At 38.0% G+C, this 64,760-nt stretch overlaps 1 protein-coding gene across 2 annotated transcripts; it reads left to right on the forward strand.

Annotated features, from left to right (window-relative positions):
- Positions 1-24,165: 24,165 nt before the first annotated feature.
- On the forward strand, positions 24,166-47,914 carry LOC311286673 (sodium/potassium-transporting ATPase subunit alpha-1). Of its 2 annotated transcripts, none has more exons than XM_084402933.1 (22): positions 24,166-24,270; positions 24,425-24,538; positions 24,650-24,709; positions 25,408-25,611; positions 25,709-25,822; positions 25,906-26,040; positions 26,873-26,990; positions 28,276-28,544; positions 28,662-28,970; positions 29,120-29,254; positions 29,336-29,528; positions 29,607-29,782; positions 30,045-30,181; positions 30,263-30,413; positions 30,499-30,667; positions 30,755-30,909; positions 31,667-31,790; positions 33,074-33,219; positions 33,655-33,785; positions 33,876-33,977; positions 34,071-34,162; positions 34,345-34,484. In XM_084402933.1, exons 1-22 carry the CDS (start codon positions 24,259-24,261, stop codon positions 34,371-34,373), a joined length of 3,075 nt encoding a protein of 1,024 aa, XP_084259059.1. In that variant the 5' UTR covers positions 24,166-24,258; the 3' UTR covers positions 34,374-34,484. The 2 variants fall into 2 exon arrangements, with proteins under 2 accessions (XP_084259059.1, XP_084259058.1); XM_084402932.1 differs by lacking the exons at positions 24,166-24,270; positions 24,425-24,538; positions 24,650-24,709; ... (17 more) ...; positions 34,071-34,162; positions 34,345-34,484 and adding exons at positions 36,801-37,034; positions 40,923-41,042; positions 41,138-41,197; ... (17 more) ...; positions 46,439-46,530; positions 46,904-47,914.
- Positions 47,915-64,760: the final 16,846 nt, after the last annotated feature.

Consider the following 64,760-nt stretch of genomic DNA (forward strand, 5'->3'; position numbering starts at 1 on the left):
TTAAATGAAATTAACTTATATTTTAGTTCGATAATGTTTTTTATTTAATATTTTCTATTTTTAAGGGGATTTTATGGTACTAAATTATATTTACGCTGTATTTATAATCCATTTATTCACTTTTTGAGCGTAGACCTGAAAATTTAATTTCCTACTTAAACTGTCATAAATCTTGAATGCTTTAAAGCAACAGACTGAAGTTTGATCTCTTTTTAAAGACGACACTTGGCAGATTATTACTAGGGCTGGGCGATATATCGCATGACATTGCGCATCTCGTCAGTAAAGCCAGTTCCTTGATTAGTAGTAAATCGCCATCACCTGCTTTCAGATGGAGCGGCATTTACAACACAGAGCCGTAGTTCACTGACAAGCTGAGCCATATCGCATTATCGCGGACGTTTCGATATGGCCTAACAATGTCATGCGATATATCGCCCAGCCCTAATTATTACTGAAGTGAAGAGTTTTAAAAAGTGAACTTAAAAAAAGTTACAGAATTTTACATTTATCGTGCAAAAATACTATTTACATTTTTTTTACATAAAACCAGTTTTACTCTAACTGTGAGAAAAACAAAGCCATACATCTAAACAAGTTGTTCAACATTTGAGCTGGATATCTAAGAAATTCTTTAGTTTGGCCGCAGTACCAAACGCTTCCACTAGAAGAAAATCGTTTCCCATTCATTTCCAACGCGAGGAGCACAAGAGTGACTTTTTTTTTTTTTTCAGGACCATTTAACCTGTTCCAAACCCTTGTTTTTATGTGCACCACATGCATTGACGGCTTGTCGTCACATTGATAAATGTTGATTGTCAATATATTGTTCAATACTAGAAGTTAAATATTTTATTGACTATTATTTGGATAAGTCAGAACTGTTGAAGTGATGTAATGTGTGTGTGATGGATGAAGTTCACTGTTTATGCACCTCACTAGTTTTTAAAGCTACAGGGAGTTTGATGGACCATAATGCCCCCCCAAAAAAGTAAATGTGTGTATTTGTGTGATTTTTGCAATCGATCGGCCCCCATGATCAAAGCCAGCCTCAGAATACATATATGTGTGCTGTTTTATGCTTGATAATGAGAAAAGGCCTCTTTATACTTTGCATAATGTGATTTTACAGAGCTTTCAGCTGTGTACTGAAACCGGAAGGTGCTCCAACATTTCACCTGAAGCCTTTGAAGCTTGATAATGTAGTCAAAAACTGATGTACCCTAAATAAAACACTCACAGGTCCATGGCAGATCCTCCTGTCCCTGGATGATGCTTTTGATATACATTAATTTTGCCCATGGGATGTATTTGTTTCTCAGATGTATTGGTGCAAAAAGAGGCCCTGTTTGTGTGGACAATATGGAGATGTTCTGAAATTTCAGAACGGATGAAACCACATTACAAGAAAACTGGAAATACGGAATTATATCACACTTTTGAAATCCAGTACCTCGATTATGCACTGCAAAAATATTATTTTCTTACTTGGTATTTCGGTTTTGTTTTCCCAATACAAATATCTCGTTCTTACATCAAGATATATTTTCTTGAGAGGCAAAATTACTTAAAATATTAAGTCTTGATTTTTTTTATTTTTATTATTATTAAGTGAGTTCATGCTTGAAAAAAAAAAAAAAAAAAAAAAACTGCCAATGAGGTAAGATTAATTAAAACTTAATTCAAAAGGAAAGCAGGGGAGTTTCAGCAAAAACTCACTTAATTTTGATTCATTTTTCAGAAAACAAGACTTATCTCCAGAATATTTTACCATCTCAAGTAAATGTAACACTGTAAAAAAAATTATATGATCAATAAGTCATGACAACATGTTTTTACTTTAACTCATCAAAACAAGTTAAGCAATAAAAAAAAAAAAATCTTGTTTTACAAGATTCAACTCATTATAAGTCAGTTTAATATCATTTATAATTCTATTAACTTTTTTAAATTTAGATATTGTCTACAGTGTATCTTGATTTAAGAATGTTTAAGATATTTGTACTAGAAAAAATACTGAGTAAGAATTTTTTTCTTTCTTATATATATATAAAGTTTAGAATAATCAACTTTTACTCATGTTAGTCTTCTTGCATGACAATGTTCTGATTATAGAACATCTTTCAAGACTTCCGTACGTTGTTTTCTGTGTCTTAATAAGGAAGCTCGTCCACTTCTTCTGCATTATTTAATGGTGTGTTGAGTTTTTTTCCGAGAGGCTGATGTTGCACGTGTGTCATGAACACATCGAGCGCACCGAGGGACTGTGATTCCCCCCTGATGATCAGTGTTTGTGGAGCGTGTTCTGATCCGCACCTGTGCTCTGTTGGGATTGGGAAGGGCAATGAGTCTCGGAATTCCACTGAACTAAAATGGGTCATAGAGACGCAGACGTTAGCCTGTGTGTGTACGACAAACAGAGCCCAAAATAAGTGCTTTGAACAGAGCAGGTGCACATTCAGATAGTCAAGTTAAAATTAAAAATGTTAAATTTAATTTAATATACAGGCAGTGTTTAGATATTAAAATTATATATGTTAAATTCAATTTTAGTATGTTAAATTTAATGTAAAAAAAATACAAATTCGGACGAATAATTTTACATTTAATTACAATAAATATATCAAAATGTTTATATCAATATATCAAAACGTTAACTAATGCATTGGATATCAAGAACTAAGCAACATAAGGCAATGCATTTTTACAACTTTTATTAATTTATGTTCATGTTAATTTATACATATTGTTCTGTGTATTATAAATATTATATTATTTGTATAATATTGTATAATGTTATATAGATATAAACTATTATAATATTCAACCACTGGTCAATTAGAGAGTCTTTGCATGATCCTGTCAGTTCCTCTTGAATAAAAGTCCCAACCTACTTTGTGTGTGTGTGTGTGTATGTGTGTGTGTGTGTGTGTGTGTGTGTGTGTGTGTGTGTGTGTGTGTGTGTGTGTGTGTGTGTGTGTGTGTTAAATATCCAGTTGCACTCAAAATACATCATGTTATGGAGCAGAACAGTGTTGTGAATATCATTTGTCATATATTTCTCGTCACGTTTCTACCCTCTCATGCTCATAGATCCACTCTATAAAACCCTCCTGCTGTTCAACACACACCAGCTCCTGTCACACAGGACATTATAGTCGGATCTATCAATATCCTTCCACATTCACACTCCACACACCTCTAGATTGAAGAGGTGTGTGCTTTTAATGATCACCCTTGAGCTCGCAGACACATCCAGCACCAATCTATACTCTCATTCAGAGAGAGAGAGAGAGAGAGAGAGAGAGAGAGAGAGAGAGAGAGAGAGAGAGAGAGAGAGAGAGAGAGACCAGTACATGCAGGTGCAAACACAAATACAGGTGATCCATTACAGTGGCTTTCAAGCAGGTCACAAACTTGAAAGCGGGTCACAGGTCTGTTGTGGTAAAGCTGAAACCATGCTAGTGTGTTCTGGATGCTTTCTAGGGCATCGCTGGATTCTGGATGCTTGCTTGCTGAAATAAGTCAAAGGTTTTGAAATAATCCAACTAACCCAGCTAAAAAACAAACAAAAAAAACTTCCAAGAATGTTCAAGTTAAGCTATGAAGTTATGTCTGAATGTTCTCTGAACGTTCAAAGCATCCAGTTTTTATTTGTAGTTTTTTGGTATAACACTTTAGAATAATGGTCCATCATTAATAAGTAACTATGCAGGAAGTAATGAAGGACTAAAGAGTAGTTCTACATTAACACCTCAACTACTACTATTAACTAATATGGAAACAATATTAACTATCAGTAAGTAATATCGACTTTAGGACTAAGATAGTTCCTTATTAGGTAATCAAAAGTTACATAATGAGATTGGCATCATTAAGAACTAATAAGTAATTATGACAACTTATAAAGAATTACTAATTAATTACTAATCACAACAGTATTGTGTCTGAGACGTTAGCAATTATCTTTTTTTACCTTCAACGTGGTCATAAAATTCATCACTACTTACTCAAGTGTTAGTAATCACTCTTCAAGGACTACTTGTGATCTGGCCATGGGCGTAGATTACGCGGGGGACGCGGGGGACTCGGGGGACGTGTCCTCCCCCACTTTTTATAAAATGTAAATTCGTCCCCCGCAGTTTTTCGTATAGGACAAGTGTTTTCACGACAAGTTGAGGTTTTCGCGGTCCAATGTGTATACATCCTGATTTAAAATTCAAAGAGTCAAGATGAGTTTGGTAATCAGTCGATCTTGCGTCACGACACGCCCATGCTCGCACCCGCGCTGGATCCATCATTTTCATAGAGGTCGCAATGAGTTCAAACTTCAAAACGGCAAAAAACTCTTCACTCCCTTTTCCCGAAAAATCACTGTAAGTTGTCATGTGGTATCCGAATTGTGTTGCACATTGATGAATAACTCTGCCTATTTCTCGAGCTGAATAATTAACAAGTTTTGTTGGAAATTGAAAATATTCTCTAGTACCCGCACAAACGTGCGCATATTTTCAGGATTTTTTATTCGTAATGTCTTTTATTTTCACAGATATGGAATCAACGCCCTTCAAATTAGAATAAAGATGGTGATTGTTAATGCTGAATTTGGATTTTCATGCATTAACAGCCACTATATCTGCTTGAATCAGGCAGCGTTGTAACGTGTAGCCTACATGATGTTTACCATATATAATTCGGTAACACTTTACAATTGTTAGATACAATTTTTTGTAGACAAACTAGGCTATAAGTTGTCTTGAAAAAGCCTAACCTGGAAGTTTGAAGTAGTTTTAAAAGCTTGAAGTTTGACGTAGCCTACACAAAAAACTATTTGAAATATGTAAACATAAACAATATTGTACTATATACAATACTAGGCTATGTGCAGTATAAAGTACAGAACATCTGTATTTCTTTCTTTCTTTCATGGGCAAGGCTAGCCCCTTTTTAGGGGTGCTTCAGCACCATGCTTAAGCTATTGTTATCCAATTTTTTGGGCCTTCAAAACATCTTAAAATGCACATATGTAGATAAGAGAAATAAAAAAATTCTCGGGGGACCATGCCCCCGAACGCCCCTAAATACTTCACATTTGGGACCTCAGTGATTATAAAACCCGGCCATATGCATGTTACTGGATGAATGAATGAAACTAGTTAAAAATGAGCATTAGATCAATAACGAAACATTTTTTTAACATCCCCCTAAAATGAAAATCCTAGAATCGCCCCTGCTTTTTTTTTTTTTTTTTATTTAAACATAAATAGCATATTAAGCCAATTAAGCAAAAACCTGTCAACAAAGGTGTGCAAAAAAAAAAAAATCTGGTATAACGCTTGGCATTCTGTCCCCCTCACTTTTGAAATGATGGCTACGCCCCTGGATCTGGCCCATTATTTTAAAGTGAAAAAGATGTTTTTCACTTTAAAATAATGGTCCAGATCACTAGTAGTTCCTCCATAGTGATTAGGTAACACTTGAGTAAGTAGTGATGTATTTTATGACTATTTTCATAGTAAAAATGATGACTGATTACGTCTCAGACACACGATAATGTTCTTTATAATTTGTCAGTTAGTTAATAGTTATTAATGAAGCTAATCTCATTAAGTAATTATTGATTACCTAATAAGGAATAATCTCCTAAATTGTATATTACTTACCGATTAGTTAAGCTTGTTTCTTTATTAGTTAATAGTCGTAGCTGAAGTGTTAATGTAGAACTACTCATTAGTCCTTCATTACTTCCTGCATAGTTACTTATTAATGACGGACCATTATTATAAAGTGTTAGCATTTTTTTCAGCTCAAAATACCACCCAGATATTTTATTATAGCTTGTCAAATTTGCCACTTTTTTGGCGTGAGTAAAAACGCGACGTTTTTGTGTGTGTCCCTTTAAATGCAAATGAGCTGCTTTTCCCCGCCTCCAGAAGAGGCTGATCCAAAATCTCAGAAATAACTGTAGTAGCGAGTACAGCCTTATGGAGAGAGTTTCACTTAGACGCTCCTGGACGTTTCTGAATGGTTAGTGGATACATTTATGTAGTTGTTTCTGGGAAATTTCCAAATAAAATGAATCCTCTCTTGTCTCACCTGAGGCTGGGACTCTAAACAGTGTTCAGTGCTCGTCTGTGCTCAAGACAGAACAGTTTCATGCTTTGCTGGATCTTTTTAGCCTAGAAATCTAAAACTCTAGTTCTAGAAAATGAAGAACAAAGAAATGTGCATCAGGTGTGCTTTGGTTTTTTATGTTTTTAATAAATTTATGAAGCAACTGCAAACTTTATCATTAAATATTACATTGTTATATTATAATGCCATCATATTCTGTGCAGGCAGTTAGCTTACTTCGCTGTAAATAGAAAAGTCTAGCAATATCACTGCTAAATACCTTTTGTAGTATTCCGCCATGTTTCTCAGTGACACGCCCACAACTCGTGAAGATCGGGGCTTAAAGAAAATCCCACTCGTATTTACGACATTGTGGTGGCGCTCATGTGCACTCAACTCGTAAATACGATCTTTACGAGATGACTTGAACGCACCATAAGGGCCGGTAATATTATAATAAGATCCCCTTCATATGTCAGAAGGAGAGCGAAGTCTAACCGGCTTATTTTTTCACATGCTTACAGAGAAAGGCTCACCAAAACAAAGCTACTGGGTTTCACTTTTCACGTTTTCTGGGTTGATTTACCGGGGACGCGATTATAGCACTTAAACATGGAAAAAGTCAGATTTTCATGAGATGTCTCCTTTAAGGAAACATTCCATTTTGTAATCATTATGTGAACGTTACTTTTGAATGTTCTCTGAACATTCTAAAACAAGTAGTAACATTCTTTTAATGTTACATTGAGGAACCTTGTCAGAACGTTCTGAGAACATTCTCTGTGAGCTGGTAAAGGAATCATCTGTTGTTATCGGTCAGATTCTGATCAGCTAATTTCATCTGAGATGTGAAGCCGTAAGGCTGTTATATGAATATACGGTATTGTACAAGGAGCGTTCGAATGATTAGAAACTTCATTAACAGAATCACGCTTTTTCTTCAGGCCACAAGTGCCCAATTAACATTGCGGAGTGGATGTTAATTAGAGTTATGGCAGGCAAATTCTGTTTAAAAATGAATCCTGTGTAGGATGGCGTTTTAGTAAAACAGATGTTCGTTGTGGCCTTCAACATCATAATAAATGAGGTGTATATTCAGGTCTAGAAATGTTCTGTGTAAGTGGGAATGTTATATAAATCATATAGCATCGTCTCTGTCAGAAATCACTGTGACAGATGATTTAATGTAATGCAAAATGATGAATACAAGGATTTAAGGTTACAAAAACACATGATAATATGAAGTGATAGTAGATCATGCAACACAGCAGAGAACTTTACTTCCAACCCACTTTACTTCCACAATGTGACCTATTTCTGCGTGAGACATGACATAGGCAAAATATATTTGAAAATATATGCCTTGAATGCAATGTAAGTCGCTTTTTATAATGATGCATGCCAAATGCATAAATGTAAATATGACAGGTTATTGTAAAATACGAGGGTTTGATGATGCCAACCAAAAAAGAATATTGTGCAATGATGCATTCATGTTGACTTTAAAGAAGTGAAAACTATGATATGTAGAGAGCAAGAAAATGCCGGTTTGTTGTGTTAAACATCAGGGTCTGAGAGCCACTAGATATGAGAAGCTCCGTCCATGAGAAATGACTCATTCTAACAGGTCACCGTTTCCCACAGCAGGAGATTCGCTCTCTAGCGTCTTTACATCATCTTGACCCCATTTTGAGTTACATTAATGACTGTCGTCATATATTTAAAGAAACGCATCTTTGCTTTGTATATGGAACAGATTACGATGCTGAAAGGGGATTTGAATCCAGCTTTGCAGATTACTTTATAATGGTAAAGGTTGGGATTTGAATACATTATTCTAGACTAGAAAGCTTTTTAAAAAGACCTGGGATGCGTGCGAGATTATTCTTCCGTCACATGTTCTGAAGCCACTTTCGTTTTCTCTTCAAGAGACAGTCACGACACGCAGAACCACAGATCAATGATAAGCCAAACATAAACCACCATTTTTTTTTTGAGATTCCCTAAAGGATGAGCCGATAGAAGCCGCGGGTCAAAGGTCTCTCGCTGACAAAGCTCCCACAGATGGGAAATGACTTCAGAGACATGACACGATATTTACTTCCTTTATCTCCTTCACCGAGTCCCGAGAGGCACATTAAGCCAGAATCACAGAGTTCACATGTGTGTTTTTGACTGCGAATACAGTATAAATGTCACTGAAAGGAAATTCTGCTGCTGATAATTCTGTGCATTCATGTGTGTCCCTTGCTAGTCGTATTTAGAAGAATTAGTATTTTATCTAGTGTAAATTGAATTATGGATATCAAGAATTCATTTCCTGAGAATGAATAAAAGTCAAAACGGCTTTGCCATATCTCGTGTCTCATAGACTCCGCCCATCATTTTGACTGACAGTTGACGAAGCGCGTCTGTGTTGAGCTCTCAGATTCACAGACTGACACCACTGACCTTAAGCTTCTCTTTTAGATCTTCTAATCATCCAAATATGCATGCAGCACTATTCTCATTCACACAGCTGTGATATTGCACAGCTAGCTGGTCATATGAAATATTGATTTGAGTGCAATTGATCTTATTATGTGAGAAGAGACTTTTCCATACTTCCACAGCCGTTGTGTTTATTAGACAAACATTTAGAGTGCATCAATATTTTGTTCATTCTTTTAGAAGAAAAAGTCATTTTTAAAAATGCATAAAAGTACATCTGACAGTACAATAGACAAGCTAAATTTCTCTAAATCTACAAGAGTCCATTTTTTTATTTCAGTCTTTAAGATGAGCTTACACTCTAAAAAATGCTGGGTTGTTTTAACCCAATTTTGGGTCAAATATGGACCAACCCAAACGTTGGGTTAAAAGTGCAATTTAAACATGTAACCCAATGGCTGGGTTTGTCCATATTTGACCCAAAGATGTGTTGAAACAACCCAGCGTTTTTTTGAGTGTAGGAGTGAGACAAACAGGCTGATTGTAGAATGCCAGCAGAGTTATTTCATGCTATCGCTCCAGATGAAGATATGCAGCGTGAACAGCTGCAGGACGGACGTGCTGAACAGTGAATGTGATCGCAGGGAAAGAGTCAAGAACACTTTGAGAAAGTAGCAACACAAAATAACTAACAAGTGCCCATTAAGAAAAAAGCGGCACAACTGATTATTACGATGCATTCTTCACTTTTAACATGCATTTATATATAGAACCGCTGAAAACTACCATAATAAGTGCTGTTTGCTGAGGCATCACATATACCTCTCATAGTTAGGCTTATGATTTGAACAAACCACCTTAGAAACATGATCAAATAAACATGGCTTTTTCAACGTAAAGTTAAAGGGATAGTTCACCCAAAAATAAAACTATCCATCATTTACTCGCCCTCATGCCATCCTAGGTGTATATGACTTTCCTCTTTCAGGCAAACACAATCAGAGTTATATTAAAAAATGTCCTGGCTCTTCCCAGCTTTATAATGGGAGTGAAAGGGCCATACGACCCCAGGCCTTCTGAAGCCAAGAAAAAAAAAACATATTTATAACTTTATAAACTATAATCTATAATCTTGGTTTTTGGAAGCATAATTTTGGTGAAATTTTGGTTTCTTGTCAAATATTAAAGCCCCACTGGAACACGCAGCTTTGTATGACGTAATTTCCACTGAAACGGGAAGCTAAGGCGGGACACTTTGGTAATAGCCAATAGCGTTTAGTTTCCCTCACAGACTGACAGCTCCATGGAAGCGAATCCGAGCGCTGATGATACGTTGGATTCAATAGTAGAGTTGTGAATAAATTCTAGCCATTTCATTCTTAACCAACGTACAGTTGGAAAATGGAATAAATCTCGAGCGTTTGAGCAACCGAACACACACTCCAACCCATATTGCTCTGTGACGTGTCAGCACCTGGTTATTTATAGCGTAAGGGGCGGAGCTTTAGATTCTAGAGCATTTGATTGGACAGAAGATGTGATGAGAAGCTAAAGTCCGCGGTGATGTCATAAAAACCCCTGATCAATTTTAGCGGAAGTGAGAGACTGTAGGTTTTGAATGCTTATATCTCCTAAATGCGAATTTTGTCATTGATTTGGAGCACACCAGCTTATTCATAACCTTAAGGCTAACATATTCATACTAAAAGCTAAAAAAAACTTACATTTTGATTTCAGGGGGCCTTTAAAGGCTAATTAAACCCTAAAACAACTTTTTTTTAGTTAATGATCTGTAAGACTGGGGCTTTATTAATGCTGTTCATTGATTCAAGTAACTTTTTTGACATTTGGGTTTAAAGCCCCACTATGTAGGATTTCCGTTTTGGTCAAACAACGACCCCTAGAGTCGCTGTGGACTACTTGTATTTAACGTTACTGTCGTAAATACCACTCACGCAGAGCAGTCCCTCCCTCCTGTATACCGGTCCCCGTTCAGTCGGATAGAAGCTGTAACGAGTGGAAATAAGGTGTGGCCCCTTTAAGAGCTGCGCGCGCCCTGTTTAACTTTCGGCAGTCTGTGCGCCTCGAACACCCCGTAAGCGGGTTGTTTCTGTTTGACGCTCATTCTTATCCTATTTTTGTCTATCAAGTAATGCTGTGGACGGTAGAACGTGTGACAGACAGTTACACGAGTTCGATTGGGGAATAAACACAACGCGTTACAAATCGTCGGACATCGAACAAGCACAGCTAGCCTCCGAAGATGTCTACTACTAATCCATCAACAAGAACGCCAGGTGCTTGTCCGAGTGATATACAATATAAGCAATATACTTACAAGTCCAACAGCATGTGAGGACGTGTTGGGGGAAGTGAGGTAGCCTATGCCGTAAAGCAGTCGAATTTTGTAGTTCTTTTTGTGCACGGGGGTTACTACCCGAACCCCGAAGTTTAAAAGTACGATTAAAAACTATACAAACCCCGTCAGGCTATGGCAGACGTGTCATTCAACCTATTTTAAGTCGATGTACCATCACAAGGATTTTGGAAATATATTATGAAGGTTGAAAAGTTACTTAGTGTTACTTTAAAGTGTTTTAATTCTACAGTATAAGGTGTAAAGACGAGTGCTGCCCTCTTCAGGTTGAACGGTGGATACTGCAGTTGAATTTTCCTATTGGAATTTGTGATACCCTGTGACGTCAGAGGGTACCAGGTAACCACCATGTTTAGTTACCCTTTAAACATGCTGACAAATGTCTATCGAACTGAACGCGCATCTCACATTTCACATTGAATCTGTCGCTAAATGCACAAGAAGCGATGTAAGGTTGTTTTCCACAAACATCGATCGCCACAGGCACGTTTGCCCAGTGAGCCTGCAAATCCTTCGTGAATAACTGAGATAATGCATTAGCCACTGAACTGTGTTCTCTGTATTAGAGGCTGATTTCCCCCCCCCCGGTCCCCGAACGCATGACAGGAGACCGAGGCCCTCCATGCGGATCTAATCTATGAACATTAGCATGTTTGGGCATTGCAGCGTGGGAAAGTTCAATATGAACTTGTTTTAGCAGCAAAGCTGTTCAGTTGTTCCTTCACAGTGGCCGTACTCTCGAGGAAATCAGTGTTCAGATTGCTCGTCTTGTGTCGCGGTGTAATTTGAAAAGACATTTGAGCCTCATGGATTGTGCGCAATAATCTCAGGCATGCACAGGTTGCCTAGCAACAGCTCTCTCTCTCTCTCTCTCTCTCTCCCTCCCTCCCTCTTTCTCTCTCTCTCTCTCTCTCTCTCTCTCTCTCTCTCTCTCTCTCTTTGGCACAATGTGATCTTGATGGCTCTCCACTGCACCTCTTAAATAAAAAAAAAAAAAAATCAAATGTTCTTTTTGTGATCATAACCGGAGAAGAAAAAATAGTTAACTGGAAAAACATCTAACTGGATATGGAACCGTGGGGTTTAAGATTTGATGCTATAAAGTCTGCATTCAAAAGTCTAATAGCTATTTCAATATGAACTCATTTCATGCCAAATGATCTGAGCTGCTTTTTAGCTCCTATACTCGTACTGTATGACAACTATTGACTTTTGAAATTACATTAGAGCAAATCATCATATTAGAATGATTTCTGAAGGATCATGTGACACTGAAGACTGGAGTAATAAATTCAGCTTTGATCACTGGATATAAATTATATTTTACTATATATTCACATAGAAAACAGGTTTTACATTGTTTTTTAACATTTTTACTGTATTTTTGATCAAATAAATGCAGCTTTGGTGAGCTTTCAGAAACCTTACCAAACCTGTTCATGAAGTGTATAAATGCATAATCATTGTATTTGTCTATATTTAGACCCATCCTCCTCTTGTTCACTCATCGCTGTGTATTTCAGAGCAGATCATATATTCTTCATCTGCAGGACTCAATCAGCGAGGGGATTTCAGGCACATATTAATCTGTTACTGTGACTATGCATCCATGGTGTTGTTCTCTGTGATCCGTGACCGCAGGAGTCTCTGTTAATCGTGGTGTTAGGAGTATTAACACACCAGCGCATCAGTGTTTGATCAGTCACATTAAAATGATCATACCATAATCTGATTACACATGATTATCAGCGAACCGACGACACGGCCGATCCTGTCGAGACGCTGTCACTTTATTACTTGTGGAGTCTTTAAAGTCAACACGAAATCTAGATTGACTTCCTTTATACATGTTCTTGGTCTCATTAATATTTATTTGAGTATCAATATCATTTGTGTTCTGCCTTTTGGTATGGAAATCCTACTTTTTTACCATTCAAACATTTTCATTTAGCATTATGACACTTATTCATGTTATCAGTGTGTGCATCAGGGTTATTATCGTTACTAAAACCATTAAAGTCTCCCTGTAGTCAATCATTTTATCCCTTAAAACTCATCTTTGATCACCAAAATGACATAATTAAAAGTTTTTTTCCTTAAAAATATAATATCTTGAATGTAACCCGAGACCCTTGCCCCATTTAATATACGTGGTTCTATGAATATGCAAATGAGCCGAGTTATGGGTTAGAAATAGAAAATACTCAGAAATGGTGTCGACTTATGAATTTACACATGGTTTGTCTTAAAGCACATTAAAAACACCACATAGACACATAAACAACATTAAAAGCTGGATTTTCACCAGGACTTTAACATTTTGAAAATGTATATATATAAAAAAAAATAATATATATATATATATATATATATATATATATATGTTAAACATTAACTGAAATAAAATAACATTAAAAACGTGCTTATCTCATTTCAAGCTATAGTTGCCAATGCAACATTTCTCATTTTCATTTAGTTTAACTTGATGTAAATAAAATAACTGAAATAAAAAAATTATATAAACTAAATAGACATATTTAAAAAACACAAAAATAATTAAAATGACAAAAGCGTACGATAAAATTAATAAAAATGAAGCTAAAATTTAAATAAATATGCTAAATCTATAAATATAGATTATAAAAACAATCTATATAATCTATTATATTTGGAGTGTTTGTGCTATCTCAGTGGAGGTAAAATAACACTGTGTATTAAAACCTTCATCAGGAACAATCAATTCCTAATGGATAAAATCTGTTTGGAGGTGAATGCGTGTCCTGGAATGTGTCAGGGATTATCTTCTGAAACTGTTAATACATCGCTGGCCTTCCCGTAACTTTAGCTGTTTAGAAATGACAACTGGCAGGTCTGAAACCCTCCAGCACAACTATGAGGAGTGAAAGAACAAGCACAAGAGAAGAAGAGAAGTGTGCCGGACCAGAGGAATGACCTCTGCAGATCCGGAGCGTCTGTGAGGAACTTCTCCTCCTCTTCCTCACGCGGGACTGATGAGTGTTTCACAGGGACTTACAGAGACAGTGTAGCAAGTGGAGGTCATGTACTGGGAAACTGTTCTGATGTTCTGTTGTTTATGATGCTTTTTGGGTTGATAAAGTGCCAGAGGAACATTATAGTTTATTATTATTTTATTTAGATAGATTGTCTTAGCTGTTTATTCTAAAATTATAATTATAATATTATATATATATGTATGAAAAGATAATTTCCCAAGATCAACTGATCTGAGCTGTTCCATTTATTTTTTTATAATATATATATATATATATTATAAAAAAAATAAATGGAACAGCTCAGATCAGTTGATCTTGGGAAATTATCTTTTTCCCAATATATATATATATATATATTTTTTTTTTATTTTATTATTATTATATATATATATAAAAATATATATATATATTTTTATATATATAAAAATAATAATAATAATAATAATAAATATATATTTATATTTTTTATTATAATTTTTTTATAAAAAAATACGAATATATATATATATATATATTATAAAAAATAAATGGAACAGCTCAGATCAGTTGATCTTGGGAAATTATCTTTTTTATTGTTTCTTTTAAAATTCATTAAAATTAAATGAAAAAATAGAATAAAAATAAACATGTATACATTTATAAATGATAATACACTTTATTATAAATTGTATATTTATATTAAAAATGTTGTTCAATTATAAAAATAAATATATTTATTAATATTTAAATAAAACTGAAACTATTAAAAATGTTGTTACTTTAACTGGAATAAAATAACATATTAACAAACTTTAATAGTCACCAAGGCTGCATTCATCACCGTCATTTAGTTTAACTTGATGCACTAAAATAAGTAAAACTAAAACGTAAAAAAAAAAAATTATATAAAAAAAGAAAAAAAAAGGCAAAAAACACAACAAAATTACTAAAACAATAAAATTAAAATGAAAACCTGATATCAAAAAATAGAAACTATTTATTGTCATTATAAAATATGAATAAAAACTGTAATAATATCAAAATAACTCTGGCTCAGATCAGCTGATCTTGAGGTTTTTGTATTTTGTTTTTTATTATTTTATTTTATTTTATTTTGTTGTCGGCTGTTTCTCAAAAGAGTAACTAAGAGAAATAAAAACAGACGGTATACATTTATAATGTACTCTATTATAGACTGTATTCACTTCTAATATAGTAACATATAACTTTCCTGTAGATAGTGGGTATTGAATCATTATTTCTAAAATGAGATTATAGTGTCTGAGGTCTTTTTATCTCTCCATTACTGTCACTCCTGTCTTGGATAAAAGTGTGATTTTTCTTTCCTATGGGATAATACACAGTACTTGTTTTGTCAGAACCACACAGGCAAGCCTAAGCAAGTGAACGGCTCACCTTTTGTATCCTTTGTTTGCTCTAGTCTTCATTTTGTGGCCGTGTGTTTGTTCATTAAAAGCTTTGCCTCGCCTTGGCGTGTTTGAAGCTCGATGATGTCACTGACAAACAGACTGTGAACCTGATTTCACTAAGTACATGTTCCTGGAGCAACATTCCAGTCGACCAATCAGATTTGAGGGACAAGTTTATGTCAAGTTTAGGCTTAAAACCAGGGCTAGGGGCTTCTACATCATTTCACTCTGATTCTCGGGATACATTATGTGTAGGGTTAGGGATAGGGTTAGGACAGGAATGTTGTTCCAGGATCAACAAAATGTGTTGAACCAGGAACATGTCTTACTTGGCAAAATCACGGTGACCACAAACACACACACACACACATGCTTTACTCCTTCGCTTCACTCGCTTGTTTCCTCAGTAAGTCATTCAGTAACTTCCCATCTGAGAGTAAATCACCGAATGCAGATTATGCCAACTATTGCATAAGAAGTGTCCACTCCCCCAGCTGACCGAGCGTCCTGCAAAGTTATGAACAAACCTTCTTCCAGTGACGTTAAAGGAATGTAACTTGTTTTAGAGTGGTCAGAGAAATTGTAAAGTAACGTTCCCATTATGTTTGCAGAATGATAAAATGTAATGTGCACATAAATAACCAAGAAAAAGCATTTTTAAATAGTTTTGATATAACTTAATGGGAACGTTAGCACTGGCCATATTTTGTCGGCTGGGATCTGTTCCCAAACGAGCCAGCTCATTTCTCAGCCTTTGCCAAGCTGAGAAACTAAAGTTAGCTATATTTCTCTCCGAGTTTATGAATAAAGCTGTTTTTAAGCACAAGGCTCTTTAAATGTCGAGCTACCTTTGTTCCGATTGTAAATCTGCCATGCTGTTGGGACATTGAGCCTTGTTTGTAGATGCTGTTCTTGTGGAAAAATGAGCAGTTTGTAAAACAGGAATGCCCGTCCAGCGAATAAACCCATCTTTTGAGTCTTATGAAGTGGTCAGACTTGACGTCTGTGTTATTCTGAGAGCGCTTGCTAGCCAAAGCTGCCCTGACCGACTCTGAAAACTCACTATAAATGCTTCCCGTGCATATCTGTGGTGCTCTGGATCTGCACCGTCTAGTGTCGAAACCTAAAAGTGCTTCCAGCATTGGCTGATTTAAGACAATAACCTTTATAGCACTGTCACAGGGCTAATACATCAAATTATATATATATATATGGAGTGATTATGTCTAGCATGATCCTGCGTGCACCCGCAGCATATAATAATACTTTCACTGTTTTGAGTTTATACATGTGTTCTTCCTTCCTTTGTAATTCTGCTTTCTTGCTGTTTATAGGTAAGCAAAGATGTCTCGAGGGCAAAACTGTTCAAGAGTGAAGCGTAATGAGTGGTGCACATACATTAGCTGGCTAAAGCATGCAATAGGCTGGAATAATTCATAATATAAATATGAATGAAACACTTTTCAAATTAAATGATTGTACTAGATTTTAGTTCGATAAAGTTTTTATAGTTAATATTTTGTATTTTTAGGGGATTTTGTGGTACTAAATTATATTTATGCAGTAGTTATTATCCATTTATTCACTGTTTGAGCGTAGATCTGAAAAATGAAATTTCCAACTTAAACTGTCAATCATCTTGAATGCTTTGAAGAATTAAATGTGGTCTCTTTTTAAAGATGACACTTGTCAGATTATTGCTCAAGTGAAGTTTTAAGTTTTAAAAAGCCAACTTTAAAAAGTTATGCATTTTACACTTATTGTTGTAAAAAATGCAAAAAAAAGGTTTTATTACAAAATTTTGACATATTTTGCAAAACATGTTTTACCTAAAATTGCGAGAAAATTAAAGCCATGAATCTAAACAAGCTCTGTTCCAACACATTTTTACATCACAAAAACAAGTTTTAACAGGTGTGTGTGTGTATATATATCAAAAACACAGTAAAAACTTTAATATTGTGAAAAATTATTACAAATTATTTTGTTGAGCTGTTTTCTATGTGAATATATAGTCAAATGTAATTTATTCCTGTGATCAAAGCTGAATGTTCAGCATCATTACTCCAGTCTTCAGTGTCACATGATCCTTGTAATCATTCTATATGATGATTTGATGCTCAAGAAACATTTATGATTATTATCAATGTTGAAAACATTTGATCTCATGAAAACATCCTTTGATGAAGAAAGTTCCAATGAACAGCATTTATTCGAAATGTAATCTTTTGTAACATTACTGTCACTTCTGATGTGTTTAATATATATATATATATATATATATATATATATATATATATATATATATATATATATATATATATATGTGCACACACACACACACACACACACACACACACACACACACACACACACACACACACACACACACACATATATATACATATATATTCATTGTTAACACCTCTACATGACCTCTAATTTGTGTTCCTGTAGACCAAACCGCAGGGAGTCTGATGTCCTCATTCCCGTGTGAACTGATGAACATGTTTATGATCATTGTGTTCTTCAGCCAGGTGTCAAACACATATCCAAACCAATATATGAGGGTTTGCTGTGTGGAAGACTTAGACAAGTCCAGAAGTTCTGGATGAGATCAATCATTAATGGTGCTTGTAGGCCTAATGCTAATAACTGCTTATAGGGTTACACTTTAATTTTATGGTCCACTTTAGACATTATATAAGTAACTTTGCAACTAGCAGTCATTAGAGTATTAGTAGACTGTTAAGTAAGGGTTAGGGTAAATACAATATATAGTTGCATAGTATTGAGGAGCATCAAAATAAAGAGTTAGCAGATATTAAGCAGAAAGTCTAATACTCTAATGACTAATAGTTGACATGTAGTTGCAAAGTTACTTATAGTTAGTAGAGGGCCATCGAAATAAAACTTCATGTTAATCGCTATATCAGGGCTAAAACAATTTCACCAGAGAACTTTGTCAAGCCCTTATGGGACAATGTTTCACAAAGAGTTTCGGTAGAGTGCTTTTGCATGACCCCGTGTGACATATAGTGTTTGTTGTGTCAACCTGCGAGATCTTTACTTTCACTGTCCATCCTGCGTTCAGACGTTCGTGTTACTCTTTTCTACGTCTCTGCTTTCTCCTGCTGTTTATAGGTAAGCAAAGACGTCTCGAGGGCAGAACTGTTCAAGGTTCATGGGCAAAGCGTAATGGGTGTCATGCAAATAAATTAGCAGTACAGAGTACAGATATTTAAAAGTTTAATGACAGATAATAACTAATGGAAATGGTAACATATTAACAGACATTTTAGTTTTATGTCTTATGTAAGTTGATTCATGCAGCTTGCTTTTTTTTTGCACATGCATTTTCTTTTCCTTGTGGTTTTTTAATTGTTATTTTGATTTTAAGAAAGTAACTTTGGGACTGTTTTTTTCCCGTAATGTTACACTACCGTTAAAGGAACACTCCACCGTTTTTTGAAATAGGGCTTATTCACCTTCTTTCCTACATTTAGATAGGTGGGCAAATGCATTTTTGTCTCAGTGCATGCATTGTTTTAGTTTGACAGGGTCAGCGCTAGCTTAGCTTAGCATAATGAATGGAATCCTTTGTTGCCAGCTAGCATGTCCTGAGTAAAAGTGATATAAAAAATTAAAAAAAACACCTAATTACTTCTTGTGGCCTGCGTATTCACAACGAGTACAAATAGTTAACACTAGGTGATTTCCTAGGCAGATATTGACTTATATATTAAGGACTATATTAGGGGGAAGCACAGGCGAAGCACTGCTACTTGGGCATGATATCTCTGAGCCCTAGTAGCAGTGCTTCGCCTGTGCTTCCCCTAATATAGTCCCATGTCAATATCTGCATAGGAAATCGCCTAGTGTTAATCTGCATCGCTATTTGTACTCGTTGTGAATACGCAGGCCACAAGAAGTAATTAGGTGTTTTTTTTATTTTTTATATCACTTTTACTCAGGACATGCTAGCTGGCAACAAAGGATTACATTCATTATGCTAAGCTAAGATAGCGCCGACCCTGTCAAACTAAAACAATGCATGCACTAGACAAAACAAAAATGCATTTGCCCACCTATCTAAATGTAGGAAAGAAGGTGAATAAGCCCTATTTCCAAAAACAGTGGAGTGTTCCTTTAAAGTCCCCCTGTGGTGAAAATCTAGTTTTCGATGTTGTTTATGTGTCTATGTGGTGTTTTTAATGTGCTTTAAGACAAAGCATGTGTAGATTCATAAGTCGACACCATTGCTGAGTATTTCCTCCTTAAAACTGCAGTGAACCAAAGACAGTCTCAGAAACACGCTTTGAAATCGCTGGTGTTTCTGACGTCACAAACTACCTTGTAACCAATCAGATCAACGTGTGATCGTCAACCAGTGGATCTCTGAGCTGAGTGAGTGAGTGAGTGGAGGCGGGGCTCATTTGCATATTCATAGAACCGCGCATACTAAATGAGGCAAAGGTGTCAAGTTACATTGATAATAATGAATAATTTTATTCAAGGAAAAAACATTTAAATATGTCATTTTGGTGATCAAAGATGAGTTTTAAGGGATAAAATTGTTGACTACAGGGAGACTTTAAAATGAGATTGAAATTCTTTCAATTGAATTGAAAGAAATCTCTCCTGCTCACCAAGGCTGCTTATATTTGATCAAAAATAGAGTAAAAACAGTGGAATAATAATCAAATTTAAAATAACTGTGCAGCCATTACTTCATGTCACGTGATCTTTCAAAAATCATTCTAATATGCTGATTTGCAATTTTGTAACATTTTAAATATGTTTACTGACACCTTTGATCAATTTAATGCATCCTTGCTGAATAAAAGTATTAATTTCTTTCCCAAACTTCTCAAACTTTTGTAGAATCTGGTTAACGTTTTGAGCTTATTTTTGACACACAGTCACAACACAAGGCATTTTAACTGTTTTGCTTAAAGGATATAATTACTGAAAAGATGTTTGTTTGCAGCAAGAGGCCATGTGTAATTTAGCCTTGTGCAACATATGTTTCATGCAAGTGTATGCAACAATGAACCAGATAAAATACTATCTATCTTCATCACTAAAAATAATTTGTTTGACTCTTCTGGAGGATTTTCTAAGGATAAATTACTCTCTCCTCTTCTGTGTTTACACTCGCAGCGCTCAATCCCTCACAATTAGTGTCTATTTCTTGCTTTAGGCGTGTGTATAATGAGAGGATGAGAAGTGCAGCGGATGAATGTAGGTGTCTTTCCTGGAAAAGACGAGTGGAAAATTCTGTTCAGGAACAAAGTGGGCAGATAGAGTTAGGGCGGGGGGGGTGATGTCTGGTAACCTGAACCCTGGAGACACAAATCTTAGGTAAAGCTACGGTCTCTGAGAGGGAACAATGCTCTCTCACATGCGACAAGCCTCGCTCACACAATATCCCTTATATGTGAGCGAGCTGAGTGATCCGGGTCTCCGGGGACGGAGCGCAGTGAAAGGACATCATGTGCTGAGTTTCTCAGAGTGTGATTACTGGTGCCTTAGAATGGTCCTTTTAAAGGAGCAGCTTACCCCAAAAACCACAATTCTGTCACCAGTGCTCATCGTGCAATAGAAAAAAATGTGTCAGCCGGTTGAGTGTGACCCAAACAAATCATTCATGAGACTAAACTTGTTATTAAAGGGTGTTTGTTAGGCAGAAAGCAGAGTTTAGTTGTTTACGGTTGCTGAACACTGCTAATCTAACCAGCAGTTAAAGGGTTAGTTCACCCAAAAAAAGAAAATTCTGTCATTAATTACTCATGTCGTTCCAAACCCGTAAGACTTTCGTTCATTTTTGGAACACAAATGAAGATCTGTTTGATGAAATCTGAGAGCTTTCGTAACACCAGAATGAACCTCATTGGTTCTTGCAGAAGCTCAAACGTGATGCGTAACACCAGAATGAACCTCATTGGTTCTTGCTGAAGCTCAAATGTGATGCGTCACACGAGAATGAACCTCATTGGTTCTTGCAGAAGCTCAAACGTGCTGCGTAACACGAGAATGAACCTCATTGGTTCTTGCAGAAGCTCAAACTTGCTGCGTAACACGAGAATGAACCTCATTGGTTCTTGCAGAAGCTCAAACTTGCTGCGTAACATGAGAATGAACCTCATTGGTTCTTGCAGAAGCTCAAACGTGCTGCGTAACACGAGAATGAACCTCATTGGTTCTTGCAGAAGCTCAAACGTGCTGCGTAACACGAGAATGAACCTCATTGGTTCTTGCTGAAGCTCAAACGTGATGCGTAACACGAGAATGAACCTCATTGGTTCTTGCTGAAGCTCAAACGTGATGCGTAACACGAGAATGAACCTCATTGGTTCTTGCTGAAGCTCAAACGTGATGCGTAACACGAGAATGAACCTCATTGGTTCTTGCAGAAGCTCAAACGTGATGCGTAACACGAGAATGAACCTCATTGGTTCTTGCTGAAGCTCAAACGTGATGCGTAACACGAGAATGAACCTCATTCATTTTTGCACGCCAAGCCTCCATGCATATGAATTTCTTTCTTGTGTTGAACACAAACGAAGACATTTTGAAGAATATGGGTAACCAAACAGCTGATGGGCCCCATTGACTTCCATAGTGAGTAAATGATGACAGAATTTTTATTTTTGGGTGAACTATCCCTTTAAATGGTTCATGAATGCTGTGGAACACAGACCTAAGGTTGGTCTCTTTTTATAAAGCCGCTGAATTGTGGGGACATACTAGAAGTGACATACTGCTTTCTGCAGTGTTCTTCACAGAGAGCCGTGCGAACCAGAGACACTGCCTTCTTTCACAGTTGTCATGTTTACTATTCTCTCTCGTTCTCTCTCTCTCTCTCAGTGTCTGACATTTCCCTCCACACTCACAGCTGCGTGCCTGAGAGAGACACTCCACACTGCTTATTGCACATTGATGAGCAGAAGAGTGCACTTACAACGCTGACATTCACATTGTGAAAATAAAGAAGTGGCAGAGAGACTGGAATACTCTCTATTTGGGGTGACACACGTGTGTGTGTGTGTGTGTGGTTCAGGTAAACCCTACATTATGAGGACAAAATGTCTCCACAAAGATGGCAATATCCAAAATCCATTTTTTTATCTGGTGAGGAAAACTAAGTGATGTTTTTTGGAAATGTAAAAATGCAGAAAGTTTTCTATGAGGGGTCGGGTTAGTGTAAGAGGAGAGAATATACAGTTTGTACAGTATAAAAACCATTACGTCTATGGAAAGTCCCCATTAATTAAACACGAAAACATAATGTGTGTGTGTGTGTGTGTGTGTGTGTGTGTGTTGCACTCTCCACCTGTTGATGGAAATTGACAGCTTTGTCATCCTGAAATAATGACCATGATGTGTGTGTTTTTTGTTTTTGTTTTTTTGGGTTGAGCATTGTATTATATTATACGATATTATGGTTTGAATCTCTCAAAATCCATAATAATCAAATAACATGAAGCACCTTTCATTTGTAAAGTAATTAATTTACTGTTACATCACATTATATGTTTGTATGGGCCAGACACTACAGCATTAGATGGCCTTTGAGCAACGAGGTTCGTTTGCATTTGTGACCATAGAGCGAGTGCTGTGATCACGTGTGCCAGAGAGATACAGTACGAGCCCTTCCCCCTTCACAGAATGAGCCACTTCATCATCAACACATCATCCTTTCTTTTAGTCAATAATCCCTGTGTCAGACACACCAATCATGGGATGAAGCACTGGAACCGGATCGCTAAATAATAGTTTTCGCTGTTTACGGGTATATTATTAGCTGTTACCTGATTTGATCCAGGCATGGCTGTTTTCAAAGACTAGTGCACTAGTTAACACTGTATATTCTCGATTATTCAGCTCTGCTAAGTCACAGACCGCCTACTTTAGTATATAATGTTTCCTTTCAGAGACTGGAACTGCTTCTTTAAAACAGGTTAGGTATCTATTTTAAAGCCCCATTTCATGATCCAATCAAGTTAATGAGTGCCAGACCTATAAGGAAAAAGATATTAAAATGTAACCACTCTTTTCTGCGACTGTCAGAAAGGCTGATCGTCACTGTTGACTTTCCCACAACCCTGTTTTCACCTTGAATATCTGCACACTTCATCCCCTTCTTCCTAAAGCATGCTGTCATTAACAGGCTCCAGCTGCTCCTGGTTTTCCTGGACTATTTACCAAACAAATGGATGCAAACTCAAAAGGAAATGTGCAAACCATGCTCACCGACATATAAGTGGTGCTAAGCTGTTGAAAAGCATAAATATGGACTCAACTTAATCCACTGTTGACAGAGAAAAGATAGGGAGCAGTTTACAAAACACAGACAAAGCCTATGCTAAACTCACATTCAGAATTCTTGAGATACGTTTGTGGCCGTGTGCAAACGTAGTTTGATCTATCAGATTTATTACTGGGTGTTGAATGCCAACGGACACAGTTTACTCAGTCATTCATCACTTACCTTGGAAATGGAGCAGTGGCCAAAGGTCATAAATAAGCTGGTGCGTGATCATCGGCAAATAAATGATTCATGTTGAAGACAAATCAGTGCATAGTGAAGGTTTTTTAAATACTAGTAAATTGTTGTGTAAACTACCACAGGTCTAGTAATAAGATTATTATAGTTCCTCATCTTGGTGTCAATGACATGACCTACCTGTTTGGATGAAGGTTGAATAAATGTTAAAGCTCGATGACAGCAGCCAAACTCCTCCCTAATCTCCTCAAAACTCCTCCCTGAAACAGGTGAGTTGGCGGGGTATAAATTTTGTGAACCTGGCTAGGACACACAGGAGCTTTTTGTCTCCGGAGAGGCTATCAGGAGAACGACGACATTTAAAATCCATAAGCTTTAGATTTTGATTTGGAATAAACGAGGAAAATGGGGCTTGGCGTGAGTGGACAATTTTTTTATTATACTTGCCAGTTTGCTTTCCTGCTCTTGTTGCTCCATTTGTTGTGTTTTTTTTTTATTTTATCTCATGCTCTGCTTTTTTTAAATCAGTAATGTGTTTATTGCTTATGCAAAGTATTGTTATTCTTGATAGACGGGGAATGACAAGTACAAATTGGCGGCAACTTCAGAGGATGGAGCCAAAATGCCAAAAAAGGGGAAAAAAAAGCAGAAGGACATGGACGATCTTAAAAAAGAAGTGGATCTGGTGTGTATAAAAGTGCATTTAGAAAATACACATTGCATTCACATACTTTTAACACTCCATTTAATCATAATGTGGGGAACTGAGATTTCAAGGCTCTTTTCATTTCCACAGGACGACCACAAGTTGACGCTGGACGAGCTTCACCGCAAATACGGCACTGATCTGACCAGGGTGAGTTTAGTGACACTTTTGAGAAAACGTATTGCATCTAAAATAATTAAAATGCATCTTTTATCTGATCAGATGAGCATAAATGATTACTGTTATCATCTACCTTTAAAAAGAACAGCTAGTAACCTGAATAAATAAATCATTGAAATGATGTAATATTAAGCTCTTTTCTGTCAAATCAAAGCGCTTTTACTCAAACATTTTTTATATTTTTTTATATATATTTATATATATATGACGCCTGTCTAAGATGTTAACCAGATCACAGAAGACATGTTCAAGGCAAAACAGTAGTTATGTATTGGAAACAGTAGATCATATGTATTGGAAACAGAAGATTATACATTGTAATGGAAAACTTCTAATTCAAGCACTTGCAACTTATGTAACTATGGATCTGAAACCTATGTGCCTAATATTATTCGAGCTGTCCTAAGCAAACCCGGACATAGGGCAGTGGGTGGTGTCCGACTGTTAGCTACGCCCCTACCTGGACCAAACCCTCTGCCCTACCTTGACCTTCACTTCACTCCAACGCCTCAAGGACAGCATGCCCCTTTCAGTTATTACAAAATATCTACCTGGAGTCTCATATTTATGTTTTTTTTTTTTTTTATAAAATCCACAGCTTCTGTTTTGAGCTTGCGTACCCTGCGACAACTCATTGACTCGTTTTTTTTTTAAATCATTTTTGGCAGGGCTTGTCTTCTTCCCGTGCAAAGGAGATCTTAGCTCGGGATGGGCCGAATGCACTGACCCCACCTCCTACGACTCCAGAATGGGTCAAGTTCTGCAAACAGCTCTTTGGTGGGTTCTCAACGCTGCTGTGGATTGGTGCGATCCTTTGTTTCCTGGCATATGGAATCCAGGCTGCCTCCGAAGACGAACCCGCTAATGACAATGTACTATGGAGCAAAAATGGTCTTCTCTTAATTATGCATAAATAGTTAATATCTCAACAAACATCACTTATTTGTTTGTATTGAATAATTTTTGCAGCTTTACCTGGGGATTGTGCTTGCTGGTGTTGTCATAATCACGGGATGCTTCTCATACTACCAAGAAGCCAAGAGCTCTAAGATCATGGAATCTTTTAAGAACCTTGTTCCTCAGGTACTGGAATTCAAAAATTATTCTGATAGCCATTTTAGCTCTCACAAAAAAACTAGTCGTTTTAATACATTCTGGTTTTGTAGCAAGCCCTGGTTGTGCGTGATGGAGAGAAAAAGAACATCAATGCTGAGGAGGTAGTCGCTGGAGATCTTGTGGAGGTCAAAGGTGGAGACCGAATCCCAGCTGATCTTCGTATCATCTCTGCACATGGATGCAAGGTAAGACCTAAAGCTCATTAGAATGGCAAAAGTAACATACTCCTATACTGTTGAAAAGACTGGCATAGATATGTTGTGTTTTGAATGCTGGACGCCAGAATGCTGGTCGCCAGCAACCAGACTTCTTAAGTAGCGTAACCAGAACAATTTTTTTTTTGTCTAACTGGTTGCTAGTAGGGATGCACGGATATAAAAACTTTGTCCGATACCGATAATTATTTATATTTGAATATATAATTGATATATTGGCAGATAAATCTAAATCCAAATTTTTATATAGTTTTTTAGAGCCTGAAGTCTCACCATTAAAAGCCATGTCCCAAGCACACAATTATAATGTTCTTATTATAATTTTATGTAGTCTATATGACAGACTTGCGGTGCACAGAAATGTATTTTCACTTCTTTGAAGTGATTCCAATCATATTTCAAGCAGTTCAAATTAAACCATCATGGCGAACAGTGCGGATCTGAAGTATCTCAGCTAAAGGAAATAATCCATTGTTTATCGGCTTTGATATATCAGCCAAATTTTCTTATTGGGCCGATAACGATAACATATATCGGCGGATACCGATATGGTGGCTGATATATTGTGCATCCCTAGTTACTATGCAAGTCAACCAAGGTTTTGTTGGTGAACAGGTTGTCTATGCTGGTCTACCAGCTAGACCAGGGGTGTCCAAACCTGCTCCTGGTGGGCCAATGTTTTACAGAGGTAAAACAGCATTGGACACCCCTGAGCTAGACCAACACCAAACCAGTACTAACCAGCATAAACAAGCCTGGACCAACATGGATATTCATGGAAATCTTCCTTCCTTCTGTGCAGGTGGACAACTCTTCACTCACTGGTGAATCTGAACCCCAGACTCGTGCTCCTGACTTCTCCAATGAAAATCCCCTGGAAACCAGAAACATTGCATTCTTCTCTACCAACTGCGTTGAAGGTACAATGATAAGACAGCTAAAGTTTGTTGGATAACAAAAACAATGACAGAAATATATAGGCTAGCTGCAAGCAGCAATTAAGGGGGTTCAAGTGCTTTAAGGCCTTTAAGCACATGCATATAAAGGTATTATGTTTTATTTTTCATAGATGGAAAATACCATTTAAAGCCAAAACAGGGAATTTACTAAGGAAATATATGTTTTTAAAGCTTTTTAACAGTTATCGAGATTGAGCCAAAAACCTAGGACTAGTTCGCGAAAGTAGGTTATTGAAATAATCTCCAATATTTAACGAACAATCCGATTGACAGTGGTTGTTCTTGAGGGAAAGTTGTTCTACCAGTTCTACCATGTGGTATGAATGTCGTGGGCATGTGTAAAAATGGCGTGATATACAATCCAGAGGCGCCCTCAATCCCCTCTGATGGCTGATTTCTTTCACATTTCTCACAGGCCTCTTGGGCCGTGAGTCAGACAGGCCCAGCGAGTTTCGTTCCGATCGGAACCAAAACATTAACAGACAAGGACAAAACATTAACCTTGTCTGACAGATGCTCAAACATCATTGGCCGACGGTGGCCATGTTTTTGAGATGCGCGAATGTCCTCGTAGACAACTGCGGCACCTTGGACAAAGACACCGCATGCCAGTTTTCAATTGTTCTGATAGTTGTGTAGCTACTGTCATTTTTGTGTTTTTATTTTGTTTTATAGTGCCACAAAGTGGCCAGTCGCTACATCCTTTTTCACATGACCACAGACTGAGCCGTTTTAGTAAAAGTAGGGATCCACAAGAGGGATAGCCGTTTTAGCCATGGACGTGAATCAAAATTTCAATTTTTTTTTAAATTACTTACAATCAGACTCCAGAGAATCTTCATACACTGGTTTGGTTCCGATTGGGAGTAAAACCTAGGACTACTTCACAAAAGTAGGTTTTTCTAAAAATCCAAAATACCCGAAAATTTCGCCATGGTGTCAATCGAATCTGGATTTGAGGATCAAGGATTACAACGATATAAGACACTTGAGCCTGAAACAAAATGTTTAGGAGTAATGAGCCAATCCGTACTTTTGATCAGGCTGATTGGGGCAAGCTTTGGTGACGTTGTAGATGGGGTAAGTACTATCCCTCAAAGTTTCAAGTCTGTAAAACTTATGGTTTGGTCTACCCGATTACTTTTATGGGAGAATACTGATCCTTGGAAATTCTAAAAATACAATTGGGTTTCAGCCCTGCGCTTGAACCCCTAATTATGTAATTAAAAGTTACAATATTCAATAGGTACTGCCAGAGGGATTGTCATCAACACCGGTGACCGCACCGTCATGGGTCGTATTGCCACTCTTGCCTCCAGCCTGGATGGTGGAAAAACACCTATTGCTAAAGAGATCGAGCACTTCATCCACATAATCACTGGTGTAGCTGTGTTCCTGGGCGTGTCCTTCTTCATTCTTTCTCTGATTCTTGGATATGGTTGGTTGGAAGCTGTCATCTTCCTGATTGGAATCATTGTCGCTAATGTACCTGAAGGTCTCCTTGCCACTGTAACTGTAAGTCAGGGTGCTTCTTTCGTTATGCTTCTTGTTTAGTCAACTTTATCAACTTTTCAAATTCTTTTCTAGAACACTTGAGCCAAAAATGATTGCTGAATTTGTAACTTCATATAGGTGTGTCTAACTCTGACTGCCAAACGAATGGCAAAGAAGAACTGCCTGGTGAAGAATCTGGAAGCCGTGGAGACTCTTGGCTCGACCTCCACCATCTGCTCTGACAAGACTGGAACTTTGACCCAGAACCGAATGACCGTCGCTCACATGTGGTTTGACAACCAGATTCATGAAGCAGACACCACAGAGAACCAGAGTGGAACCTCGTTTGACAAAAGCTCTGCTACTTGGTCTGCTCTTGCACGTGTCGCTGGCTTGTGCAATCGTGCCGTCTTCCTTGCTGATCAGAGCCATCTCCCAATTCTTAAGGTGTGTTTGAGTTTCTCAATATTTCTAACTTTAGGATATTTAGGGAAATATCTAGATGTTTTACCATTAGAGAGACTTTTAGAGGTCCAGCAGTAAATATATGTTTGTAAAGACTCTGTTAGTAAAATAACTTAATCAATCTTTTGCAGCGAGAAACTGCTGGTGATGCCTCTGAGTCTGCCTTGTTGAAGTGTATTGAGCTGTGCTGTGGTTCAGTCACTGAAATGAGAGAGAAGTACACAAAGATTGCTGAAATCCCTTTCAACTCCACCAACAAATACCAGGTATTTTTTGTTAATGTATTCTTTGGAGATTTGCAGATTTGGCTGGTCGCCATAACAACACCTAATCTGCTTTTTTTCCAGCTCTCAATCCACAAGAATCTCAATTCCTCAGAGTCTAAGCACCTGATGGTAATGAAGGGAGCGCCTGAGAGAATCTTGGATCGATGCTCCTCCATTTTGATTCAAGGAAAAGAGCAGGCTTTGGATGATGAAATGAAAGATTCATTCCAAAATGCTTATGTAGAACTCGGAGGTCTTGGAGAAAGAGTGCTGGGTAAAGCCACCTTATGAAGTTCCATGTGCCATAAAAAACGATGACTATGCACACTAGTGATTGTGTTCTTTCTCAAAGGTTTCTGCCACTTTTGCCTCCCTGATGACCAGTTTCCTGAGGGTTTTGCATTTGATGCTGATGAAGTGAACTTCCCCACTGAGAACCTGTGTTTTGTTGGCCTTATATCCATGATCGATCCTCCTCGTGCTGCTGTACCAGATGCTGTGGGCAAGTGCAGGAGTGCTGGAATCAAGGTGTTGCTTCACCTTGATTCAAGACTGATGGCTTGATTATACTGTACCTGTATTAAAGTAAATTAATCAGATGATCAAGCATTATATTTTCTATCGCAGGTTACTTGTGACCATCCAATTACAGCTAAGGCTATTGTAAAGGGTCTTGAATCAAGATGTTGTTCTTGATTCAAGATCCACAGTTTGAATATGTTGCACCTTTGCGCTCTTGCTGCAATGACATTCAGTTAATCAAATGTTAATTCAGAATCTTCTATTACAGGTTATCATGGTTACTGGTGACCATCCAATTACAGCTAAAGCTATTGCAAAGGGTGTTGGTATCATCTCTGAAGGCAACGAGACTGTGGAAGACATTGCTGCTCGTTTGAATATCCCTGTTGGAGAGGTTAATCCAAGGTAAACACGCCATCTCAAACAAAAACTTTATGGACAACACGTTTTGCTCTAGATGTCTGCTAATACAAAGTGTGCCTCTAGAGATGCTAAGGCCTGTGTGGTCCATGGTGGAGAACTGAAGAATATGAGTGAAGATGAGTTGGATGATATCCTGAAACATCATACAGAAATTGTGTTCGCCAGAACTTCTCCTCAACAAAAGCTGATCATTGTGGAAGGTTTTCAGCGACAGGTACCGTTATCTATCCAATCCTAGTTGATGCTAGATGATTTTACCCAACAGGGACCATTTAAATGGATATTTTTGCTCTTATCAGGGTGCCATTGTTGCCGTAACCGGTGATGGCGTCAATGATTCTCCTGCTCTGAAGAAGGCTGACATTGGTGTGGCTATGGGTATTGCTGGATCTGATGTTTCCAAACAGGCTGCTGACATGATCCTTCTGGACGACAACTTTGCCTCAATTGTCACTGGAGTAGAAGAAGGTATGACATGTTATCGGAAACTTAATTGACTGAGGAATTATTAAGGTTTCTTTAAGACTTATTTCTAAAATGTGTCTTCAATTTTAGGACGTTTGATCTTTGACAACTTGAAGAAGTCCATTGCCTACACCCTGACCAGTAACATCCCTGAAATCTCGCCTTTCCTCCTGTTCATCATTGCTAATATTCCTCTACCTTTGGGCACAGTCACCATTCTCTGCATTGACCTGGGAACAGACATGGTAGGTGAAAGGACACATTTTTTTGTGTGTGTAGAATATTGTCCATGAGAATCAGGGGTGTCAAGCATTGAAGGTGCATATACAACTTTTGTATAGATTAGTTTTTCTCTTCTTCTTTGGGTTGAAATTGAAATTGAAACTGAAATTGAAATTGAAATTTGGTGCACTGATTGATCATTTGGATGAGAGTTGACCTGAACTGGATGATGACATGACTGTTTTCTGCAGTCGAACTGAACTAATTTCTTAATTGATGAACTTTACAGATATTGAACTGAACTGAATCAACACTTAACTGACTTCTGCTGAACAATGATACTATTGTCTAGAGCTACTTTACAGCAGAATTGAATTCTCTTTGCATCATTGATCGTTATTTTCCTGTTCATCACTATAAACAATCTGGGCTGCATTTCTCAAAAGCATTGTGGGCTCAGTTGATCGAAGAGACTTAACCATGTTAATTTAACTTAACCAACAGCTCAACGTTTGACACACATTTTTGCTAATAACTTAGAACCATGTCATTCTATTCTACATCTGATTCATTGGATCATGGTTTCCACCATCTTTAAAAGAAACCAACTTACAGATCTTCCCCAGCTTTTTCTCAGATAATCGCATGGTGATGCCAATGAATAGCGTCCCAACTAGAAAATGTGGCCTTATCTTGGCAATGCATGGATGCACAGAATGAAACCTTGTAATTGTCATTGCACTTGCATTGCATTTGATTCGTTCTTTAATGTTTCCACAGGTTCCTGCTATCTCATTGGCCTACGAAACTGCTGAAAGTGACATCATGAAGAGACAACCCAGAAACGCTCAAACAGATAAACTGGTGAATGAGAGGCTAATCAGTATGGCCTACGGTCAAATCGGTAAGAGCATGGTTATTCTAATCAGATGTTTATACCTGTTAGCTCTATGTTCATTAATTGACCTGGTTTTAAACAATAACTTTATTGTTCTTAAATAGTGTTAACTAATTTACTCTAACCATAGCATTTAAAAGAATTAGCATGGATGCTCAACATACAAAATATCACCAAAAAGCAAAAAACACCTTTGATGGTACTAATGCATTGCAGCAGTCTTTGTTACTTATTAAGGGTGTGTTCACACTTTGCATGTTTGGTTCGATTAAAACAAACCCTGGTGCGATTGCTGTGTTAGTGCTGTTCATTTGAATAAGTGTGAACGAACCATGGTGCGCACCAAACAAGAGGACCGAGACCGCTGAAAAGATGGGTCTCGCTCCACTTCCAAACGAACTCTGGTGTGGTTCGACTGAAATATGAACACAACACGGTTTGAATGTCACAAGGACCCTAACAAGGACAGAATCCTCAAGGATACCTGTTTTTTCTCGTCATATTCGTGATGTTGCCCATCGCAGTTCAGTACAGGCATTAGAACCGCGTCTCATCGCAGCAGATCTTCATTTGTGTGTGTGACGGAGGGATTCCTGCCGCTGTTTTGATGCCTTTACACATTTTATAAGCTCTTTGCGAGTTCTCAGCTGGTCAAAATACCATCAATTGACTACGCACATACAACGAGCACATTTAGCCCAGCACACAGCATTGTTTTGGATGTTCGGTAAGTTCCGTCTTGAAATATACGACATCCCTATGCCTTTAGGTTCGGTATCTTTAGGTTCAACGTTAAAATGCCAATGTGAACGCTAGGCACACCAGGACTAAATGTTTTTTTGGTCCGGACCAAACAAACCAAGCGAACCAAACTACACGTGTGAACATACCCTAACGCAATAAGCCTCAAGAAGCAGTGGTTTACAGTGAATTTATGGCGTTGTTGTTAGGTATGACGTGGAGTGAAGCTTAGCTGTTCTATATTCACTGTAAACCACGGCTTCATGACGCACAACCAGGAAGGGTGGCTATATCTTTAGCACATTAAAATTGTCAATGCAACTTCGTAATTGCTAATTATGAACAGCGCCACCTACTGTCTTTTAAAGAAAATCTAAATAACTTAATTAAAATGGAATGCACTACAGTTTAAAAAATAAATACTAAGTATTACATAAATACATACAACAAACAAATATTTGCATTTAATTGCAGGTTATACACAATTAATTGAATCTATTGTCAGACCCTCCTAACTTAAATTTTAATGTCATCATACATATTTTTAGGTATGATGCAAGCAGTTGCAGGGTTCTTTGCCTACTTTGTAATTCTTGCCGAGAACGGATTCCTGCCCTCCGATTTAATAGGAATTCGAGTCAACTGGGATGATAAGTATCTCAATGACCTGGAAGACAGCTATGGCCAGCAATGGGTAGGTGTCACAACTCTATAAATCAAAAACTTGTATTAAACAACAAATGCAGACATCCCACCAAGCAAAAACGAATTTCCGATAATACCAGGTGAAAATGGTAATATTTCTTGGCTGACCAATAGTGATTGGATCACCAAAAACGCACCTTACCCAGATCGCAACATAGTTTCGCCCAGATCCGGCCCACATCTGGTACACATGGAATCCACATGTACCAGATGTGGCCCGGATCTGGGCCGACACTATGTTGCTGTCTTGGTAATACTAGATTGAAACAAGGCTTCTCTCTCTCATGCTCGATTTCAGGGATCCTGTATATAATTTGCAATATATCAATATGCGGGAGAGTCCCGGACCTTACGGGAGAGGTGGGATGTCTGCAAATGTGAATTATCAATCATGTTAATATTGCTCATCTGTTTATATTCCTAGACGTATGAGCGCAGAAAGATTGTGGAGTTCACGTGCCATACGGCATTCTTTGCCAGTATTGTGATTGTGCAGTGGGCTGATCTAATCATCTGTAAAACCAGAAGGAATTCCATTGTACAGCAGGGAATGAGGTGTGTAAACAAAGGGTCCAGACGTAAACGTGCGTAATAAGTGTTATTTTAAAAGGCCATGCCATGATGTTCACCACTTTTCTTTCATAGAAACAAAATCCTTATCTTTGGACTGTTTGAAGAAACTGCTCTGGCAGCGTTCCTGTCCTATTGCCCAGGCATGGACGTTGCTTTGAGAATGTATCCTCTCAAGTAGGTTTCTTTCAAATTGTAATCTTTATTTTTTATAACATATAGCAGACTTTGGAAAACCATTAACCACCTAACATTGTTCTTATGATTTAGACCATGTTGGTGGTTCTGTGCCTTCCCATACTCGCTGCTCATCTTCGTATATGATGAAGCTAGAAGATATATCCTTAGGCGGAGCCCAGGAGGTAATAACAGACTTCGACATTGATATCAACTATGTTTGCTTTCATTTTAAAGCTAAAGTATCTGTTAACGCTGGATTTTGAATGGGACTTCTGATAACTTTCCTAACAGCGTTTTGTTGTTTTTCAGTGCTTTGAGAGATTAAGAATGAACTGGCTCTAATATCTGTGCTGTTTTGTTTCAGGATGGGTGGAAAAAGAAACATACTACTGAAACAAGAAGACTTTATGTCGCAAACACATGCAAGAAGACATTCGTTTTGATATTTTCAAAATGATTCAGAATCTGGTCATTTTCAATCAATAAACCTGTGAACTTAGATTGTGTTTGGTTTTGTGTCTTCAGTGTGCTCTATGAATCTGAAAAGATGCAGATGAAGTGTTGATTTATATGTGCAAGATAGCATGATTTCACCTACTCATTTTCTTTTTATAGTTCTTGGTAACCTAAGAGTATTGACTGTGAGCATTGTGTCTCTACTCTTAAAAATGAAGGTTCCAAAGAACCTTTCAGTCAACAGTTCTTAAAAGATCCATTTTTTCTTACACTCTTAAAAATAAAGGTTCTTATGGAGCCCCTAAAATATTTGTCAATGCTTTTGCGTTCTCTCGCAAACCGTTTTGCGTTCCCCCCGAGAAACTTTGCTTTCACTCGCAAAAAACTTTTGTGCGCTGCCGAGAAACTTTGCTTTCACTTGCAAAGACGTAAAGATAGAACGCAAAAGCATTAACTTATTATTTCTCTTCCCATCTTTTTTTTAATCTTTTTTTTTAATCACCATGTCCCTTTAGGAGCTCCGTAGTAATGAAGAACCATTAACATCTATGGAATCTTTCCATTCCATAAAAAGTTCTCATTTTTTAAAAAGGTTCTTTAGATTTTTAAAATGCTCTTCACACTTAGAAAAAAAAAAAGGTTCTTTTTAGAACTGATCGCTGAAAGGTTCTTTGTGTAACCAAAAATTATTGTTCTATGGATCACTGCTCTTTATGGAACCTTAATCATAAAAAAACATTTTGGACCTTTTTTCCACTATAAAGAAACTTTAGTCCATGGATGTTAAAGGTTCTTCATGGAACCAACGATGCCAATAAAGAACATTTATTTTTAAGAGTGTACAAATCACTGAAGCCAACCATCAAATATTGAACCTCACAGAGACATAAAATGTAAAACCAGAAAAATCACATTCCTGATAGGAAAACTGCTTTAATCAATTTATTGATTAATTCAACTACTGTATGTCTTCTTCAGGTGTAAAAACACCAACGGTAGTGGCAGTCTCTAGTAACTATAATCAGTTTAATTTAAGAACAATAGAAACTGATGCAATATTCCATCATGATTAAAAACACTTGTGATGATGACATCATTGGGCCTACTAGTGATTTATCTCAATCTGACACATTTTAAAACTCCTCTCTCAGAGAAGCAAATGCTCAGTTTCAACACATTAATGCTCAATAACAATCTATCTAAAAAGCAAAAGTTAACTTAGCAACAAGAATTTAAAATATGCTTTATTGACATTTCAGAAAAGAAACAAAGGCACAGCACGTGATCAGGCGCATCAGAATTCACTACTATCACTAGAGGGCGTACTTCTAGTCTAAAATTAGGGGGTGACATGATAGTTTCCATGACAACACATTTATAGGCTAGAGCCCACAGCTTGTAAATAAAATGCAAGATATTTTTAGCTCCCCTACTTTGAAGATGCAGTCTACAACAGGCACCAATTCAACCGGTCAATTTCCATCATCAACACACACACTATACATGTGTTTAATGAGCATAATCCCTCTAATGAAGATAATCCTGAAAAACATATATAATGACCATGAAATAAGATCAAAAATAGCCTGACAAATTGAGCTCAAATTAGTGCATGGTATCTTAATACTATATTAACCCATATAAATGAGTAAATGCAACAACATTCATATTATTTACAGTGAACACAAGCTTTTTAATTTGCAAAATGTATTTTTCTGACAAAATTGCACTTGTATGTAGGTTATAAGACAATGAAAAACCAAGCAAGTTGTGATTTTTAGACTGATTAACACCATGAACATGATCACGTTCGCTTGTCTAAGCACATACCACAAGTAGAAGGCCATGTTAATAGTTTAATAGTACGTAGTTTAATACTTTTTAACTGTTAATAGTAAATAGTTTAATACTTTTAAACACATTTTAACCAGGGTTGCATGCAACCATGTAGTGATTAAAGAGATGAAAAATCATAGATAAACAGGATTGTAGATGGTCTGGTACATGCTGGTAGACCATCTCAGACCTGCAGTAAACCAGCTGGTTTTCTGAACATGACCAGCTAGAAAGCATGTTGTAAAACACAGCTAAAATCTCAAACTGGATTTTCTAACAGGGTAGTAACTTTCAAAAGATTTCAAGGGTACTTATAAGTACTTATATACTACCGGCATTTCATAAAGATAAGATAAAACAAAAAGAGTATCTTCACTCTGATATGGAGAAGAGATTCATGAGCATTTTTTCAACGTGATCAAAGTTCAGAGGTAAAAGTCTGACACAATCCCCCAGGCCAGATCTAGCCTCCCCTGCAGACCACGCCCCTTTCCTCCGCGTTACCATGACAATCCGGGCAGACGTCACAGTGAAAAACCCCACTGTATATATAAGCATTGAATGTTCAGAGACTGTAACGCGGCTTGGATGCGTGTCCGGGTTGAACGACAAGTCCAGCGGTGACCAAGGAAAACCAGCCCAGAATAAAAAGGAAACGGGATTGGGGACTTTTAATTTGTTGTTTTTAAAGAAAACTTGGATTTTTCTTTTGGAAACTCAGGTGGTCGTTTTTAACCAAAAAGAAGCAAAATGGGACGAGGAGTAAGTGTGAACGTGTTTTGTCGTTTAATGTTTAAAGGCTGTTTTGGAATGTCCGTGTTCAAACAGGTTGTTTCAAAGTAATTCGAATGTTTTGTAAAGAGTTCCAAATGGCTTCCCAGAGCGCGAGACTTCCGCAGTTCGAATATTCAAATTAGTTGGTTTAAATGAATGAAATGTGCGCGAGGGTTCCGTCTAATCCATATAAAAAGTCTGTATTCTCGGATGGAGCAACAGGTTTTAGGTCTGTGGCTTTAAAAGAGAGTCAAGTACCCCTTTAAGACTTTCTTGGTTCAGTACAAAGATTTCAGGAATGTAGCAGTCAAACTTCCTCCTATATGGCCGCGATGTTGCATGGCCTGTTTGTCGAAGCAGATAAAGTCAGTCTCGTGACTTTTATATTGCTGAACTAATAAGAGAACAGCTAAGTGTAACCCTTACGTTTAGCAGCTCTGAGAAAAATCTTCAGCTTTTTACCTCTACTTTACATCTAGCCGACAACGTGTTTCTGACTAACGAAACCTCGAGATACATTGTAACAATTTAACCGCGTAAACCTCGAAATGGAACGCCGCGCTTACTTTAAATATTCGGTGTAGATACATTGTTTCAAAATCTTGACATACATCCACTTAAGAGTCTAAATATCCCTTTAAACCGTTCCAGATGAAAGACCTGTGTATTTAAAAAACACTCCACATTTTTATTTCAACAAAACACTAGCACGTGTATTGCTCGTTTTAAACTACCCGTATACTGAAAATCTCAATGTATCGTTTAACCATAAAATATGACTATTCATGCAACTCCTACACAAGATGAACAGGTAACTCCCTTTTACCACGAGCTATTTCGTCAGACTGCTACATTTAAAACTACGAGATAGTTTAAAAACCTCTAAATGAACGCGACGCGTAGTTTAACTATTTGAAGTACAAATGTAATGGCGTGATGTTGTGGTTCATGTTTTGTCTCTGACCGTACAGTAACGCCAAGTAAACCATGTCACATTTGAGGGTGTAGCTGACACGATAAAGTTGTCTCGTGTTAGTGGACTAGTTCTCATCGCGTCTGTTTGTCATCTTTATCTCAGGCTGAGTAGGTTCAACAAATGCTTGACTTAAAATAAATGGGGGCATCGTTTTTGTGTGTCTTGCAATCCAGGTGAATGGATATTAATCGCTGTAAAATATCACATACGCTTAAATTTCCATTTCTCTTTTCACATTCAGTCATAGTCTTATGATTTGCTTCCTGGGGGGGGTCATTAACTCCTAATATGATTCCAGTATGCAGTGGCATTGCATAAGAGCTGAATACCACTCCCTAATGTGAGGCTCTGAGCACCAGTGTAAATGTAAATTATGCATTCAGTCCCAGGATGCTTCATGTGATGGAGAGCAAACAGCCATCCGCATGTTTCATCTGGGTTTGGTGCATTGAGCTACGCCCCCAGCCCCATTAAATCCCACCGCAATGGGGCAGATGTCTCGCCTCTGCAGACACTGGGTGGTTGTTGTCTTTGTGTACAAAAGACTGAAATGAAATAACAGCATTTAGTCTATTTTGCGATGTGGGTCATATTGAAATAAGAATGTGAACTGACATATATATATGTGCTAATTTAACCTTTTAAAGTACTGTAGATGGCATTGTGTGGTAGTACCAAAAACGTATGCCATGTTACTGTATTCATATACATAGTATTTAAACTATACTGTACGGTACTTTGAAGTTAGGGTAAAGTATTGTTTCATACATAAATGTTAGTATACTGTGTGTTTTAGGACCAGCATCAGGTGTTGACCACAGCTGTGTAGTCGCTCTCCCGAGTGTGTATATAAGCTAAGACTGACATTCCGTCTCCCAAGGGTTTAACATTCTTTCCATTCATCGGTCACTCTGTGTTAGTGAGACCTTTTGTCATTGACAATCCTATCTGACAGAGGCTGCCGACCCCGACAGGCTGTCTCATGGCCCCCTTACCTTTTTTGGTACTCTGAGTATAGTAACATGCATTAAACTCCATTCTAAAGCATTGCTTATCCTCCACGAATGGAGAAAGAAATAACTTTCCAGAATGCATAGATGTTTATCTTGACATTTTAAAACTACATTGGGTTCCAAAAGTGTCCGACTACATTGAAAATCCGTAATTTGTCACTTTTTAGAATTTTGAAAATGTTAATATTTGTAGGCGACTAGTTAAATGAGTGTCATTGACCATGTGACCCTTTGATGTTCATTATTCATTGAAAATCAAGATGCTCTTTGGAACCTCTCAAGTTATGCATGATCATCAGGTTTTGTTTATGAATGTATAATACCATAAATGGTCACATTTGTGAGAGAATATTCTATTTATTCTGAAGTTTAAAGTTTTTTTTAATAAAAAAAAAAAATAATTTTAATGCTAAAAAATATAATCTTTAATGTCAGGTTGGTTATTAAAATGCAAACTCTTGGACCCTACTGTACTTTTTTGTTAATTTTCTATCCGTGCTCCTAAACTGAAATGAGCTTATGAAAAGCTGTAGTTTAGCACTAATTGACCTGTGACTGGTGTGGAGGAGTTTGTACACCATGTTTTCTTTTCACCCTCCTCTGTTCATTCGTCACTTCTGAAACAAAGAGTGTTGGGTCTGACACGTGACTTAACCCATTCACAGGTCTAGAGGTGTGGCTCTGTTTCCAATGGCAACAGGGCAAAGTCCCAGTATGATAGGACTGATATGCATGAGCGAACTGATTTTGGCTTATGTGCAAGGTAGGAAATATTTGGAAGAATATTAACATGGTAGCATCCAAATAGAATATTCTCTCACAAATGTGACCATATATGAGTTGGTTCTGCCATGGTTGATTAATCTTTCACCCTCTGGCTCACTTTCTTTCAACCTTTTAACATTTTCCACTCACATGTGCACATGCATATTGAACCTGATGACTAGACATAAGCAGACGAGAAAGAGCGCTGAAGTAAGCTGTCATGTTCAGTTGAGCACTACATGTGTTGAGTTCTTTGTTTGTGGCCACTTGCATCAGCTGTTGCTTTCATGTACAAAAAATATCCAGTCCGATGTACTTGCAGATTTCTATCAGGGCCTGCCAAAAACCAAAACCAAATAGATTTCATGATGAGATAAATATCTTTTGTAAGATGATCCGTAGTCATCAAAGATGTCAGTTGTATGTTAATTGACTGTCTATGATGCCACAAAGTTAGATAGTTTGATTAGATTAGATTGTAGGTTAGATATTTTCTGAAACTAGACTATCTTTTACTGTCTTTGTGCTCATACATGCTGTGGACTTTCTCTTTTCAGTATACTGAAAAACGTATAATTGCATATTTATTCAGTAAATTGACACATCGTTTTTCAAACAAAGAGCCTGTTGATTACTGAGCTGACTGAAAATGACAATCAACTTGGTTCAAATGCAAACTAGCAATCACGTGCTTTATACTTTAGTGGTTCATTTAACGGCTCATGTGCTTGCCTAGACAATGAGTCACCTATTGTATTCACAGAATGCCGTTGTGATAAGAACTGTTGCTTAACACTAGTAGAGGTCACTTGGTTAATTGTCCTTCAAGTTAAATGTTAATTACTACACATTCGGATTGTGCAATCAGCACTAAGTTACCGCTTGCTAATATTTTACATGCATCTCTTGCACACATAAGTTGGATAATACCAGTTTCTTGTGCATTTACAAGTCTATCCTAAAAACCAATCCCATCAATAAATGTTATCAGTTAAAAATGACAGTCTTGCATCACACATTGTGATTTCTGAATTGATTTCACAGATTATAGTAGTTGCATCCATTTTAAGAAAAATACTATTGTTAGAGATTTAATGTTTGCTTTTGCCTGCTCCACTACAGGAAGGTCGAGAACAATATGAGCTGGCGGCCACCTCTGAGCAGGGGGGCAAAAAGTCAAAGCCCAAGGGCAAGAAAGAGAAGGATAAAGACATGGATGAACTAAAAAAAGAGGTGGACTTGGTAAGTCTGTTTAGTGATTCAAAACACTTGTCGGCAAAACTATTACAGTAGTCTTTGATGAGATGGTAAAATGTTCTTTTTTTGCACTGTTGTAGGATGATCACAAACTGTCCCTGGATGAACTCAATAGGAAATATGGCACTGATTTAAACAAGGTAAATCTGATTCAGTACTGGATTTGAAATTAAAGATTGACTGGTTTTGAAGTGTAATAATGGCATAAAGCTCTCAGGCTGGATCTTTATTGTCTAACCTATCTCGTTCTCCAGGGATTGTCATCCGCTCGTGCTAAGGAGATCTTGGAACGTGATGGACCCAATGCTTTGACTCCACCTCCAACAACCCCAGAATGGGTCAAGTTCTGCAAGCAGCTCTTTGGAGGATTCTCAACTCTCCTGTGGATTGGAGCCATCCTTTGTTTTCTTGCCTACGGCATCCAGGCAGCCTCCGAGGAGGAACCTGCCAATGATAACGTAAGGAGAAAACCCTGTTTGTGTTTCTTAAGGGTATGCCTTTTAAGATTACATTGTTGTTCTAGCAGTACCCCTAATGCCTCCTCTGTTATCCTGTGCAGTTGTATCTGGGTATTGTGCTCTCTGCTGTTGTGATGATCACTGGATGTTTCTCATACTATCAAGAGGCCAAGAGCTCCAAGATTATGGACTCTTTCAAGAACCTTGTCCCTCAGGTACTGACAATAATCCTTTCATATTATCAGGATCTTTTTATTTTCTTTAGTGGTGTTAAGTGAATTTCCACTTTGTCCGTAGCAAGCCTTGGTCATCCGTGATGGTGAGAAGAGTAATATCAATGCTGAAGAAGTTGTGATTGGAGATCTGGTGGAAGTCAAAGGTGGTGACAGAATTCCTGCTGATCTGCGCATCATTTCTGCTCATGGATGCAAAGTGAAGTACCATTTTAAATCATGGTGAAATGTCTTCTCCATTGGCACATTCCATCTCTACAAGCAATCTTGTCCTTTCCAGGTGGACAACTCCTCCCTCACTGGCGAATCTGAGCCCCAGAGTCGTACTCCTGACTTCTCCAATGAAAACCCACTTGAGACCAGGAACATTGCATTCTTCTCTACCAACTGTGTTGAAGGTACAAAAACATGACGCCTTTTGGAAGTCAAATTTGTGTCTGTTAAAAGTAGCCATTTTCATTGGAATTTGTTTTGCTTGTAGGTACTGCCAGAGGGGTCGTCATTAACACTGGTGACCGCACTGTCATGGGTCGTATCGCCACTCTTGCTTCTGGTCTTGAAGTTGGTCGCACTCCCATCTCTATTGAGATTGAGCACTTCATCCACATCATCACTGGTGTAGCTGTCTTCCTGGGCGTGTCCTTCTTTATCCTCTCTCTGATCCTTGGATACTCTTGGCTGGAAGCTGTCATCTTCCTTATTGGTATCATTGTTGCTAATGTGCCAGAGGGTCTCTTGGCTACTGTAACTGTAAGTGCCAGAATAATTGCAGTTGTGTAGTTGCAGAACAATAACAACTTGGATTATTTGTAATATCAAATATAGATAAACCGCTTTATCTATTTATCTAAAACTCTTTAACCTTCTTGTTATTTCCAGGTGTGTCTAACTCTGACTGCCAAACGAATGGCAAAGAAGAACTGCCTGGTGAAGAATCTGGAAGCTGTGGAGACTCTTGGCTCGACCTCCACCATCTGCTCTGACAAGACTGGAACTTTGACCCAGAACCGAATGACCGTCGCTCACATGTGGTTTGACAACCAGATTCATGAAGCAGACACAACAGAGAACCAGAGTGGAACCTCGTTTGACAGGAGCTCTGCTACTTGGGCTGCCCTCGCACGTGTCGCCGGTCTGTGCAACCGTGCTGTCTTCCTTGCTGAGCAAGAAAGTATCGCAATTCTTAAGGTCTGTGTTGATACTTTGTCATACTGTAAAATCTTTTGACAGATCTTCACAAAGTAGTTTTGCATGTTACTGACGCCAATGGAGAGTTGTTTACTTTTTGCTAACCACGTTTGACTGCTTGTGCTTAGTTCTGACTGCAATGCCTCCAGGGATTGTTTTAGCCCCTTGAGCTCCCTTGAGCTTTTGACTGGAACACAGTGTTTCCCTGTAAACACCCTCCAATTTCTGCCAATTCTGACTTGTTTTGTAATGGGACTAATTTGTTGGACTGTTACCTCAAATTAAACTGCATTGCTTGCATTTTCTGGAACATCAAAGCAGTCTTTCTTAACATGCAACAGACAGACTGTTCCTTGTTCTCACGCTTTCCTGTTTCCTCTCACAGAGAGACGTGGCTGGTGACGCCTCCGAATCTGCCCTGCTGAAGTGTATCGAGCTCTGCTGTGGATCGGTGAAAGGGATGAGAGAGAAATACACCAAGATTGCAGAGATCCCATTCAACTCTACCAACAAATACCAGGTAAAGCCATCTCCTGCTTGGGGCAAGTCTTAGGATAAATTTATGATGTCTTACGCTTTCTGTCTGTGGACCTTTTTAGCTATCCATCCATAAGAACATCAATAGCGATAAAATTGAAACCAATCACCTGCTGGTAATGAAAGGTGCTCCTGAGAGGATCCTGGACAGGTGCACCTCTATTTTGATCCAAGGAAAAGAGCAGCCACTTGATGATGAGATGAGGGACGCCTTCCAGAATGCATACTTGGAACTTGGTGGCCTTGGAGAAAGAGTACTTGGTAATTTTGCTTTTTTTTTTTTAATGCCGTTTCTAAACTATGCATGCCCATTCTACGCTTTCCTTCAACATGTTGATTCTCCACAGGATTCTGCCACTTCAACCTTCCCGACGAACAGTTTCCTGAGGATTTCCAGTTTGATACAGAAGAGGTGAACTTCCCCACTGAGAACCTGTGCTTTATTGGCCTTATGTCCATGATTGATCCTCCCCGTGCTGCTGTACCAGATGCTGTAGGAAAGTGCAGGAGTGCTGGAATCAAGGTACGTCATAGTCATTGCGAATAAGTGCTTGTTGTCTTGAAGAAACAACCAGAAACATCTTGATTTTTTTTTTTTTTTTTTTCAAAATCGCACTTCTAGGTTATCATGGTTACTGGTGATCATCCAATCACCGCAAAGGCCATTGCCAAGGGAGTGGGTATTATCTCTGAGGGCAACGAGACCGTTGAAGACATTGCTGCTCGCTTGAACATTCCTATTAATGAGGTCAACCCAAGGTAACGGGTTCCTCCTCCTTGATTTGAATGTTTTTGTCTGGATATTTATTGCATTTAGTTTTTCATTTCATTTCATGTTCTTTAAAGGGATGCCAAGGCTTGTGTTATCCATGGTGGTGACCTGAAGGATCTGACCCCTGAGCAATTAGATGACATCTTGAAGTACCACACAGAAATTGTGTTTGCCAGAACTTCTCCTCAGCAGAAGCTGATTATCGTTGAAGGCTGCCAGAGACAGGTTAGTCGCCATTAAGATCTCAGATCAATCAAAACTTCACCAGGTTGTTTTGATAAGATAAGAGGTAAATACTTGACCTGTCTAGTACAACTTGACCAGTTTCCAGCGTCAAGTAACTTCTGCCCACACTGAACATATTTGAAGTCTAATATAAAGCTATGAGAAGCAGGATTTTGGATCAGTGAGATTTAACTGTTGGTGCAGCAACCCAGCATGACACAACAGCAGTAGAAACCAAAGGATTGACTAAATGGCTTGTTGCATTCGTAGTTGGTTAGGACAAGAACTTAGGTGTGTCGTTGGCATGGTGTAAGATTAATTTGTGTTTGTCCACAGGGTGCCATTGTAGCCGTAACCGGTGATGGTGTCAATGATTCTCCTGCTCTGAAGAAGGCTGACATTGGTGTGGCTATGGGTATTGCTGGATCTGATGTTTCCAAACAGGCTGCTGACATGATCCTTCTGGACGACAACTTTGCCTCAATTGTCACTGGAGTAGAAGAAGGTATGATGTTATTGGGGACTTAATTGACTGAGGAATTATAGAGATTACTTTAAGACTTATTTCTCAAACGTGTCTTCCACTTTAGGCCGTCTGATCTTTGACAACTTGAAGAAGTCCATTGCCTACACCCTGACCAGTAACATCCCTGAGATCACCCCCTTCCTCTTCTTCATTATTGCCAACATCCCTCTTCCTTTGGGTACCGTCACCATTCTCTGCATTGACCTGGGAACAGACATGGTAAGCACCACACTTGACTAGTAATTATTTCTTTGATTGGTCAGCCAAATCACGTTCTTGCATAAATGCCATTGTCCTCTTATCTTCAAGGTTCCTGCTATCTCATTGGCCTATGAAGCTGCTGAGAGTGACATCATGAAGCGTCAACCCAGAAACCCCAAGACTGACAAACTTGTAAATGAAAGACTCATTAGCATAGCCTACGGTCAGATCGGTAAGAGTTCATATTTTATTAGTATAAACGATCATCTTGTGCAGTCCCTTTTCTCTGCGTCCCTGGTGCAAAGCAGTTGCTTAAAGAAGTTGGATGATTGAATCTCCTTGCTTCTGCTTTCTCCACAGGAATGATTCAAGCTCTGGCCGGGTTCTTCACATATTTTGTCATCTTGGCTGAAAATGGCTTCCTGCCATCGTCATTGCTGGGCATTCGAGTGTATTGGGACGACAAATACATGAACGACCTGGAGGACAGTTATGGCCAGCAATGGGTGAGTGTTTTTAATCATCCAATGTTCCAATCATTCCGTTTTTCCACAGTCCCATCTGAACTCATGTTCTTGGCCATCTTAGACGTACGAGCAGAGGAAGATTGTGGAGTTCACATGCCACACAGCCTTCTTCACCAGTATTGTAATAGTACAGTGGGCTGATTTGATCATCTGCAAGACCAGAAGAAACTCAGTCTTCCAGCAAGGAATGAAGTAAGTGGATGGCCAATAATTTGTCCTAATTTGATTTGCTCAAAACAAATATAAAGTGACTTTTGTTGTTTGCAGGAATAAGATTCTCATCTTTGGACTGTTTGAAGAAACGGCTCTGGCTGCATTCCTGTCCTACTGTCCAGGCATGGATGTTGCCCTCAGAATGTATCCATTGAAGTAAGTCTTGCAATATTTTGGGGTCATTTGTTGTATATTTTTATTAAGTGTATGTTTTTTTTTTTGCATCAGGACAGTTTATGCAACACATTTAGCCATTTATGCCATAGTGGCTTTACGGTTTTATTTGTAAAATTTTGTTGCATTAATTTACTTAGTAATATTTTTCATGCAAGTCACTAAACTCTTGTGTTTGGTGACGCTCAATGTTAAATGAATTTTGAGGGGAAAATGTATTTTGTTGAGAGAGTTTATTGAGAAATTGTATTGCGAAAGTAATGCATATCAAACAGCTATAGTCTAGAACAGGTGTGATTTGTAATTTTGGTACGTTTTCTTCTCCAGACCAAACTGGTGGTTCTGCGCCTTCCCTTACTCACTCCTCATCTTTATTTATGATGAAATCCGAAAACTTATCATTCGACGCAGCCCAGGAGGTAAGAGAATATTTAATCGCACCATGCCTCAAAACATCGGAGATCATTTTTATTTGCATAATAAGATAAATCTTGTTTTTCAAAACCTTGTTAGTATTTTTAATCATTTAAAGATTTCTGTTGACTCCATCTGCCACCTCAGATGGATTTTTTTTCATGTTGCAATGCATTCTGGGATTGTCTTAGTGAAGAACATATTTGATTGAGCCCAGTGTTTGATTTGAAATGCTGCCTAGGTCACTAGGTTTTGGTAAAGAACTAATGTTTTTCAGTTCAGTTAATTGAAGTTGGTGCATTTACAATATACAGATTAGCGTTTACATGCATGCAATTGTCCTGCTAAACTAATTTGAATTTTGTATCTTTGTCATAGGTTGGGTGGAGAGGGAGACCTACTATTAAAGCATTCAGTCTGCATCACACAAGTTTATTTGCATGGTTGTCTCGCTGCTCGGAATTTTATCCTCCGTAATTTGGATGTTTTTATATAGGGAATGCTTGATACAAACACTGAGATCGTGAATCAAGACATTGCGTGCCTTGTTTCCAAAGCCGGACCAATTTTATACATGTTTTTAAAAGTGTTATATAAAAATAAACTTGCAGTCAGGTCCCACATTTGTGTCATTTCCTTGTTTTTCATTTATAATTTTTGTTTTAATGTGGAAAGTGCTCGGAGCTTGAGTGCATGCCCAGAATGCCCCTGTTTGTTTGGTACTCTTGGTGCTTTACCTTTATATGTAACCCTTTCAAAAATGTACCATGATAACCATAGTTTCAACCAAAATATCAACAAATATCAATGTTGAAGCATTTACTGTTACTGCTGTAAAAGTAAAAAAATGCATGGAATGTCGTTAAAGCAATGGAAGATGTTTTCAGAAAACCCAATAATAACATTAATCATAGTAACTTTGGTGAAAAATTATGATGTGGTTACCATGGTAAATTATTATTATTTTTATTACTCTAAGGGAAACTTCATTAGTTTGTGCACGAGTGTTAAAAATGTGGGGAAGGGAAAGAAACTCTTGCCGTCTGTCCATTTCAACAGCCTCAGCTACTGAAAAATAACATTTTCTAGTGCAATATCCTTCTAAATGAGAGTGGGTGTGTTTTAAACGGGTTTGGAAAGTGTAATCCGGGTCTCAAGCCTGGAGGAGACTGGAGAGCCACTTCTCTCCACCCACTCTACTAAGATCTGGCACGGAAACACGTCCAACAAGGTTCCAGTCAAAGTATCTCGAGTCAGAATCACCCGAGAGGGCAGGGAAAGGGATTGACCAATTCAGTTTTTTCTTTATTTATGACTGATACCAACAACTAAAACCAAAAAGTACAATAGCTGATATATGTAGAATCAGTTTTTGCTTTTGACGCAATATCTAAATAGATCTGATCATGCACTACAATAAAAATATGCATTGTGAATATAATTGAATGTCTTAGCCATCTAAACAGTAATGCATTTCATTTCTTTTTTGGAGGGCTATGTCTAACTTAATTCTGCATGTTACGTAAAAAGTTGAGTATGCAAGTAATGCATTCAATTATTTACCCGTCCTGTCTTGTACTCTGATGAACACTTGTAAATGCGTATTTTTTTTTTTAAATCTTTTTGAGAAAGATGCATAGATTGTTTATTGACTTAACATTGAAGAACCGATCAAGTAGATGAATAAATATCGGTAAAACCAATTATCAGTGCATATCTGCATACAAGTATTCTTAAACACTTCTATCTTCAATAATTCGGAGCAAGTAGCATGAGTCTTCAACATCGTGTTTTACCTTCCCTTGTTCTCTCTCTCTCTTCGGATGATGGCTCCGGGTTAACAGCTCAATCTCCCTGAGGTGCATATCTGTTTCCCAGGGAACTTTGGCTGGGAGCCATGCTGGGAAAATGTGGTCGGGTGGGGTTGAGACTGGAGAGGGATTGTGAAGTTCAAACCTGGATGAGCTTGAATCTTTTTCTGTTGAGTAACAGCTATTTTCTATCTCTCAAATGAGGCTGTTGAAACTGCATTTACCTTCCATGTGTTTTATTTGGGTTCATAGGATGCCGGTTGATAGTTTAATTACCCGCAATTAACTCGCAGTTCATTCCATTGCCGTTTCACGGAAAGATGCGCCATTAAACCTGATAGCATGTGTTCTCTGTGTTTTGAAGTGTTATCCGCTCCACCCGCTGATAAAAGCTCATTTTGTGCTTTTTCCTGAGACGCAAGGTTATAACAAGCTGTTTGACCTTTTTCATTCAACTTTTCCACCGATTACGTAACGTACAAAGTCTGAGTTGAGGCACAAGGACAGTTTTTAAACTATTAACTAACTGCCATTCGCTCCCAGTCAAATTTGCTCATCAAAAGGGTGAATGGCGTGAAATCATCAGGGACTTTCATCCCCAAATCAAAAGACATTAAAGCTTGCATTAAGAAAGTCCTAATTTTAGGACCAGTAATTGTGCATTGTTTTCATAACCCCCCCCCCCCCCCCCCTCTTTTCTCAGTTCTCAGTAGCTACTGTAATTCCCTTTAATTATTACAAAAATACAGCTGTAAGTATTTGCATTCACATACTGGGGGAATTTATGCTGATTTTAATAAAATAAAAATCCAATACAATCTTTAATGGACCAGCCATTTCTACATGATGTAGTATCGTTAATGTTTCCCCTGATTTAACGTTATGCTTTCTGTTAATTAATAATTTCAATTTTTTCCAATCAATCAATGGCAGATACTGGTGAAGTATTCTCTAGGGTGAGGGGTCAGGGCAAGGTCAGAGCAGACACAAAAAGAAACCAGAATTAATCACATTTTTCTGGAGTGGGACAATTGCATAACAAAGGCGAGGAGAGAATTTTGTTCAGTTTGTACCAGCCATGTTTATTCATGTTGTGTTGCTGCATGATTTTTGCATGACTTTCACATCACTTTGCATTTAAAAACTAGGTTGTTCCCCAATGTGTTTGGTTTGTTAGGGAGTGAAAACCATTTTGGAGAGCCTGCAAGTAAACTCTCCTCAAAGCAGCTTTAATGTTTGAAGCCCCCTCAACAGTGGACAGACATGCATGTCACAAAAATCAAATTAAATCCATTAAAAATGAAGCTTGTTGATCATTTTAGCCCATTGAAACAAGTTTGTATATGCAGAACCCAAATGTGATTGTATGAGAATGAAGACTGTTATGACGAAACCAATAAAGCAGACTTTGTATCACGTATCTTGGAAGTATTGCATCAGCTATTTCTGAATGTGTGTGTGTGTGTGTGTGTGTATAGACAGTAAAACAAGGGCCCCGGAGTCTCGTGCATAGTCAGTTTGCTAATGCACATTCCCCACTAACTTCTGCTGAGAGCCTTAATGGAGCGTGTCGAAGCCTGGGATTGGGTTTATTTTATGACACGTTCAGAACAACAAACTCGTGCACATCTTTAATAATGGAGTCAGTAAACAACACCACAGAACAGCTTTATCTGGATGAATATGTGAGAATGTCATGCCATAAAGTACTCCATAAATATCTTCCCATCTAAACATGGAAAAAGGCACAAAATTGGCCCAAGTGAAAAGAGTCTCTGTGCTGGTTCTGGTTTCCTTCACTGTGTGTCTGGGATTTTTCCACCAACAAGTGCATATGGAAAAACCGATGAACACGCTGCTGCCATGACTATAAAAAACACACCATGGATCCAAATGATGATTTACAGCGCAGTGTTGTTTTCAAGTTCACTTTCTATTCATCAAGCATCCATTAACATGCATCCTCAAGGAAATGACTGTCGGTCGCAACAGGGCTTAAACAAGATCCATGAAACTGTTGCTCTCTGATAAAGTGAAGCAAAGACAAAAATGAATCCAAAGCATCCAGCTGCAACACTTCATCAAACTTCTCTATGCCATTTTGAGCCTGGACTAGCCAAAGCCTCTATTGAAACGATCAGTCATCTGTCCCAAAAGAGCCACTTGTGTGAGGAAAGAGGCGTTTAAACATCTCCACAAACCATCTCTTGTGCTCGGGGAGAGGAGACGTCAGTGATGTGATTTAGACTGTGAAAGATGCTTACAATATCACAAGGCAAGTATACAAGTTCAAAATATTGAAGGTAAGACTAACATCAACCTTCTAAAGCAGAGATGAGCTGCAGTTTCAAGCTCTTCCTGTCATTGAGTCTTGATTTAATTAGAGCGGTCTTGCTCCAGTGCTAATTACAAAGCCCACACATCCCATTAGAATTTCCAATGAGCGCTTTCTTTCATGTGCAGGAGTCCAAACAAACACACACAGGCACTTAAGAAGGATGTTTCCTCTGCTCACATCAGCTTTGTTTTAATACTGCACAAAATTAGACAGTGACCGATATACTATATCTTTAAACATGATTAAAAAACTCAAGACTTTTGAATAATAGATTCACAAAACACATTTGCTTTGCTAATTTCACCCGCTAAAGGACCCGCTGAGGCAAATCAAAAGCGTGATGGCTCAGTCTTTGTAATTTGGCCAAGTGCAATTTCTGAGAACCCTCTAAAGGCTCTCTTGGAATCAGTGTTCATCCCGCAATTGAAAATGAAATGTGATTTTAGGAGCATTTCCAGTGGCTGCTGGGGGCAGTGAAGCAGAGAGATGGAGTCTGAGGGCCTGGAAGTTCACGAGCAACACTGCACTTTTATTTCTTTTGTTTTCCAAAAACTAGCTGTCTATATTTAGGCAGCATCCTAACTTAAATGAATCCTAACGTGATTGAAATTAATTGAACGCTCACAAATAGCACTTTTCATACAAAGCAGAATTTGACATACATTAACAATAGTCCAATTAAGCATAAAATCTAAAACAAATAGGCTATTGTGAAAATAATGAAATTAAAAAAATAATAATTTGAAAAATATTCCAAAAAATGTCTCCTCATCTTGAATCTTTTTTCTTTCTTTTTTTCCGACAGAGCTTGTCAAAGTGCATTCTGGGATTGGCTTCTCTAATTCCTGCAAACTCGTCGCTTTCGTCACTCGACAAAATTGTCGTTCTAACGTTGAAATCGGCCATTCGTGTGAGTTTTTAGGCTATAATTGAAGGAATGGAAGCTTGTTTGAACCACGGAATAAAAAAATAAAAAAATAAACTTGTCTTTTTTTCCCACAGTTGAAAGTTGCATTTTCAGTTGAATTTGGGGAAACCACTTGAAACATTTGTTGTGTTGAGCTATTTCAATTAGTTTTGTTTGATTTGTTCATTGCAAACATCTGAAAGTGTGTAAATTTTGCCCAAAAACCTGATTTGTAATGGGCGTTGAATAACTTTGATTACAACTGTATAATGTCGCAATTGCGAACTATTAAGTCAGTTGCAATTCTGACTTTTTTTCTAGCAAGTTTATATCTTTTCGAGGGAAAAAAAAGACTGACTGATTTCTCAGAATTGCGACTTTATGTCAGTTCACAATTCTGGCTTTATAACATGCAATTGCGACTTTAAATTACGCAATTCTGACTTTATAACTCGCAATTCTGAGGAAAAATGTAGCTACAGATGTAACTTGCAATTGCGAGAAAAAAAGTCGCAATTACCGTTTTAAGTTTTTTATTCAGTGGCGGAAACAAGCTTCCATATCCATATGAAGGAAACTGACTGTGTTCAGAAAAGTTTCAATGGTATTTTCTCTTCATCTTACGTCCATATGATGTGTTTAATAGCAGCGCTGCTTAACCGCTGTATTTTCCATAAGCGCCACCTACTGTCAGAGAGTGAATTTGCATTTTCATTCAGTCCGTCCGCCATTTTTGTTCAGAACATACATGCATTATCTTTTTATTAAGCTGAAATGTTTGGTTTACCATTTTCTAAAACTTTAAAACTGTAAAACGTGTTTTTATCAAAACATACAGCCTATTTTAAATCATAGATTTTACAGTCACTTTACAGTTTAGTATCTTATCATAGACATTATCAAAACACAATTAGTTTACTACCTAAACAACAGTTCTATTCTAATATTAAAATTTTCCAAAATTATTTCAACTTCCGATTCAAGAAATGTTTTGAAGAGAATTTCCCCAGGTCTGCTCCATGCATGCAATGCTGCGTTCAGATTTTCATGTCAAAAACTCAGGGCGTAATTCACACTGAAAATTTATATAAATTCATGAAACCATTATGAAAGATCAGCCTCACCCCCAATAACTTTTTCCTCTGCTTGCTTTTGCTGTAAAATCAACGATAAAATGCATAAACTCAACAGAACTTCAGCAAGTTGCATCTCTGGAGAAAAATCTAAAACGCAAGCTCTGCGATAAAAGTCTGTGTGTTTAATTATTGCTCTGTCCTGAAACCAGTTTTCACACAGTCTCCAGATTCATAAATCCAAAGCAAATCAAGGTAAAGTGACATGTGCTCTCTGTTAATTGATCAAGAATGATTTGCCATGCGAATGCACACTGAAAATGATTGAATATAGAAGTGAATCTTTTTTCTTCCCCGTTTCTGGTGTTGTCAGAGCTTAGGGGACGATTCTGCCGTGCAGAGTATCAGTGCACATGAATAATACATGAGGCAAAGTGTGGCACTGATATTTTATTAAAATATCCCCAGCCTTTCTGATCCATGAGCCGCATGCATGCATGAGACAAACACACCACACACAAACGCTTCAAACACACACAAATAAAGAGAGACGATGAAGGATGGTTGCATGATGTGAGCTGATAATGGCAGAGGAGGGATGCAGGTATACTCGTTTCCTAAGGCTAGATGCTGTGATGTTCATTTCTCACAGACAAACAGAAGGCAGATGCGTTGAGCTCCAGATACCTAACAGATGTCAGGCTTCAGCTCTGACAAACTGCGGAGCTTTAGCAATATTAGGTTAGAGCGGAGGAGAATACAGTCACGTGAGGCCATTGTGTTGTGCATGATTTTACTGGGAGTTTCTGTGAGAAGACAACATGAGAAAGCTTGGATGTTCTGAGTGGTTGCTAGGACATTTCTTAATGGTTGCTATGCAGTTACCATGGTGATATGAGTGGTATCTGAGATATTGATTGATAGTGGTTGGGCAGTGCTAGGTTGTTGCCAAATGCTTTTTATGATGTTTTGGGTGGTTTTTAGGATGTTGCCATATGGTTGTACACTGCTGGGGGGGGTTTATGTGGTGTTTTGAGTGGTTGCTGGGGTGTTGCTAGGTGGTTGTGATGATGTTTTGGGTGGTTTCTGGGATGTTACTAGATGGTTGGGCGTTGTTGGGTGGTTTATGTGGTGTTTTGAGTGGTTGCTGGGGTGTTGCTAGGTGGTTGTGATGATGTTTTGGGTGGTTTCTGGGATGTTACTAGATGGTTGGACATTGCTAGGTGGTTTCTAGGGTTTTTGGGGTGGTTGCTAGGGTGTTTATATGTTATTGTTATGATGTTTTGGGGGGTTTCTAGGCAGTTGTACATTGCTAAGGGTTTCTGTGGTGTTTTGAATTGTTTCTGGGGTGTTGCTAGGTGGTTGTGATGATGTTTTGGGTGGTTTCCGGGATGTTACTAGATGGTTGGGCATTGTTAGGTGGTTTCTATGGTTTTTGGGGTGGTTGCTAGGGTGTTTCTAGGCAGTTGTACATTGTAAGGGGGTTGCTGGGGTGTTTTGAGTGGTTGCTGGGGTGTTGGTGGTTGTTATTATGTTTAAAATGGTTACTTTCTAGGATAATGCTCGGAGGTTGGACATTGCTACATGGTTTCTATGGTGTTTTGGATGGTTTCAAGGTGGTTTCTATGATATTGCTAGGCGGTTGCTAGGAATAATTCAAGTTATGTCAGAGTTTACTTAAAATAATTTGTGTTAGGGTCAAATTGACACCCCAATGGTTTCAATGAATTTGACAAAAATTAACACTGAGGAATCATGTAAAAACAGGAAACCTATTGTAGCTTGTCAGAGACTAAAATATAAAATGTGTGAGAAATTTTCTGTTTCTAAAATGTATCATTTCTATTGTGTTAGCTGTCATTTGACCCACATATTTATGTTCATAATTAGCTGCATAGACAAAAAAAAAAAAAAAAAAAAAAAAATTGCATGACTGCTTGTAGTGACTCTTTGCACACTGAGGTGTAAATAACTACAAATAAGTACGTTAGGCTATATGTAAAAACCCATCAACCAAAAACATTCTTTCACAGATTTTTTTATTTTTATTTTTGACAGCAAATTCTCCAGAAGTTGAGCAATGCATAAGTTCTCATGTATTTTTATATTTTAGTATTTGAAGTTTTTCTTTTTTTTTATCTTGCTGTTTTTCAAAGTGTTGATTTTTTGGTGAATTGCATGGAAACCAATAGATGGTTCAATTTGACCCCTAACACAATAAACTTTGTAAAGTCTTTCCAAAACACATGTATGTGTACAAACACTGCAAGTGCATTCATGACCGTAAATGAGAAAATAAGTAAAGAAATAAATAGTTTTCTTAGTTAGTTAATAGTTAAAGTGTTTTCTTAAACACTAAGTTTGAGAGATACGAATTGTAATGCTTCATTTAGCAAAGCATCTTTATGTCCTTTCTTGACATTTTTTATATATTTTTATCTGTCATATATATTCTGGATTTGCTGTTCCTTGAATCTTTTTTCTTGTCGCTTACGTGCTGCACACGGCCATCACCTTTGATCGTTCCTTTGAGGATCACCCTTCAGTTTTTAGTCAGTAATTATCCCACACACCATCTGCCGCTGAACATATGACAAGGTGTTGGGAATATCTTGGCCAAACCATGAGACTGGAGTGGAGAAACATTTTCACATTCCACAGAGCGGCTATTTTTAGGCCGATGATCCCCTGGGGAAGCTTGTAGGGCTTCAGCTCTGTAGGTCGGGTATGATTAGAATCGAATGAGCAGCCCACACGAGACCACACACACACACACATTCACACATGTGCTGTTTTTTTTTAATTTTCATTCAGTTTGGAATAATTACGATTTTTCTGTGTTTTTGAAAGAAGCCTCTAATGCTCATCAAGGCTGCATTAATGTGATCAAAAATACAGTAAAAACAGTGAAATATTATTATAATTTAAAATAGATGTTTTTTATGTGAGTAGCCTATATTGTAAAATGTGATTTATATCCTGTGATCAAAGCTGAATTTTCAGCATCATTACTCCAGTCTTCAGTGTCACATGATCCTTCAGAAATCATTCTAATATGCTGATTTATGCTCAAGAATTATTATCAGAGTTGAAAACAGTTCCATTTTTGTGGAAACCATGATATATATATTTTTTATTTCCATCATAAGTATTTTAAATTTTTTTTTTTTTTTTGCAACATTATAAATGTCTTTACTGTCACTTTTGATCAATTTAATGCATCCTTGCTCAATAAAAGTATGCATTTAAAAGTAGAAATAGTTTAAGCACCATTAATTCCATTTAAATTCCATTCACGCTAACAAGATTAAAATACAGCAGCACTAAAAGCAACAGCTTTACTGCATCCTAACAGTCCTCTAAACCCCAGATTTGCCAGGCCAGAGCATATGCCCTGTGATTTTGTGTTCCCTGCCCTATGGTTGCATGTGTGTAAGTCCCTGGCATTAAGCCTGGCATCTCCACAGGGTCCCAGCGCACCGGACCGGCCCTGTCAACACCCGCCCACAAATCCATCAGGCCACACCGAGAATATTGGGTCGAGGCGCCTGAACGTGTGCCTGCCCAACCCTTTGAGTCACAGATTCACAATGAATTAATATTCGTTGCATAATACGCCGGTCCGCAATTTGCATAGTGTGAAATTTGAAATTGAATGTTCTTTTCAGCAGTAGCTGTTCAAAAGGAGGCGATTACACTTGGAATAGAAAAGAAAGACAAAGACGTGTGAATGAATAGCACTGGTTAATATGATTATCCAGCAGGAGGGATTTTGTCAAGTTCTATTAAATCCTGTTTATTGTGTCCGATTAGACAGACATAACTCCGTAATTCACCAGCTGTGAATTGTAATGCTTTTCTTTCAGTGTTGTTGTTTATCATCAGTTGATTTATTAAGTTTCTCTCTGCGGGGTGGATCATTATTCGCATTATTGCTATCTGTGTTGGTTCCTGTTGTGCATGTGCCGGGAAACAACACGTGTTCCGGCTGAACAATCTGGGATAATGCTCTTTGGTTTCATCAACGCCCCTCCCTCCATTAACACTACACCATATCCCTGGGTTTTCCTGCAACGCTGCTGCTGTCATTAAAATGTTGTGTCAACATTATGAGAATGTTGTGATCTGCAGTCATTATACCAACCCATGTATTATGCACAGTCGTTCTGCTTTTGTACAACAGATGTCTCTTGTACACCCGCCCATACACTGCCTACAGGGTAACTGAGATGGATGTTAACGTATTAACCTAGCCATGTAAACATGCATTTAATGGATGTCTTAGGCTATGTTTAGACTGTCAGCAAAAATCTGATTTTTTTGCATGTCTAGATTTTATCCAGGTGGGTTTTTGAAAGTCTGGACAGCAAAAAAAACACACATGAAATCTGATAAAAAAAAAAAAAAAAAATCAGATTCAAACCACATTTGGAGGTGGTTTCAATTGCAATTTCATTCGGATTTTTACAGATTTTCTCAGGCCCTGTTGCGTTTTGGTCGATCGGAGCACAAGTGGACGACACTAAATACAGGTGTAAACGGGGTGTGAAACGTTTTGAGCTTGTTCCGGCCACTTCCAGAGGTAGTCGAAAACGTGAAACACCGGATTTTGCCACAAAAGACGCCTACTCTCCGCCGACTGACCTAAAGCGTAAACAATAGGAGAAGTTCGCTCGTCAGACGGGATTTATACTTGTCGGCTGAAGACCCAAGTTTGGTCTTGTCCAGGCCCTGGTCATATCTAGGCTTGATCACTGCAATGCTCTTCTGGCTGGACTTCCATCATGTGCAACTAAACCTCTACAAATGATTCAGAACGCTGCAGCTTGTCTTGTCTTGAACAAGCCCAAGAGGGCCCACGTCACTCCTCTGTTCATCTCTCTGCTGCTCGCATCAAGTTCAAGGCATTGACGCTTGCTTACAGATCTATCACAGGCTCAGCTCCCTCCTACTTTCACTCACTCCTACCAGTCTACATCCCTACCAGAAGCCTACGATCGATCAATGAGCGGCGGCTCGTGGTTCCATCACAGAGAGCCACAAAATCACTTTCCAGAACATTCTCATTTACGGTTCCATGCTGGTGGAATGATCTCCCGACTCTCATCCGGAATGCAGAATCCCTGACAACATTCAAAAGACAGCTGAAAACCCATCTCTTCCGTGAGCACTTAATCTAAAAAAAAAAAAAAAAAAAAAAAAAAATCCTTTCCTATAATCGTCCCTTATCAGGCTTATGCTACTCTGAGCAATGCCTGAACTTTGTATTTTGAGCACTTCTTGCGTTGTTTTTGCCTCTTCACGATGACTCACTTAACCTAGCCCTAAATTGTAAGTCGCTTTGGACAAAAGCGTCTGCTAAATGACTAAATGTAAATGGTTTGAAGAGGAAACCGAACCAAGTTGAAAGCTGATGCTCTCCGTGTTTTTTTTTTGTCGTCTCTGGACGCATTCATACTGTGTAAACTGTGCGAGCTTATTTTAGATCGAAAGTACTGAAAAACCCATACGTTAGACCCTCCCCTCGAAGAAATCATGACAGAAGTAGTTAAAAGTGGACAAAAGAGAGGGATTAAAACACCAGCTGTAAACAGGACTTCAGTCTGGATGCTCAAATCAGATTTCAGATGGTCTTCTGCGTCACTCTTAACACGACACACAACAATAACGCCAAGTGACGGAAATGCCAGACGTATTTATACAGTATTGAAACGGGATGGCCAATCATTTAACAGCATGAGTTTTTCCTGTGTGCTAATGGATAAGTTGGTTATGTTTGGACACAAATCTTATTTGATCACTTGCAATAATACTTGTGGAAAGGTCCGCCTGAACAGATCTGATTTGAGAAAAAGATCTGATTTGCCTGAAGTCTGAACACAGTTTTCACTGTGTTTTATCAGTTCGCTTTTATGCGCCGTGTCAAGTCAAAAAGAACTTCATCTGTTAAAAAGTTGTAGAAGTCTTAATAGAAATGCATTAGCCAATACTGGATGCTAAACGTAAGAGAAATGGCAATGCTTCTCTGAAAGGTGAATTCAGTGTTGTGCAACAAACAACAACATCAACAAAAACATCCCCCACCCCACTACACAATAATGGTTGGCAAGTCTTCTGTGTGTTGAGCACATTGCATTCTGGGATACAGTACACATGTTTTACTAAATATAGTAGGGCATTTCATGCATGCAGAAATACTGCAGAAATTGTTGTGTGACTGGATGACAAACGCTGAGCTAATATTTGGTGAAGCTGCCGTTACACTCGATTGAATTCTGTTTAAATGCATTAGTTGCTGGGGAGAGGTCATTTTCCTGTTCAAATTATTGTTATCCTTGATGGACGTCATTGTCAATAACACGTGTTGTACAGTTTCTCATGATATAATGCTGCACGGCAGCTGGTCTCCATCCACAAGCTCATTTTCTCCTCCCTCAATCTCACATGGCGTTTATATTAATGACAGCTAAGCATGTGTTAATGCTAGTATTTATAAAACAGATCTTGCTTATCCTCTCGTCTGTGTTGCCATATCGCATGCAAATGTGTTTCCGTCTCGACCAATGCACCTCTCAGATTGGTTAATGTGCGTCTTCCCCAGTCACGTTGCAAATATATAAAAATGAGAAGTTTGAAATGATCATGATGCAATCCAGAAGCAAGAGCAGCTGCTGCTGTGCCACAGTAATCAGTTTTTCTATGAAACTCATAGAGCATATCCCACGATCGCCTATAATAGAACATCATATACACAACTAAACAAATAAACATCTTCCCTTATGCTGCCGAATGCGGTTTTTCATCTCTGCAGGTCGAAAACAGACGAATCCCAGAGAGACGAGCCGGACTCTTGCCACACCGCCAGGTACAGAAGTGTGGAGTTATGAATCTGCTGGATTAATGAGTGTAAGATTCTCCCAGAGGAAGGTTTTATTGCTCCGCTTCATTACTCAAGAGACTGGAGTTCTCAGTTAGGCTTTATTTAGGAATTAACTTGGCCCCCAGACAGCAACATGGTTTCGGCCCAGATCCGGCTCACATTCCAGGTGTGACCCGGATCTGGGCCGACACTATGTTGCTGTCTGGGTCTTGACATGTTTCTCTTTCGAACTTTTGGTCTGGGAAGAAACCGATGAGAAATGAAATTTAAAAACTGGGAAGAAGGATAAAGTGTCTGATTGCTTTATTCTTGATTTGCTCGCCATTTAATCTCATTGGTGTTTAGGAGAAATTATCGAGATGTTGAAGAGATCTCACTGATGTTTTTCTTTCCTGAGGATGAGTTACGGCTCCAGGGGGTTAATAAAGGCCTTCTGAAAGAATTTATAACTTTATATAATCAGTATATAATTTATAACTATAATCACTGGCTTCCGCTAACGGCCGTACATAAGTCTAGTTCATGAGGAAGAGTGACCTCTGACCCGACGCATGACCTCTGACCTGATGCATGATGTAATGACGAACGTGGAAGTGCAGAAGACAGAGCAAAACAAAACACTGGTCACGAGTCTATAATGAGAATTTTTAAAGAGAAATGTGGGAGGAGCTTGAGTTTGTTTGAACCTATTCAAACAATAGTTTAGCTGTCTATTCTCAGCTAAACTTACGCTACTCCTACATCCTACGTCATGTGTCGGGTCAGAGGTCATGTGTCGGGTCAGAGGTCATGTGTCGGGTCAGAGGTCATGCGTCTGGTCAGAGGTCATGCGTCTGGTCAGAGGTCACTCCTCCGCCGGAACTAGACTCGCGTACGGCCATTACTGGAAAAAACTACAAATAATCATCTATGAGTGAAACGGCATTAATGAAGAGGGCATCCGTTTACTGAAGACTAGTGGTAGAAATCTTCATTACACCTTGTTTTTTTTACATTTATGCATTTATCATACGCTTTTATCCAAAGCAACTTACAATAGAGGAACATAAGCATTTCACCACAGAGCCAACAGTCTCAATAAAATCTATTTTTACATAAAGAATTACTAATTTTAGTCTTTCTTCTTTTTCTCGTTTTTGTTCACTTAAATCATTTTAAAGTTGACTTTCCAAATGTTTTTACCCCCCCCCCCCCTCTCTTCTTTAAAAATTCCAATGTAAAGCACTTTGAAATTTAAAACATGACTTTAAATGAGTTTAGAATTAGTTTTAATAATTATTTGATTGTTCTAAACTCCGCCCACTCCTCCTCCACCAATCAGCCTTCACTGCTCACGGCTGTAGAGGAGCTTTGAAAGCTCTTGTGGTTGATCTCTGTATATATATATTTCCTGTGGTAATATAAATCTATTAATCTGATATCCCACATCTTATGTGGATTTTGTGCTTTATGTTTCTTTATTAGTTTGGGCCTCTACCATAATGGGTGATGTTTCTCCACACAACAGCCACTCCTTCAGAGTTTTATTAAATCAGTTTTTTTTTTTCTCCTGCTTATGTTTCAGCTTTCATAAGTCCATTTGTGAAATTCACAAGATACATTTAGTGAAAGAACTCCTGAAGTCACCAGTGTATGTAGTGATGTCAGTCTGCTGGTTTGCCCCCATTAACCTACAATATGTAAGATTTTTGCAATAAAATGTCCAAAAATCACTTGCACAGTGTGATATATTTCCCGCAGTTGTGTACTTACAATATCCCAAAAGTTCCCAAAGATTTTTAATTTCAGAGAAATTCCCATTTTAAACAATGGCTCGTCCATGTTCACTCGTCGCTCGTCAATGACGTAATATCCGCGTTATCCCTGGTTTCCGCTCGTACTGCCATAGTAACCATGGCGACAGACGTGGACAACTGCGTTACGTCTAGCGGCGTGCTCACGCTGTTGTTGTTTCGTTCAAACATTATGGACCATGGCTAGCAGACTTTGGGACAAAAGGAGAACTAAAACGAGGATCAATATCAGCGTGGCGTTTTCGAGATGACGAGAGCTAGCGTCCGCGGCTAACTTCCACTCGACAGAGACGCCGCTCTTGCACGTGCTTTATTAGACAGGTGAGCAAATGTACATAAAACTAATCAATGTGATACAGCTCAACATGATGAAATGTTAGAATATGATCAGTCTGTTATTCTAATGTTGATCTCGCTCACTGCTAGTCTCATACAGACAAACTAACACATAGAATAACATTATAACTTTAACACACTCAGATGCAGTTTAGTGTGATAGTGTAGAGCAAGTGAAACAGCGCTGCGTTACCTCACAAGTTTCATTCGTCTAATAAACTGCCCTGTGAGTATTATTCAGCACTTGAGGGTAAGTTAGTTCGGTAAAATGAAATGTCCTCATTCCTTTATATCCGCGGGACTCGCGTGTGGCGCTGAGATCTGTCTCTCATTAGCACTCGCGCTCTGCTTCATACCTCAGTCATGTTAAAAACATCAATGTTTTCACTCATCCATAAACTTATTAGATCAATCGGCATGACGGCAAGTTCCATAATTCCGCTTATGCGTCATCAACCTACACCTTTGTTATTGTAAGAGGTTAGCGACCCCTAGTGGCGAAAAAAATTATATATTGTAGCTTTAAGATGTGTAATTAGCTTAAATAGCAAATCTACTTTGGTCAAGCAGTTTCCCACAGATCGTGCTGACCGACCCACTTTACCAGCTAAACCAGCTAGAATCCCACCAGATGAGCATTAGTCATGGACATTCATGCTGGTATCAGCGGGCTTTTCCAGCAGGCACGTAGAACTGTTTACGTACAATTAGATGTGTAGACTGGATCCTTGCAGAATCCTCTAATAGTAGTGCCGTAATTAACACTGATGACTTTAGTTCAGGCCTGGATAATTTCTGATATGCATGGAAAAAAACACAAAATATGCAGTTTTAACTTGTGTTTGTGCATCATCCAAGATAAGGTGTGGCTCTGTGTGCTCCATCACAACAAACATGTAGTATTCTCTATTCATTAGCGGTGTTTAATCAGTCATCACTAGCACTCATAGTGTCAAATATTACAGTTCAGTGTGTGTGTCGTCCTGTAAAAAGCCATACACTCTTAAAAATAAAGCTTCCATATTGGCATCTATGGATCATGAGGAACCTCACAGCTAACAGGGAACATTGTGGCAAGGGTCTCGCAAAGTTATGAACAAAGATTCAGTTACATTACAGTTTTTCTCAGTCGCTTTGGTGCATTTCTCAAATCACTATTTACATTTGCACAACAGTTAATGCAGTTCTCAAAACAATTAGTACAAACTGCAAAACCTAGTTGATAACCTGCAAAAGCATGTCACTTTCTCAAAATGGATAGCTCATTCCTCAAAAGCAAGTATTCATGTCAATGAAAGTGTCAGTGTCATCAAGATGAAAAGTGCTGACACCATTGGTTATGAACAAGATAGTCAAATGGCTTTGTCATGTCTTCATTATGACAGTTTACTCTGTAAATGTTTTCCAATGCAAAAAAGTCAGATCTTGGTGACACTGCCTGAACATGCTCGAGACAGCACTATATACTATTTGCACAGCCATTTGAAAAATACAGTAAAGTTACACATTACTGTATTTAGTGAGGTACCTGAGTACAAGACACTGAATATGTATGTTTCACATTTTTACTGCATATGCTCTTTGAAATTCTAATTTGTTCACAGCATTGTGCAAAAGAAAAAATACACCCTTATTTACAACAAACATAAACTCCCTTTGGGTAGAGCTGTGCACAACTGGAAACAATATTGCAGTACATATTGGAACTGAACATACAACATACATAGTACTGTAATCATTCATGTACATCCAGACGTTCCTCATCAGTGAAAGCTGAGATTCACCTGAGAGAAATTGTTCAATTTAGGAGACATTTTCAGGAAAAAAAATATTTACTTTAAAATTAAATTAAAATTTGCTTGACAGGTTTTGACAACTAGTTCAACATTTTTGTATGTAATGACTCAAGCAATGAAATGAGGACTATTAGTTTTATATGGAGTGACTATTCAGCATTCACAAGTATAGTTAATTTTGACTGACATGACATAAGCAAATGATAATGTTATAAAACAGCAGAGAGTTGTATGAAAGCAATTGATGCATGTCCAAAAGCATTTGCAATTTGTTGGAAGGAATGAGAAACTGCTACTATGATGTGCACTAATGACTAAATGTTGTGGAGGTTGAACTAACTGTTGTGCAAATGTAAATAGTGATGTGAGAAATGCACCAAAGCAACTGAGAAAAACTGTAATAGAATGTTAGTTCAGAGTTATCCGGACTTCAATGATGTTCTCAAAACGTTAGCACAAAAATATTATTTATTCATCATTTATGGAATGTGTAATATTCTGAAACATTTTAGTTGGACTTTCATCTAATATGTTAAACTGTTACAACTAGTTGGAATCTTCAGAGAACCTTCAAAAAGTAACGTTCCATGATGTTTGCTGAACGATACAATGGAAAGATCCCTTAACGTTCGCATAACCACATAAAAACTTGTTTGCTTTTAAAACTCGACATTTTGAACGTTTAGGGAACATTCATAATCTAATGAGAACAATAGCAAAACGTTCTTAGAACACTTTTGTTAGCGAGACTTTTCATTCACAAAATGTTCTCATAGTGTGAATAATTTTTTTTATTAATAACTTTTCACTGAAAGAACCACAAAATTGCATCACTGTGAAAACCCTCTTTTGGAACCTTTATTTTTATGAATTTTTCTAGAGACTTTTGCACATGCAAGCAAATTCATGTAAAAGTAAATATAAAAACCATCTTTGCCTTCTGTTTATGGAGTCACTCAGAACAGAAAATGCGTACTAAACAATATTGCTTCAATGCATCATCTTAAAATGTAACTAAAAGCTTTTCAGTGCCCAGAAAGTGTCAATCCTGCAGAGCAAAGAAATCCTGCTGATGGCAGATGAAGTCGTATATCTGACAGCGGTCCTCCTCTCGATATGGGTGTTAGTGTTGGTCCCCGGAGAGCCGTTCACTGAGAGAAGTGCAGTACACACACACACACACACACACACACACACACCGTGATGAACGAGCCAATGAAAGCAGCAATAGCCTCACCGCATCATCAGTCCGGAGCTGATGGAGTCGCAGACGTGTTCTTCAGAGATCTTGATCTTCACTG

This window comes from Rutilus rutilus (assembly GCF_951802725.1).
Source record: "Rutilus rutilus genome assembly, chromosome: 2".
Classification (NCBI taxonomy): Eukaryota; Metazoa; Chordata; class Actinopteri; order Cypriniformes; family Leuciscidae; genus Rutilus; species Rutilus rutilus.

Bases quoted from the DNA above. Each gene is read 5' to 3' on its own strand.
- LOC311286673 (XM_084402932.1), top strand. The intron at 43,735-43,820 runs GTAATTTTGCTT...GATTCTCCACAG, and splicing joins CCTTGGAGAAAGAGTACTTG to GATTCTGCCACTTCAACCTT. The intron at 46,094-46,438 runs GTAAGTCTTGCA...TTTCTTCTCCAG, and splicing joins CTCAGAATGTATCCATTGAA to ACCAAACTGGTGGTTCTGCG.